At 41.0% G+C, this 58868-nt stretch overlaps 1 long non-coding RNA gene across 1 annotated transcript; it reads right to left on the reverse strand.

The window, feature by feature from the left end:
* Window positions 1-38071: 38071 nt before the first annotated feature.
* LOC148223549 (uncharacterized) lies at window positions 38072-55298 on the reverse strand. The gene is made up of 4 exons (XR_015804164.1): window positions 55167-55298; window positions 40858-40943; window positions 40113-40185; window positions 38072-39171 (listed from the first exon to the last, which is right to left on the reverse strand). It is a non-coding gene; the product is annotated as an uncharacterized LOC148223549 (long non-coding RNA).
* Between the last annotated feature and the right edge of the window lie 3570 nt (window positions 55299-58868).

Consider the following 58868-nt stretch of genomic DNA (forward strand, 5'->3'; position numbering starts at 1 on the left):
GAGATTTAGCTTAAGTGCTGTCTTCCGTACATCAAAGCTGTGAATCCAGGCTGGATGATAGAGAGAGCCATGGCCTGCAATATGATCCAGAATCCCCTTCAGACATGCCAGGATGTTTACTTAACTTTCTTATAAAAGCAGTTGGGAGGAAGAGCTTCTATTTGGCTGGAGAGATTTATTTATTTATTTGCTCATATTTATAAAAATAAGTACAAAAGAAGGGCAAAAATGCCACTCTTCTGGTGACAGAAGTTACTGAAATAATCTTTCAAAGATCAGCAACAACACCAAAACTTCCCTGCAAAACATAGCCCACCACTATTTGTTTCTGCTGAGTTACCTTTATAAACTGTCCTTTCTTTTTCTTTTGCCCTGAGGTCATAATATTTTTTCCCCCAAGACAAAAGCTAAGCTTAATCAGGCTTCCAGGATGCTCCTTAGCAGGATCCTGGGGAAGACTGGAAGCAGGAGTACATGGTACCTCCCCAAGCAGAGGACAGCAGAGGAGAGCACCCTGGAAAGCTGATGTGCTTTCACAGGCTCTGCCTGATGTCAAGTCATTCCATGGTGAGGGACCATGGTTGTTTAGGGAATGGAGGGAAGTTTCAGGGGCCAGTGGCTGCAGAACAAGGATTTGGAAAGACTTGTCAGTGGAAAGTACATCCTAGAGCAGCTGTACAGTGCTGTACTGCTGCTTTTTCAATATTCTGGGAGCCACAGGGTCTGTATGTGAATCTTGAGTAGTTAGTGTCATGCTGTAAGGATTTAATATCCCATCTGTGTCTGGTCACTGTCAGAAAATTTCCCTGGGCATAAGCTCTGGCAATTTGAGATGCTATTTCTCCCATGGATGACCAATCCCAATACAGGGCATTGCTGCTCTGTGGCAGAGACAAAAGAATGAGCTACAAATTGCCTTGCATCATCTCCACCCATAATCTATCTCACTCAGCAGAAGGAAAGTTTGAATTAATTGGACCCTGAAATGAGCAGTCTGAGCCAGAGACATATGCCCTGTCCCACCACTCCCTCTGCTTGGCAGCCAGCCCTGCCAGATGGCCCTGGAAAGCCACGATGCACGTGAGTGTGTGCCTTGGATGACTGAGCAGAGATAGCTGGCTGCTGCACCGAGGACACCACGACACTCACAGAGCCCTGATGATGCAACACGCTTCTCTCTACACCAGCACTGCCTTGAAGAGCTTCTCAGGAAAACCAGAGAAGGTTATTGCCATGTTTCCAGTAAGAAAAGGAGTTCATGTTTGTTACGATTTTGGCTGGAAAAGAGCCTGTAGCTATTTGCACAATTTTACTTGTACAGACACCCAGGTACCGATGCCTTCATGGAAACTTTGGCTACATAACAGTATTAATTTTGTCCGAGTCCTGAGACTATTTTTGGGAGCTCTCAGAAACTTACAGGAAGTACCTTTCATTTTCATTTATGTATAGATTTATTGTAATATTTATGTATTAAACAAGTAAATGGAGACACTTTTACTTTGCCTCTGCAAGATTTCATGCTAAGAAAGAATGTGTGGTGGAGGTGATAAAAGTCTTGGCCGAACTAATTCAAAAACAAGGCTCATGAAAACCCAAAAGTTGAATGCTCATTCTAGAAAACTTGGTCTTAAGAGCCGTGGGCTCCTCTGAGACCACCTGGGCTACTGCTTGTGTTGTGGCAGAGCAAACAAACAAACAGTAAAGTAAAGATGAGAGGGTCCACTGAGATTTGTGTCTTTCACTGTCTCTTTCATGAGCAATGAATGAGGTGACCACACAGACTTGGAAAGCCCTGCAATGCTTGAAGCTGCTGCTGACTTTCAAGCAGGCAGAGTGCAGGTTTATCTGGGATTCACTGACAGTGTTTGGGAGTCCATTCGAGGGGCTTCAAGGCAAACCAGGAGCTTTTATTGCTCACACGCAGGAGGAAAAAATTTAACAGCTGCTCTTTACTCTCACCAGTGGTATGTAAGCAGAAACATGAATTATACAAGAGAGTCCTAAAAAACTCGTGGAAGGGCTGTCTCCCTATCTTGGCTGCCTGGAGACCCTTTTATGAGTATGAACTCAATTCTCTGCAGCAGTAGGGAATCTCCTGTTCAGCCTGAGGTGGCCATGTATCCCAAGGTACTTTCCTAAACATCTGGGTGGTCTCAGCGCCCCCGAAAGGAAAACTCTTTTAGCTGAGCAATGACACAGCAGGTACAATGAGCATGTGCTGGCCAGAAAAATGACACGGGCTCCCTGAACACAAGCATGCTGTGTTCCACTGCTCACGGCCCTTTGTTCTGTTTTCTCCTTAGAGTTCTCTCAGCCTCGCCTCAGAGATCTGTAATCGTTTAGGCTTTAAGAACTTACTGCAGCAAGTTCTTCCAAGTTACACGTGGCAAAATGAGAAGAGCTGTTTACTAGGCAAAGCGTATCTAGTCCTGTCCTCTATGCCTACTTGAAAAGACAAGACAAATCCTTTTGACTGCACATTGTGGCTACAGCAATGGTTCCCCCTTTGCTGCCAGAAAAGTACTTGGCTATGGCCTCTCTTTCCCCACTGAAGTTCTTTCCTTTCTGCTTCATTGCCTCTCCTGAGAGAGCATTAGCAAAACTTTAATGATCATACAGAGGATTTGGACGTTTCTTTGTCTTTAATCAAGACACTCTTCTCATGAAGGTAAAATAAACTAGTATTTTTTTTTTTTATCACATGGAAGATTATATGTTATTTGAGGTACTTGTGAAGATGGAAAAGTTTCTAGAAGTGCATTGTGCTGTAGAATTCAGATAGGTACCTTAAGGGTAGCAGAAAGAGAAAATTTCTGTCTCTGGTGTTGTCATGGTCTGGTACCTTTCATGAACAGCAAATACATTTTTCAAGACACAATAAAGAATAAAAAGTCAGAGCTGATAAATTTAAAAAAATATAAGATGAAAGAAATCCAGCAGTAGAAACACGCCATGAGAGAAATTAATTTCCCTCTGAAACAGGCATTGGTATCATAAAGAGGGAAAAGTATAACAAAAATGGGGAAAACTAAATTAGATTATTAATGACTAAAAGAAAACCCAACCCTAGAGCTGAAAAAAAGGAGGCTGCATGCTGAAAACCATACAAGTTAGAAGAGGAATTAAACCAAAACCAAACAATAACTTTGAAGTCTTCTCTGCTAGCACAGAGCTTGTCCTGACCACAGTGCTCTGTGCCTGGTGGGAATGCAGAACAATGGAGGGCTTTGAAGATTAGTGGTTTTCAAAGTCAGAAGGAGCTTGTTGGACTTTCCACAGATAATGTCATGGATCTTCAGCCAGCAAGAGGCCACAAAATGTCACTCAATATGAAGCCTAAAATATAAAGACTGAAGCCTTAGATTTGTTCTGTTTTCAACTAACTATAGGTTTCCTGAAGGAAATTAGATAGCTAGATATAGGATATGTATAATAGTCAGAGCTGCCATTTATGAAGGGAATCATAATGACTAATCCTGAATCCATTAGGCTGGCCTTAGGCATTTCTTTCACCAGTTGCAAATGGAAAATATATTTTTGTTTGTTTGTTTTGTTTTTTTTTGTTTTTTGTGGGTTTTTTTGGGGGGGGTGTCAGAAATAGTTGGCTTTCATAAGTTGCAGGCAGTCATAAAATTCTGAGACCAAATTTAAGACAGTTTTTTTAAGAGCTTCTTTTCCCCTAAACACATTCACGCTATAAAATTGCTGAGCTCAGATAAATATCCACTAAATCTCTTGATAGCTTAGAGGTAGATAATTATTCATGTCTGCTGTGAAACTAATAGAGAATAGTGGATCTTTGCTGTAAAAGTAAAAGGGAATAGTGGATCTTTGCATTACTGCTGCCATTAGGAGCACCCTCTAACTTTAGAACAGGGTGATGGGTCACACACATGCTTTCAGTTCCCAAGGGCTTGGGAGAAAAAGTAAATTTGCTCATTATAATTCTGAAAAAAGACAGAAATAACCCACCAAAAACCCCTCAAATCAGCCTGATCCAAATCAGTTCACCTGGACAGTGTAAATCCTGTATGAAATGCTGAAGAAATTCTCAGCCATGTAGACACCAAGGTGAAGCTCCCATTCTTGCTCATCCTCCGTGTGTGCCAGGCTGGAGTGGACATGACCACTGTTGAGCTGTGCAATGATTACAAGGAGCAGGTAATTGTTGGGTGCTGTGGAGGATAAGGAGCAGCTGTAGCTGTGTCAAGCTTTCCTCCCTGCATGAGGAGCTGACACTCAGTGCTAGTAAGAGGCTAAAAATGCTCCTCTCTGTCACTAATCAGAGGTCCAGGACACAGCAGAGTTGCTTTTTCTGCAGTGTTTCTATGACTTCCTGCTCTCTGGACCAGGGGGATTCAGGAAAAGGATGGTTTATGTTATCTGGCATGCATTCATTGTGCTCTTCCAAGAGTCCGCTTCAGGTGGGGGATGATTTTCTCTAAAAAATGGCATACAAGTTTCACCCTGAATCAGATGCACAAGGCTGGTGTCCATAGTACACAACATTACTGCAAATTGGATAGGAAGCCAAATTTTATTTCTTAGAGCTCGCTGCCTGCCATAACATCTTGACTTGTTCCACATGTTCCCTACACTATAAACAGAGCCCTGAGTAACCTGACACAGTGTCACAAATTAAAATAAGAAATACTGCTTTAATTAAAACACTAGAGTGAATTTGTTCAATAATTAGCAGTTGGATTTGTTGGGGAGGTGGTGGGGTCTGCTGTGTATGTTCAGAAAGGGACCACAGGCTAAGATATACACCATCTCCCTTGAGGCCATGAAGTAAATTGATTAAACAGTGCCACAGGTCATGCTAAGATTTATAGCCAAGGTCTCTAATGTGTTTTTTGAATGAAAGAGTAAAACCCCTATGGTTTTCACTTCAAAACTTTTGGCAAGCTCCCTATTAACTCCGCTCACACGCCAGCATGGTGGGCAGTACTGGGAGGGTACTTTATTCTAAGGTACTAAAAACTGTGATTAGGCAATGATTTATGGCTTTCCTTAAAGTCTGAAGTGACTTTTTTTTAATAGGAGTATTTTTGGCTGGACTAATTGAACTAAAAGTTGACTGATTTATGATTTAATTTACAAAACCTTTTGCCACACCTTTAATGATGAAACCTCCTTCTTTTTTTTTTTTTCCACTGAGGCATATTTTCCATTACTGCTATGCCAGTATTGCATTAAAAAAGCAGTTGCCATCTCAAACATCACTGAAAGGCTCCATTTCTTCTTGGAAGCTGTTTAAATTATATATTTAAACTCATCTTTCCTCACCTCCTTCTCCCTCCAAACGGTTAAAGAAATTATTCCTACAGCATTTTCAAAGCCTGCATGAAGCCTGAACTTCTGTCCTGCATAGAGCCAGTCAGTGAGATTAAGGCTTGTTTCATTATTTTCTTTACAGAATATGTGAGATTCTCATGCTATGGTACATAGACTTAAGGGGGTGAAATCACCCAAGAGCAACCTCTTTAGTATAACACTTCAAGCTTCTTTAAAGGCATAACAAAACTCTTTCTTCTCCTAAGGCAGTTTAGTGTGGAAGTCACCAAGCTGTTGCCATTTATAGATTTCATGGTAGTTTGTCTGAAGTGAGAGGAGAACAAAGTCAGGACAGTTCTTTGCCAGTTCTTTTGGCCTCCAAATGGAGCTCTGGAAAGCCAGAATTGGCATGGCAAGTGCTCTGCTGGAGAGGAACAGTGACTCATCCCTATCTGTCCCTTTTCCTGGAAGCTGGAGTAATGAAGGAATGGAGGCTGCAAAGGCTAAAATCTCCTGTTTCTCTATTTCAGTCATGTAAATTCCATGTTTTTTGAAAAATCTACCCGAACCTTTTGGAAATCTCCCCAGTTTTAATTCTGCTACAGGCATCTCAGACACCATGGAATGCAATTCTACTCTTTTTAAAGCTTTTCACCATTCACTTCTTACTGTTTCTCAACTTTGCTGCTATAACTTCAACATTCATAATTCAAGCAAGCAGCCACAGGGATCTACATTTTTTCAGAGCCTACCTGAATTTTTTAGTTATGCTTTGTGCTGCCAGTAAGATAGCACTTGAAACACATCTCAATGCTGTGTAAAAATTATAATATCACCACTAAAATTGACTGAGTCATTGAAAAACAGAGCACCTCTGGTCAAGTCAAGCCCCCCTAGGTGTATGGAGAGCAACAGATAATATTTGGAACAGCACATTAGTCTGTATATGTGAGTAAAAGACACCAACCATAGAGACACCCCCAGATGATATGAAATCTGATTTTTCACAGTGGTGGTTTTCATGTACTTGCTTTTTTCAGTAGTTTGTAGCTATTTCATTACAGAACAGAATTAAAGCATGAGAAAGGGTAGGACAATCAAAAAGGTTTTAAAAAAAAGCTATAAAACTTGTTTCACTCCTCTAAGAAAAGCTTCAAAGCTGTAAAAAAATGAGCCTAGGGGAGTGTTGAAACAGGAATTTATGTCAGAATGTCTTGCAGAGCTTGTCAGAAGTCACAAATCAGTAAACAGATCTGTGACACACATAATACTCTGAGACTATGATCAGTATTAGGAGAAAGACAATAGAACTTGGAGAGATTTGACTCTCGAAGATTCACATTCGTCAGACAAATTGTTCACAGCCAGAATTGACCATGAGTCTGCAAATGAAATGTTTTTATTTTCTTATGGTTCATACAGAAAGCTGTTTTATCTTTGTAATAAAATAGAACAAGGTAATAGAAATGAGATAGCTGGAACTATAGACACATAGAAATTATAGATAACCCACACTGAAGTTGATGAACTAAAATTAAGTGAAGTAATGGAAAAAAGAACCATTTCTGATATGTCTTGGGGAAAAAATGAATGATAAGTTACAAAAAAGAATTGGCAAACTTTTTTTTTGTTTTGTTTTTGTTTTGTTGTTGTTGTTTTGTTTTTGTGTTTTGTTTTGAATGGGGGTGAATTTACTGAAGCAGGACAGGGAAGGTTTTCTTTGAATAGTGTGGACAAGAGATAACTCAAATGTCCCAGGCTATGCCCTTTGTGAGTGTAAAGGAGGTATAAGGAAGGTAGTGTTGCAGGTAAAGTAATTTTCTGGGGATTAGGCAAATAATGGAAGAATTTACAGAACAGATGCACAAACTGGTAGAGAAGATACAAATATCCTAAGGATGCAATTCTCTCCATATGTTTGGAGACAAGCCTCATGACAAATATTTTCATGTCTTCTGTGCCTTTATATGTCTGTGACTGTTCTCTGAGAAACAGAGCATCCACCTGTGTGCACAGTAAGTTCCTCTTTTGGACAGCATTCCTGAGGCACTGTGGCAGTAAAGCACGAAAGCAAAATTACCTGTGTATATTTCCAGAGCTGAACACCACAAATAGAATTCATAAATGTAATGACTGGTTCTGTTGGACAAAGGTGATATCCACGCCTAAGGGAGACCTGAAGGCACACACAAGGATGAGACTACAGGAATTACTAAAACAGTGCTCCTTGGTTATTGACTTGACAGGCAAAAAAATCTAGAGAATCATTTAATGTTCAATCTGATTGTTAATTACTGCTTTTGTGACATCTCTGGAAAGGAGCGTGTGAGGACACTCCACTGCCACAAAGCATCAGTGTGAAATTTTTGGAAGCAGCTGTGGGATGCTCTAGCACACAAGAACAACTGCAGCTCAGACACTGAGTGAGACTCCCAGTCTGTGTTTGCTTTGCAGGTATCCGTGTATCCTTATGGTGGGTGTCTTTGCTGTGGCTGTTATGGGCTCATTTAAAAAGGTAAAACTCAAAAACAACTGAACTGAACAACTTGAAGACCTATCTGGCTCATCAGTGTTAGTGAGATTGAAAAATCAGATTGGAAAGAGTAGTCTCAATTACTGCACAGTTATGTGAAGCAACAAAATCAAGAAAAACTTCAATGCCTGTATCCTTTAATTAAAATCCTCAGAAAGTGCATCAGGGATAAAGAACTGTCTTAATGCATGCAGGTAGTTAGCTCTCTTAATTTGATAATAACTGAACTATTAGCTCAAACTTGGCATTTTATAATTAATAATTATAAAATTATACTTTATAATTAATTGATAAAGCTTGACTTTAGAAAGTAGCATACCTTGAAGATTTGCACTCCAACCATTCAAACTTCTTCACAGAAGAGAGGATAATCTCTTTTTTATCCTGTGTGTGTGTGTGTGTGAGAGAGAGAGAGAGAGAACTCAAGAATGAGGGAATGGAAACACATTTCTTTATGGCATGAGTAAAAGTTTTGAGAATTCCGGTTTCAGAGAATAAATGTATGAGCATCTGAAAATCAATAAAAGAATGGCTTGGAACTGGACGAGAGCAGATGTTCTCTTCACCTCTTACAAGTAATAAAACAAGATTCATTTTAAAATATTGTGTTTACCTTCTGCTTCTCTTTAGAGATTATTCTGTGACATTGCAGATGTAGGAGAAAAGGGGAAGTACAGAGCAGCAGATTTGTGGGTGCCAGTCGAAAAGGGCCCATGGGGTCTATAGAAAAATAGTGCTGTTGGGCAGAAAGCCTACATTCGATCTTGGGAAATCAGTGGCATTACCTTTGGTGCTGTTATGACTTCAGACTTTCTTGTCAACAGCGATGCTCAGATCTCAAATTTTCAGTGTAATTTTTGCCCCATTTTGGTTTGGTAATTTTGAAAGATTGTGCAAGCCTGTATTCATACCTGTAAAAGACAACGTAAGTCACAGTTTTTAGTTCCAGTGGAACAAAGACTGATCTTTTTTCATTTTATTTTAAACAAAATCCCACTATATATAAGGTTTAAATAAATGTTATATTTTCGTCAGCTTTTTTCTAAGTCTTGATGGAATATTGGAAAGAATGCATAGAGGGAGAAAAAAAAGGAGAATTCTGATCACAGGATTTTTTTTAATCTAGTGATGGAAAAGTAGATGATCAGTCAGTATTTTCACAGGACTGCATCTCCAGTGAGTGGAACTAATCACATACTATCCATCCAGGCCATTTTAAGGAAAACTTTATGTCAAATAAATAGAAGTGCTCATCATAAAATCACAATAATGTTTTTTAATGCATTTCTTAAAAAACATAGCTCAACAAAAGTTTCTGGGATGTTTGCTGAAAACATCTTGAAATTTTTTTAAGAAAACAAGAAGGAATATATTCTCTTTTATCCCCCCTTTTCACAACAGAAGGGTTATCTCTAGCAAGAGGCTCTTGGAGCATATGTGCAACTACGATTGTGTACATCTCCAACAAGTGTATTTGGGCAGGCATGGGCACATTTAGCCTTGGGCAAGACACACATTCACATCAGAGGGCCCTGAGAATGCACAGAGCATTGAGTCAGAGCAAGTATTACGGTTCAGGAGCAAGTTCTGAGCAAGGATTACCCACAATGTCCCTGGGTAAATTCACACCAAGTGGTGTTTGAGGCACTTCTGCTGACAAACCTTATGAGAGCCATGTTTACCTTATAAACTTTCTGCAGGACACAGAAACACTGAATCAACACCACCACATCAGCCAGAGCATGGCACTGAGTCTATCTTCAGACACCTCCTTAACTCAGCAGCAGTTTTTATTCCTGTTGTTTCCATGCTTTATCTGTTTGATATGAGAATTTGAAATCTAGAACCTCCTTTTAACCTAGCTAAGTACTATTTATTAAAAGGTCTTACTACTAATGAATCTCAAAGTTTTGTTCTCTGTTACAATAGAAGTGGTTCTGAAGACACTTCTCAGCCAGACAGGCCCAAACAGAGAAATTTAACAATCTAGCAATTTCAAGATAGTTTAATTCCTGCAGGGACCATTTTCCATGGTGGATGAAAGGTTTGAGGTGAACCTGATTTTGTATTTGAACAGGGATAGCTACATTACTGTCTCTGAGCAGACTGGACTCAGAAAAGAGGAAGGGAAATTGTTTCATGAATAGACAAAATATCAAGCAGGGATGTTCAATACAGAGGTAGGACAAGGGGAAATGGCTTCAACCTGACAGATATTAGGTTTAGGTTGGATATCAGGAAGAAATTATTTACTGAGAGGGTGGTGAGGCCCTGGCACAGGTTTCCCAGAGAAACTGTGGCTGCCCCATCCCTGGAAGTGTTCCAGGGGTTGGATGAGGCTCTGAGCAACCTGGGATAGTGGAAGGTGTCCCTGCCCATGGCAGGGAGTGGGAGCTGGATGATTTTTAAGGTCCCTTCCAACCCAAACCATTCTGTGGTTCTCAGAGAATTCTGTGAATTCCAGTTCATAGAGAAAGGATGATCATGGGTAGAAATGCTTTTTCATTCCACAAACATGACCCCAGAACCACTTCTCCGTGGACTTCTGACTCAACAAATCATCACATCATGTACATCACTGTACACAGCTTTCACTGGTGGCCTTTGCTGTCACATGATTTATTCTTGCAGCTGAAGAAGTGAGAGACATTTTAGTTAAAAAGATGAACACATTGTCATAACTGCATGGAGATTAAAAGAGAAAATATTAAGAGTACTCTGATGTCCCAATATGACAGAGAATACTTTTGATACAAGATCTCTTCATACCAGTTCATTATTAGAAGCTGTTCTTTTTTGATTCCAGTCTCAGTGACCTTTCTCATTTAATTTCTGCATCACCCTCCCCACACTCTGAAGAAAGAATTCATGATTCCTGTTTTCTAGTTGGGAGGAAGGAGAATGTCCCCAAAAGACATTCAGACCAGATTTTGCATAGGATCTTTAAATAGTGCTCGGCTTTGAAATTTAGCTAGATGGGCATCTTTGAAAATGTTTCTGGGCCATCTGTACATGTTTATGTGACTCTGCCATAAACCACCCCCCCAACTTGATTGAAATTAATGACTACCATGGTGAAGAAAATCTTTAGCAGAACGAGGCAAAGAAAACAGTCTCCCAAGTCCACAAACATTTCTTTCCTGACATTATATTTGTCAAAGAAGCAGAACAACTGTGTGTATGTGTATCTCTGTGCCTGCATTTGTCAATGTCAGCAATAGCAATTTATAAAACCCTCTTTAGAAAGTACTAAGTAAAAAACCATACTTTATAGATGTGACTGGTTCCTCAAAGAAATAATCAGACCCAGTGAGATTCAAAACATATGTTTTGAAATAGTTTTAAGAGTGTGTTTGTTTGTTTCCTCCACGTTTTAATACAGCATGGAGATGTGGCAGCTTCTTGCATTTATGCAATTTAAAGACTAAAAAATTTCTGGGATTAGTAGGACACTCCCAGCTAGGTCACAGCATCTTATTGTGTCAAAGTTTGGAGCAGTGAGAAGCAGCAATTGCTGAGCCGTGGCTGCATACTGTCTGTGCTCTGGGCAGTTCAGGGTGTGTGTACGTGTGTTTGTTTTATGCATGTCTGTCATAACTTGCTTTAGGGATTCAACCAAGCATTTGTCTGCAACCTGGCTTAGTAATAAGTAAGTCAGAGGAAGGAGGGGGCCCGGGGGAAAAAAGGTAAGACCTTACAGAAGCTTGAAAAATATAAACACTAAAAGAGAAAGAAATTACTTAGAGGATTAAATTAAGCTGGGGAAAACTGATGAGAAATAAAGAAAGTATTGTTGTCACTAAAATGACATTTGCTAACTGCTCTGGACAAAAGTATTACTAAATGTGCAGTATGAAGCCAGTTTAAATAGATTGCCTGATTTCCTTATACAGCCTTTATTACAATTATGGAGACCCACATTGAAACTAAGAGATTCAAGACTCTTTCTTTCTCACAGTCAGACTACTGTCCTGCAGTTGTGCAATTGCTGCATCATCCAGGTTTGCTTCATCATCCAGGCTTTACACATGGCATATTTGTCTGTCAATCCATCTATGGAAAAACACTGGCCAGCATCCATCTCTTACCGTGCACAAAAAAGGCTCTGTGGTCTAAATGTTCTCAAACATGCAAAATACATGGAGTAAGTGCCTTGCATGATTGCTCTTCTGCTTGCCCCAGGGTTTTGTAATCCATTTCTCTGTGCCACAGCCCCTTTTCAGCTGGGCAGCTGTGCTGTTATGGCAGCTGCTGTGCTTTTATTAGTCCCTCTACAGCCATGGTCTCAGGGTACAAGCAGAAAACACATCTTTCCTTTTTCATGAATACATACCCCTGGATACGTTGATGGCCAGGGTGGTCTACCCCTTTATTCATTACCTTATGCAATATCAAATAAACCAAGAGTCTCTGTGGAGTTTGATGAGCAATAGAGCAGGCCCAGCAGCTCAGACAACTGATCCCATATCTTGTCTCAGCCAGCAGTCACACTGGATGCTGGAAAGGAAAAGTGAAATAGCTCAAAGCAGTGGAACTTCCTCAGAATAGCCTCCCACAGCTCCAGCAATTTGTGGTGTGGAGGTTTCCTGAGCCAGAGGCAGTGGGGAATGCAGGAGCTCTCAGCTTGTCCTGCAGAGACTGCCAGCAGAAAGGACAGTGATGCACCACAGCTCCCCAGGCACCTTGATGGAAATGAGCACTGAGTGAAGGAAGAAAGAAAATGCAGATGTTTTTCCCTACACCATGCAAAATACATACAATCTGGGGAGGTAGATGACAGGAAAAATGTGAGAAATGGTTGAGCGTATTTGCATCTCTTAATTCTACTGTGAGATTTTAAAATTTTTTTTGCATACTCATACATACAGAAATTGATTCTTTCTCTAGCAATTCTGGATGTTATGCTGTCTTTTCTGCACTTTCACACATAAGAGCTGGTGTATTAACACACATATGTTAAACATATTAAAGTTATACTTCATTCTTCCTGCCTAAACAGTGCTTTATCTGCATCAAGTTTTTCCTCTATTTCACAATGTAACAGAATTGGAATAAATTTTTATTGTATTTTGAAAATAAAACAATGAAAACTAGACCAAAGGCAAGTGAAGGATCAGTCAGTGCAATTATAAAGTGGAACATGACATAGGTTCGTCTTCTTCAGTTATAGAAACTTGTCTTCAGTTGGAACAGTCATGGAAAATTTCAAACCTGGGTGATAGCCTGGCTGCCTGAATGGTCCAGGTATGGGGAGAAAGATGTTTCATGTCCCAAGCTTCACTTGTTATGTGTCTATATTGAAACAGAGGAAGTCAACATCTGGAGAAAAACTCTTGTAAATTAATGGAAATATCTGAGAAATGATGCCAATATTTTTAACACAGGTTCATATTGTTACATCAGTAGACTGTACCCTGAACTTTTGAGTTCAGCCAGATGTCTATAAAATGCAGAAGAGATTCTATTAAATGTTTTAGTGATTGAAGTATAATAGTTTTAATCAAGTGTGAAGGTTAAGTGTTGTTGAGGAAGAAAACTAGATATGCTTCTACAGATATGCTTGATGGCAAAACAGCTGCCCCAGCTTGAAACTGAGAATCCTTGAGATCAAACGACAAATGAGAGAGATCTGCCCTAATTTGGGGGTGAGACGTTATCAGGGCATGGCTGAGGTGGATGTTAAGTGTGGGGCAAAAGTTTTAGTGAAGTGAGGAGCAGAAAAGAAGACACTTCAGTATAGGATGCAGAGTCAGACTTAATATAGGTTTTGCCTCTATTCACAACTTTGCTCAAAACATTTTAGTGTATGCAGAAAGGAGAAAAAGCCAAACCTTATTGCCCATTTCAATGTCCATTGGCTTTTTCAGGGAGGGCACATTCAATCTCCAGTCATACTCCAGTCCATAATTTCCTAGGAATTTTACACCAGACCCAGATGGTGGATCTGGGGAGGGCAAGGGGAATTAACGTCTCCTTATTACTACATTGCCAAGAACATTTTGGCTTCTACTGCCCAGTAAGCAAAACAATACCTAACAGGACTTTAGGTGTCCCAACAAGCTGTTGTAGGAACCTGAATACACCCAAACCTTGGCTGCATGGCTCACTTTGATCAAATACCTTAGGATGACAATGCCTGAATGGCCAAACATCATCTGGTTGACCAGCTGGACTCTATTTCTTAGCCAAACCAAGCTCATTATCAGTCAATGATCACTCTAAGTGTCTTTTCATGGTCTTTAAAATCAGGGATAAATGTCATGACATAACAATGGCTATATCAGGCTCACGAAGCCTATTCCCTAAAATCTTGTTGTTTTCTTTAATTCCTTCTCTGAAAGAAAAGTGAAGGAATTAGGGAACATCTTGATGAAACAGTGTGATTTCCTTATCTGTTGTCTAGATGGGAAGTTAAAACCTAAAGCTGCATTTATTATCTATTCAGTTCTTTTGTTTTAGGAGCTGGATGTATTGCTGCTATGAAGTGCGTTTTGTTACCAAGGAATTATTTATCCAGATATAAGCAATAAAAAGGCAAAAATTTTAAAGCCTTTGATATAATAGGAAAGTATTATTAGCTTTTTTCCCCCTAATCTTCTATATATGATGGTGAACCTAATGAAAAGCAGATAATTTATTGTTGCCTCCTTCATATCCAGGGAGATAAGGAAGAAATTTTGCTATTAAAGAATAAAGTGAAATTCCCCAACCCCACTGCATTATATACATCCTAGATTATTTAAAGCTCTTTAAATCAAAACAAATATATAGAGTACTGGGTGCTTCATCATAAGCATTAAACAATTCTGTCTGCACTGCATAATTTCTTACACTGCAATGATTAAACTCTCAAAGACCTGCCCAAGCAAGCTTTGAACTTAATTGGTAGAAAATTTGAGAGGAATTCTTTTGAGGGGCAATCATTTGTTTGTCGCTTTGGAAGTCACACTGAGGAATTAGAAGAGGATATATTGTGAGCACTGTGGTTAGAATAGGAAATAACCACCTGGTACCAACGGGCAGCCTATTTCAGAGGAACAGCTGTGTCCTGGGAACGGGGAGATAGAAGGCAAGCAAGAAAATACTCTAAAATATGGATTTCATTCTATCATTCCAGCCATGGTGATATCTAACATTGATGGTTTTCTTTTACTTCAGTACTCTGAACCAGTTTGTAAAGAGTAGAGCTAGGAGTTTATTTTTCTTTTTATTTCTTTGGTAAGGAAAGAAAGAGGGAGAAGATGGTGTAACAAAACAGCCCAAAAGTGCAGTCAGTGCAAAACAGAGTAGTACTTTTGGGAAATGCCTTGCTTATAAACTCTACCTTAACAGTGATACCACATTTTCAGTTCAGGTGACATGAAACATTGACACAGCACAATGAAGTCTTTTAAAACTGGTTCCACACTTCAGCGAGTAACCAAGGCCAAGGACCATGTATCCAACTGGTAATTTTTTGCTTCTGTGCATGTTAAAATACCCGATATGCCCCTGGCACAGGCAAAGCAGGTTTGATAGCATCCGCAGGAAGGAGGCCACTTATTTTTTCATGCGTAATTTATCACCACAGGTATTTTTGCCTACCTATGTGTCCTCTGCTTAAACTCATGGTAGCACGTACATTTGCAGCTGGACGTGCTGTTGCTGTAGCAATCATGCTCCACCCTTCAGCTCACTGGCAGATCCTGAGACAGGATGTCAGCATGAGTTGCCTCTCTGCAGAGCTACTGCCTATCAGAAAGAAACAGCCTTGAGACACCCTGTGGGGCACTTTTTGAGAGGAACAGGGGTAATTACTTAGGATATTTAAGTATAACATTAAATATTTGCTTCTCCTGAGAAAACATTTAAAGTGGCAGTACTTTATACGATTCCTGCAAATGCAAACTCACAAGCTTGGCCAGGACATTTTTCTTTTATTCTTCATAGAAGTAGAATTCCACCTTCTATTTCATTTTTAAAGTTTATTGCTTCTCACTAGACACCTTACTGAACTACAATTTTTGTGAAGCAAATGAGAAGAAGCTTTCTTTTCATCCCCATCTTGAACCTGTTTGACAAACCTCTGTGAGCTTTTCGGGAAGTTTTGCTTCTGATCCTCATGACAAGCTTTGCATTATCTTTACCCTAGATGTAGGCACATATACCCTGTAATTATGGCTGTGCAGCTGATTTTGCTTTCCCTCACTTCTTTTGCCTTGCCTTATCATGAAAAGTCTTGGGATGGAGTCGTAATGATTTCTGTAAAGGAGTTGTGATGCATTTGAAACACAACTTGTGGCTCCAAGTACGTGTGCATGTGCACACACCCCTTTGCTCCAGACATAACTCACTGTTCTTTACAAGCCTAACCAAATCTCACTGCACCCTCTTTCCACAACACTCCAAGTAGTTCCAGTTTGGCATGTTATCTCTGCACAGCTCCGGTTGTGAACAACAATTCCCCACCTTGTATTACAGACTTTAATAGCTGGTGTCTGTTGTGACAGGGCATGGGACAAGGAAGAATGTCATAACATGCCTATTATGTGCCTTCCTCCTCCTAGGAAGATTTTCCTCCATCTATTTTTTTGGTGATTTGGCCTGTGTAGGAAGATTCAGGGAGTGTTGAGACATGGAAAGTTAAATCTCCAATTATCCAGAGGTCGTGACAGTCAGCCAAATTGTGTGCTTCCCTTTCCACCTCTACACCCACTGCACTGTCCTGCTGCTGACCCTGAGATGGAAAGACCACCCTCCTTTGAAATGAAATCAAATCCTCAGAACTTGCTCATCCTCTAGCCTCTCCCAAAAGCTTATGCTGCCAAGCATGCCTAATTTCTGCAGTAGTTTCATAACCTGGTGGGCTTCTACTCTCTTGCGACCTGAGCTGAGGTCATTGCATTCATTTCCATTTACGAAGTTGTCTTGCCATTAAATCTGTGCTGTCCCAGAGGCAAATGTGTGTCTGAATTTTTCCCACTGCGTGTGCGCTGCCCTCCTCACACAGACGAGGTTTTTCTGGCAGCCTTCTGTCATGTTGTTATGCTTTGAATAATTATTTTTTAAAAACTTCTCTGGTCCAAAGTTCATTTTTTTTCCCTTCTCTCATGCTCTCCCCCCTTCTCTCCTGTTTGACTCCATCACCATCCTCCACCTCTCCATTTTATCTCTGTGTTATTCTTGGCCTGCCTAGGTGCCAGTTGGGAGCTAAGTTAATTTAGGTATTTGTCTGCTTGCCTGTCAGGTTCCATCAAGAGTAAAAAGAATGGCAAGTTAATAAACCCAAAATTATGTCAGGCATGAAGCAGACTCTTATCCCATGCTGTTTATCTGCCAGCAGGTGCAAAATAGACCAGTAAAAGAGAAGAAATACGGCTTTTCACGCGCACGCACAGGCACACACGTGCACACGCTCCGGAAAGAGGGCGAATGGCTGCGTGCTTCTGTCAGGTGGCCAGCACAGGATTAGCTGGTGGTCTCAGGCCAGACTTTATGGGGCAGGTGTCCACGGTACAGAAACCACAAGCACCATTCACAGGCTTCTTGGCAGCTGCAGAGCAGGGACTGACGCGCACTCAGCGCTTCAGGCGAGTCACTGGGTAGGAATTCAGGAATGGAAGTGGGGAGGAGAAGAGGGCGAGTTTGTTGTGCTGCTGGTCAGACACCATGAAGAAAACATGTGGGCTCCAAAGAAAACAGCCTGGTTTTGCAGGGAAAATGGGAATCATGGAGGTCGCCTGGTCCTTCATGTGGACTCATGAAATTTGGAGCGAGTGCTATTGTACTAGAGAAAAAAGTGTCAACACTACATAAATCTGGCTTCTGACATCATGGGGATTTTGTTCAGCTTCATTATGAAAGATTAATTAAGATTTTTCAATATATTTTGGATAGTTTAGAACAATATGTATTGGGAACAATACTGAAAACGACGCTCTAGGATGACAATGTTTAGGAATAAAATGGGTTTGGAGATGTCTAGAAATCTACCCAGATTCTAATGCAAATAAGACAGTCATCTAAATGGGAGGAAAGCAAACCTCCCTTATTTTCCTCTTGATTTGCTTTATTGAACTTCATACCTCTAATTTCCCCTTCTCTCCACTGTGAGAAGCCTAATGTTGTGCCTCCCAGGATTCAGGGCATGGTGTTTCTCAGCCTCCTTCCCTCAACAGATGTGTTATGAGTTTCTCTTTCCTAACACCTTTCTTCTCTGCTTTTTCTCCTGGAAAAGCATGGCAAACTGTATCTTTTCTTACAGCTTTGGACAAAGTGCCCAACATGATCTTGAATGAGAGTCGTACCCAAGGAAAAAGCTGTGACTTCAGGCAGCTGGAAAAGCAGTGTGCTTTTTGTTTCTGAATTCTCTTCCCATTCCAATGTCTTCGTATTTATGTGGAGTTATCCTAGGCAACTGACTGACAAAATCAGAGCCTTGTGATTAAGTGAGAACATCTTAGTGATATCACTGCCAATGCATCCAGCTTTTCAGGACTAAACTTCTGAACTGCATCAACAACCCAAATTTCCAGTGGACTTTATGAATGCAAGATCAGCATTTAACAGCTGTGTAGTTACTAAAAAATTAAAGCCTTAGTATGTGAAAGACTTCAAAGGTTTGGCATCTGCAGTGGGTGGCAAAACACACATAATTAATTCATAGATCACAGCATGCCTTTCAGCGGCATCGCATATTATGTTTGATTATGTATTTTATCTGTGTTTATTTGTGTGTCCATAACTATATAAATTAGACTTGTATAATTATGTATAATTATATACCTTTGTTTACATTTGTGACTGGGAGTTTCTCATAACCACTGCTGCACTTTTGAAGTCACACACTTGTTGATAAGGATATAAAAGTACCAATACCATCTAGAAGTTTATACAGAATATCTTTCATTTAGACACTGGAGGGACCTGCTGAAAACATTGCCATTGTATTTGGTGTGCAGTGAACAATTTCATTCAAAACACAAAAAAATGTATATTTCGTGTTTATATATATTAAACTCCTACTTATTTTTAATGTTCTAATTAATACTTAAAACCTGACAGATGTCTGATATATGGCCCAAAGGGAAACCACAATGTAAAGAATTATTTTCTTTTTTTGAAGGTTGTTTTCTGTTTATATTTGTTTTAACTTCTTTTTAGTTGACTTCCTTAACCTTATTGATTTTTCTTTCTGTTCCTCAGTAATTTCCTGTCTGGTCATGCTGATCTTGCTTTTACCTATACCATGGCCTAAAAGTGAAGAAATGGTGTTCTTAAAATCCTCCTGATTCCTAATATTGCTGCTCAGAGTGGCTACATATTTCAAACACTGAATTAATAACACCTGTTTTGCAAAACAGACATTTCACAAGGTTACAAAGTTTACTCTGCAGGCAAAAGTGATGGATCAACTACAGTGAAGGCTTTCTTACCTCAAGAAGCCTAAACTAGCCTGGTTTTCTAAGGAAACAGACTTCTTTACCCATCATACCTGTTGGACCATCTGCATCTTTCTGACAACCTTTGAACCCAGGGCTGAATCCATCAAGTAAACCTGACAGAGGGGTAATGGTCTCATTGTGGACATAATGGAACAGTAAGCTGTTATTATTTGGGAAAAAAGTTGATATCTTGGGGACAGGAGGAAGGAAGATACCCTGACAGAGCCCTAAAGGGAGGACTCAACCTTCACTCACTGCCTCTATTGAATGTCACAAAGAAGTAGCAGTCAGTCATTGCCAAATGACAAGGAAAGCCACAGTATGGTTTGGCACTCTCACCATACTGCCCATCTCCTGATCCCAAAAACATGTGGGAGGTGAAAGGGCTGAAAATGACATGAGATTGGGTGGTTTGAGCAAGGTGGAATGAATTGCCATCACTTTTTCTGGGCAGTGGGGAAGGTTCCTACAGTGTGAGGATTTAGGTCATACTGGATATGCTTTAATAAGGATCTAGGCTTCATTAGTCCTGCCACTCGTAGAACAGCTTCTGTTCCCAGGCTGCTGGGCCCCAGTTCACCACCACACCACGGTGGGTGATTTGTTTCATGCAACTTAATGACAATATTTAAGCAGTGAGACTGTTCACTGCTCACAGGCTTGCTGCAGAGCGGTGCTGGAGGATGGCCACAAATGACCGCAACAAAGAGCTGTGATGCGTCCCACAGATAAAAGACATCAGTTCAACATGTGTAAACAAGCCTATTGTCTCTTGCATTGAATTCCACTCTTGTTCAACATATCGTTTACATCACCAGACCTCATCCCTGTGGAGCAATTTGTTTCCCACTTGGTCTGCTTCTGATTAGTGTAAAAGAATGAAGTATAGAATTGACACTGTAATAAAGATGATGGATAGTCAGTGAAGCAGCTGTAGCTTAGGAGAAAAGGAAGCTGACTACTTAAGATTAGTTTAGCAAAAAACAGAAAAACAAAAACCACAAACAACAATACAAGGTTTTAACTGTGCATAAAAAAGTCACTTGAAATTCTCCTACTGGTATTCTTGCTGGCATGCTGCTCGGAGCATGCAGAACAGTAATTTCCCGGTGGAAACAAACTATTCAAAATTGTGTTAGGGGGCTAAATGCCTTTTAGATCTGGCCTTTAGATCAAGCACTTATCCTGAAATGCCTTCTTCTCTGAAACTTATTTCACAGGGAATAGGAAAAAAAGATGAAACAGCTTTGAAAAACCCAAACAACATTCTCTTTAGATAAAGCTGTTAGACTAGGGTGTTAGTAAGTCTGTGGCTTCCTTAAGCTCATACATGGATTTTACAGACTAGGCTGAGTCAGTCTAGCGTGGGATGACTGGATGACTTTATATCCTTCATCAGATTTTGAGTGAATAGTTATTTTCCTTCTGTTTGCACCTGAGGAAAAGCTTACAAGTATTTGCACCACCTTCTAAGCAAACAAAATGAATTGGGCAACAGCAGCCTGGAATACTTTACTGTACTCCTGATTCTGTGGGGATCTTTCCTGCTTTTGCTGTCTTTCACTAAGAGGTAGCCTTTCATTTCAGAAGGTGGTTCAACTTGCCATTTTGAAAATGGGGAAGTGGAGTAGAAGAGAGGATGAGATGAGGGTGGGAGGGGGGCCACAGAAATTTTTACTTCATGAGTCAAGTAGCTCAGCTGTCCAAAAATTTCCCAGAAGATATTCACTTATATCTGTGTGAGCTCCTACAGAAAGGAATGAAATGTGCCATAGTTTTCCATAAAATCCTCCAAAAAGAGGGTTGATCCACTGCTCTATGCTGTGTTTATCCCCTGGTTGCAGCAGACTACACAAGTTTTGGGCCATAGCCTGTTTGTTGTGTTTCTTGATTATGATATGCATTCTTATAAAAGGATTTGATACTAAATTTCTCTGCAGCAGAACTGAAGATGATGGTAGCTCAGTCCAGTTTTTTCACTCTTTCTAATCCTTTTCAGTATATTAAAGTATAAGCAAAATCAATCTTAATCTGCAAACCCTGGATGTATTAAAGAAGGAATTTTGTCTGGCCATGCAAAGCAAGAACCACACAGAATGCTCAAAAGGAGGACACACCACAGGGATAGGAAGAGTGAAATTATTTTAAATGAACGTATTTGAAGAAAGCAGTTTAGTGCCCGGTAGAGAAGCTGGTTTGATGATCCAGTGATGGACATCTGCTTGACAGGGCAGTCAATCAGGCATTGATTTCTCAGCTGCATGATGAGGGATGCTGTTGGGCAATTTGTTTCCCCTGTGAGCTCTGAGTCTTCCTCCAGTAGAGAGACTGTAGCTAAGATGTTATCCATTTATTTTAGTACTTTCTCTTCAGATTTCTTAACATAATCTTTAATGCTAATGATATGAACGCTAAGGAAAAAAATTCTCTTAAAGTGGTTGTGCCTACATTTATTTCAGATAATTTATTGGATCGTCACCATAGATTTCTGCTTTTAAGTCATTAGTTTATCTGAACTCAGATAAAACATATTAATTTAAGTCCCTTCAGTTGAACTGGTTGGGTCCTAATCCCACAGCTGTAATGAATTCTGACATTTTACTGGGGTTTTGTGTACTTTACAAATTTTCTATAATTTCTTATTATGTAGCCTTAATAGTTGAGGCATTGCTTAAAGGTTGTTAGTGGTTTCACTGCTATGATTTTAAAATCAAAACCAGTGCCAGCCAATGTGTCATATGTCTCAGCACATATAACCAGTCCCTAAAGCAAACTGATCTTCACTGTAGCACACATGAACAGTGTTACAGCAGCTCTTGAATGGCACATCAGCTGGGAACAACTCACTATTTCTGGAGAACTGAGTATGCCCCACTGAAATAAAACAATATTTATAAATAAGACACAGATTTTTCAGTTTCAGGATTCCCAAGAGATGTTAGACAACAGCTGAGGGTGAAACAGTACCATTAACCATTCCATCAAGAAATAACTCCGAAACCCTTTGAATGATTCTGTACATCATTAATGAGTCATTTGGATGAATAACTTCTTGGTAGCCAGCACATCGGTGGCATTCATGGAAATTCACCTCATGATGATGGCTGATCAAATTTTGTTGTCATTGTTACTGGTTTTGCTCAGATGCAGAAGTAGTCAAAAGTGAAAAAAGCAGCCTACACTAATGTCTAATTTAAAAATAGTGTTTGCACTCCCCAGACACTAAACACTAGTTTGTTTCATTTTCTTCCTGAGTGCTTGTTGCAAAAGGTCCCTGGAGTGGGGAATGCTTTTCTTCTGTGTTTTGTTCTGGGAAAGTCTGAAGTAAAGGGGAAGTGTATCAAGGTGTCAGCAGTGTGAAACTGTATTGAAGATAAAGGTCGAGAGGCTGTTGACTTTACTGGACTCCAGGTTTTGCTCCATGATCTAAATTGCACTCCTCTGAAGTGCTTCAAAAATCTCATTCAGTGATCACATATCAGGCTTCCAATACAACTTTTTAGTCTACTTTTTGAGAGGACAAAACTAGATTTACAGATGCTCTCGCAACTGACAGGAACAGAAAAAGCGGGACAACAAAGATTGTTGAAAAAAAAAACTCCAATGTGCCTTTCTTTTCAGGGAGGTTTGTGTTGCGTCCTTCCACCTTTGTCCTGCTCTTTAGTCCAGCCTGTTTTTGAAAGTGGAGGGCTGAAGAAAGTTTGATGATTTTTCTGGATTAGCTACTGCAGAATTTGATCCTCACCTCACAAGGAACTTCACTCCCATAAACCCTCCCACTCAATTCTGCAGAACAAGGAAGGCTGAAAGCCTTGAATAAACTGTAAAGTTGTTGAAACAAATGTTTCAATGGTTCTTAAGCTCTACCTATGAATCTTTGTCAGGTCATTCATTATCACGGTCTGCCCACTTAGAAGAATAGAACGAAATAGATCCCAGTGGCTCAGCTGAAATTATGTGAGCCTTAGTGACACACTCATTTTCCTTCAGGGAATATTGAGTGTATCGCTGGATAAGCCACAACCATAAACCGTGATTTGGAAAGTAGACAGGATTGCTCCAGATTCTCTCTGGACCATAATAACATTAAAATGTGACACTAAGTTCCTGCACAGATTAAATGCTGCTGAAAACAGGGGGTACTTGCTTACTTTAAGAAGCCACTACCTCTCTGTAAGGAAAGTCAAGGGTGTCAGAGCTAAGGCCACCAGCCTGAAGTTTTCAGAGAGATGGTGATACCAAGGCACTCAACCTGTACCAATACCTAAGTGATATCTTGTTTTTAGGGTGACAGGTACCTGACAGCTTTGAGGTCACATGAAACTGCTTAGGAACCTACCTGTCTGATAGTGGGAAAACTGCTTTAGTAACTTAGGAATAATCCTATGCTTCATATTTTTCAAAATCTTGGCTGATGACTGTTGGCAAAAATGCTAAGCTTTCAGTAAGGGAGGTGGAAAGGGTCATAATTTGGTCATCAACATTTGATGCATCCCAGAAGAGGACCTAAAAAGGTATCCTGCTGGGAGTGATGTGTTATTGTTGGCTGTCCTTGTCCCCAGCTGCGATTGAAATGGATTCAGCATTTTAGGAGTGAGAATAAAAAAGTAAATTGTTAAGTCCTTTAGCTGTTTTTTCACTTGGTTTTAAAAATTATGAACTACTGTGATTTTCACAGTCTGAGAAGAGACTATTTTGTCTGTTTGATGGCTTTGAGCATTTGTCAGCGGGATTTCTTTCAGTGGGAAAAAGAACATGGTAGATGTCTTATTTTGCATACTTAGATTTAAATAAAGCACCTTTCTGCCTTTCTGAACTTAAGCTACCCTCCATCTAGATGTAATCTGAAGGCAGCAGAGCAGCCAACCATCTAAAGTGGTAAAACAGAATTCATTCTTCCCACACCTTCTAAAACCTGATCTTCCCGAAGTTCTTCACCTTATCTGTCTCTACAGTGCCATGTAAATAGCAGAAAGCCTTATTTTCCTTTAGTCTCCTGTTTCCTTTTTCAAAGTATTTTTAAGTTTAGTGCACTATTGATGATTGATGAAAGATGCCAAGTCAGGAGCGATGGACAGGCATGTCAGTTATCTAGCAAGACCAAGTCTAGTTTTTACATTTCAAGATAATTGTCTGAAATGATGGCCTGAATACGCCCCTCTTAGCTCACACTTTTCCACATTAATCCATTTACCATTTCTGTCCTTCTGTACCCTCAGAAGATATGCCCTGAAAAAGATCAGACAACTTTGCCACAGCTGTGTGTAGCCCCCAAGTCACAACCTGGCTGCATGCTTCTCAAAAGTGAAGTATGCTACAGGGTGGACTGGTAAAATCACAGGGCTAAGAGTTCAGATGGGGAAAGAAACTGATTTTTCTCAATTATTTTAAGCTAATCCAGAGTAGAGACCAGGCTCATAGGTCCTTAGAAACTAGAAGAGTATAAGAAGAGACAGAAGTCTGCGTTGGGGTGGCTTCAGGTCTAAAAGATGATAGTTATAACTTTTTTCAGAAGGATAAGAATTCACTTACTTCTTGAAGTACTGAATTGACTGTTGTCTCTGCAGATTCCCTTACCTCTGGCTATGGAATTGAAAGGAATATGTGAAATGGTAAAAAAAAGCAGTTGTGGGTTGCATTGTCTTTCCCATGTCGTCTTTCCTTCTGAGGGATCCTGTGGCACTCCATGATACATACTTCCATGTGAAATAACTTGCTTTAGACTCTGAGCTGGAGTGGGGAAGCAAACTGTTTATGTATAGGTCAAATTTGACTGTTTTACTGGTTTTTATGGCATAAATGCAGATAAATCTTAAGGGATTCCTTCTATTCTTTTTCTCTTCTTTTTCAGTGGAGAAGTGGGCTCAGTGGGACTGCATACACTACAGAAAACTGTATCTGAAAATTCAAACCAAACCAAGTTCAATTAAAACTTCGAGTGAGCTCTAGGTAGATAATTTACAGTTGGAATGGTAACATCCCAGACTCTTTGATTAGAAGATGTTGTAACCTGTGGTCAGTACTTGAAATATTACATTTTAATCAAGAGAAGGAACCAACAGGAAGCTTTGTTGTCTTAATAAAATCCCTGGGCATTAATGTTAATGGTGAGTACCACCTCTCTACAGGATGCTGTAGTTTTGCTTAAAAGGTCAAATGGTGACATGAACTTGGTTTGTTAGATCTGAAGAGATTCTGCAGTGAAGTGGATGCATAATAAACTACTTTGAAATCTTTGACCTGAGTCACAGAAGAAAAACAACTGCAGTGTGAATATTATACACGGAGTGAAGACATAGAAATAACTTCATTTCCCACCTCATCTGTCCACCCACGAGCCCTTCCTTCTAATGGAGGAAAGGCAAACATATTTCCTTTTTTTCGGTGCCAGTAGTCCATCTTGTTTTCCTTGCACGACAGCAGACGTGTTGGGAAGACAGTAGCCTTGAGGATCAGAAACTGTGACTGTCTGTGTCCAAGATGCAAAGGCATTCTTGTGGTTTTTCAGCTTGGGGTTTCTTTTTAATCCAGGGATGTGCATTGGGTTATTTGGGAGTAGGGAGACTTCACATGGGGACAGGGAACACTGCTGGGTTGTGTTTGGAGATTGGATTCTTCCTTTGTCACCTTGCGTACAAAGTGCAGGAAAGTCATAGAGGAGACAACTAACTATATCACAGAGTCACAGGTGGGTGGGATTCTTGGGACTGTGCTGTGCAGGGCCAGAAGCTGGACTACAAGGATCCTTGTGGGTCCCTTCTAACTCAGGATATTCTATGATTCTAGGTGCTACTTGGGCAAGTATAGCCCTTTTTGCATGAGAACCAAAGTCTAAGAGATTTTTAAGTCTCACTCTCTGTCACTGAAACTTGTCCAGTCTGAATTGTGCCAACAAAGGAGCTCTGCTCTGCTTCCCTCCTCTATGTGCAAATTCCCCCTGCTAACCTCCTCTACCACCTGCTGTGTTTCCCATGTCACCACTGAAAGCAAGACACCCTCAAAACAGAAATAAACCAGCAGCAATCAATGGTAACACTAGGTATCTCGCTGCCCATCTCTCTGCCTCTGCAAGCGTTCACTTTGCATCCCAAAGTCAGGCAAAAAAGGTCCAACAGTCCAGAGGATGTCCTGGGAAAGGAGAGTCATGGCAAAAGACAGCGAGACACAGACTGAAAATGTGTTTGTGCATTGTCAGTGACACTTCTGAGCAGAAGGCAGTGATGCAGTCCAAACACGTCTTCAAATCAAGAGAATATTCTCTGGTGAAGGTGAGAATAAATGCACAGAACTCCAGCTCTTCTGCAAGATTAGGATCACCTTTCCTTAAAACTGACACAAAAATGTTGTAGGTGATGTCACAGAATGTTAATAATGGAAGAGGCCTTAAAGATCATCTAGTCCTGATCCTCTTCCATGGGAAAGGACACCTCCCGCTAACCTGACTTTGAGCACTGCCAGGGGTGGGATATCCACAGCCTCCCTGAGCAGCTGTTCCAGTGCCTCACCAACCTCATGGTAAAGCATTTATTTCTCATACCTAACCTAATTTTTTCCCCTTTCAACTTGCATCCATTACTCCTTGTTCTATCACTGCAGTTCCTGATGACGAGTCCCTCTTCAGCTTCCCTGTAGGTCCCTTCAGATACTGGAAGGCTGCTATAAAGTCCCCCTGGAGACTTCTCCAGGCTGAACAATCCCAATTCCCTGAGGCTTTCCTCCCAGCAGAGCTGCTCCATCCCTCTGATCCCTTGGTGTCCCTGCTCTGTCCTGGCTCCAGCAGCTCCCTGTCCTTCCTGTGCTGGGATCCCAGGGCTGGAGGAGCTCTGCAGGTGGGGCTCACCTGAGAGGGGCAGAGGGGCAGAATCCCCCCTTCCCTCCCGTGCTGCCCACACTGGGGGCTCAGCCCAGGACACAGTTGATTTCTGGCCAGCTCATGGTGAGTTTTCCATCACCCATCACTCCCCAGGTCCTTCTCCCAGGGCTGCTCTCCATCACTCCTCTGCCCAACCTGTCGGCGGGCTGGGGATTGCCCTGACCCAGGTGTAGGACCTTGGATTTCACTTTGTTGAACTTCATGAGGTTCACACAGACCTCCATCCCCTGCCTCTCCAGGTCCCTCTGGATCCATCCCTTCCTTCCAATGTGCTGACTGCACCACACGGCTCGGTGTCATCAGAAAACATGCTGGGGGTGCACTGATCCCATTGTCCACGTCACTGACAGAGCTGTGGAACACTATCAGCCCCAGCACCAGCCCTTGAGGGACACCACTTGTCACTGGTCTCCACGAGATGAGTTAACATCCAAAGTTACTGTCACTTCCACCCTTTTCTGACTTTCCCATCTCTTTTCAGTAGCTTGCCTATTTGAAGAATGCAAAGATATTAAAAAATCAGCTGCAAGTAATTTCTCCATAATAAAAACAAACAGAAATTCTGAAATTAATCCCAAGGCAGCGGCAGGCTATGAACTAAGATCTAGTTCAAAGCTGGATTTCTATCTGCTAATACAGCCAGTTCAGCCAAAATAAATCTTTATTTTCACCAGATGCTACATGTGGCTTAAGTATTCCCACACATCTGCACTAGAATAATGTTCAGACAGATAAGTCCTTTCTTGGACAATGAAAATGTGACTTTTGTGGACTGGTCGTATGATGATCCTTGATTTTCCAGTCTTTTACACAGTCCTCTGGCTTTCAGGGATTAGCACATTCAACAAAGGTGGGGTCACCTCCCAGATAGACTTAACTGTTATGCCCAAATGATTTCTGGTCATGATCCAGAGAGGTTACTCTGTGCCAGCTGACATACACAAGTGCAGTTGAGTGAAACAACATGACAGAACTAAGACTAATCATTTTGTTGGGTTAGTCACATTTTTTGAAGAGCTTCATGAATTGAGACTTCTAAATTGCTCTTACTTTTCACAGAGAAAGAAAAGGTTTTTGATTTATTTGAAGGCCCAGTCTTCAGTGTTCTTTTTCTCATTATGATCTTAAATTTAATTGAGAGCAATACTCTTCAGGCCACCACAAATTAATAAATAAAAAATAGGGAAAGCCTGAAGGCTACCTTAATTGGCTTGCAACCTTAAAAAAATTAGTTCTCAGAACATATTTTCTTTAAATCACCAGTTTCTTAAGAAAGAGATGTTGCTTGCAGGACAGCAGGAATGAGGAGAGAACCTGGGAAAGAATGTATTACATTTTACATTAGGAGAGGGAGAGCTGGAATAGCATTCAGATGTACTGAATAAGAGTTTCCAAGACTTCTTGTTCATTTTATTCTGCCCTTCTAGTCCAGGATCTTCATTTCCAACATGCTGCTGGTGTTTGGTGCTTCACCTCAGGTTTAAGCATGTTAGCACTTACCTGCCACAGGGGTATGTAAAGGAAAACTGTGATCTCTAAATCAATGAAGAAGGCAAGAAACAATGAAAAAAGGTGAAAGTGAAGTAAAAAAGATATGACTGCCTCAAGGAGACACACCAGTACTGGAGACATTGCACAGAAGAAAGACACAGTGTTTGAATGATGTGATCTTTGTCACGAACTTTAATTCTTTAGTTCTTTAAGTCTTTAATTCAGTGTATCGAGACAATCTTAAAAAAAACAAAACAAAACAAAAAAAAAACCAACCCAGAAAAACAGCAATTTTGACTGACAGCTTTAGCAGTGAATGAAAATTCCCAACCCTTCAGTGAGATGTGGTGACTGGAAAAAGTAAATATTAATGGAAAAGTAAGAATGAAGGACTTCAGGGAAAAGAGGCAGTTGTCATCTATCCAAAATGTCTGTTGAGCACTCTGAAAATGCAAGTTTCAGAGTCCCCAAGAAAGATTTCCAAGCCTCTGGAACGGCCCAAGCCACATGAATGTTAGGGAAGTGTACAAAACCACTGCTTTCCTTTGGCCCATTCACCTAGAGTTGTTAGAGTTTCCTGCCTAGAGAAAAAGAATCCACTACAGGGAATTCAGGAAAAATAGCTGCCTGGAACCACTATAGCTTTTTTCCTAAAACTATAATGATGCCCAATTCACAAAAAACACAAAAATGATAATGAAAGTGTTTTAATCAGCAGGGGATTTCACTGATTCCAACACTAGCCAACACAAAAATATTGCATTCATTAGAAAATCCTTCAGAAATAAAAATATGTCCCCACAGCAACAACTAAATATAAATGAACATTTAATTCTTTCTCACTCATAAAATGTCATCTTTCTATGAATCACTCTTCCTGCCTCTGTTATGTACTAGATACGAGGCCACATCCTTAAAAAGGCTCCAAGAAAAGCTGGTACTAAAAAACGGGTAAGGACGAGAAGGAAGACAGACTGCAAGAAAACAAAGTACCAAACCTTGCATTTTTACTGAACGTGCTCATTTGCAAAGAGCTTCTCACATCAGCGTGGTGCCCAAGGAGGCAGTGCCAGAGTTTGTGTTTGTAGATGAGCAGGCCCAAGGCGCTGAATGGCGGCTCCGGTTTGCTAAGGCCGCGTTGTCTCCACAGCCCTCACGGCTTCCATCCCTCCTCATCCCATGGAGTTCGGTGAAAACAGGCACTGAAAGGGTCCATCTGTTGTACAATCACTGATTGTGCTGAGCTGGAAGGAGCATTTGGTTTGAGAACGGTTTTTTTTGGGGTTTGGTTGGTGATTCTTATTCCCTCTTCACCGTCACATGGACAGCTGGATATTCTGTCCTCTGTTCCCTCAACTATCCCATCATGCCTGCCCCAAGTTTTCTTTCTCTTTATTTAATTTCTGTAATTTTCCATCTCCTCTACCATTCTCCCCTTCCTGATGGTGTCTCCTCCAGCTTGTGCTTCACACAGGCCAGAAACTGCTTTGGAAATATCCTTCTAGCCCTCTCCCACAAGGAGTTAAACATAACACTAAAGGGAAATTTAAAATTTTTCAAACTTAAAATTCTGTGGCATTCTGTCTGCTTCGGCCAAAGTTCCTGAGTGAAAGTTTGTTCAGAGGATGGGTGGTAGCACTGGGATTGCTTTTGATTTCTTGCTGGGGAATGCATAAACTGGGGTTGAAATGGGAAGCTGCAAAATGTGGCAGCAAAAACGTGCCTCTGTGAAAATCGTGTGTTCACTGAAGGGGAAATGAGGGGATTGCCAGCAGGTCCCAACAGCCTATTAATGCACTGTCAAACTTTTCACCCTCGCTGTTCCACCACACCCTATTTTAAATCCCTGCTCAGATTATTTTTACTTTTTTTCAAACAGCTCATGATTTTGTTGGGCCTACAGTTCAGAGAGGCTGTGTTGCCACTAAAAACACATAGCTAAACACAAGTGGGTAAGATTCAAAGGAACGAAGCAGATATATTTATTTATCATCTATTAAAAGACTCTGAATACAGATTAATGTTCCTTACTCGTTATTTTTTTATTGTTTCACCTGCTATACAGTGGGAATTGAAAAGGCTCCCTGGTCATCTAATCTGGCTGTAGCTGCTTGAAGTGTCTGAGGATTCTCTGAGGAAATATAAACTAAGAAACCACCCACAGTAATGCTTCCCAGCTGCCCTCTGAAGGTCAGGGCTCCCTGTGGGGCTGCTCCAGACTCTCTCAAGTCATAAGAGAGATGCTTCCCATGCCCCCAGAGACAACCACACCTCCTGCTGGTGTTTGCCTGGTTGGATCAGAGAAGGTGGCACAGATGTTCTGCAATTCATGTAATGACCCAGGAGCCTTATCCTGGACTCCCCAAAACTGCCTCACAAAGTAATCACTATATGTTTATACACAGGTATATTTTTGATGCTCTGATGGATTCTCTTGCCCTTCTCCACTTTGACAACCTGAAGGCCAGAAGCAGCAAGCTCAAATATGTTTTTTTCATTCCTTCTTGCAGGCACAAAGGGCAATATTTATGGAATCCCAAGTGGTGTGTGCTGTTTGGAGTATTCTGTTAATTATCCTGTTATGCTCTTACATCTTCCCTCCAGGCCCTCATTCCTTGTTTGTTTTCAGATCTGTCTGTTATAGGAAGTTAGATGATAATGGCCCCTCCATGGCTTCTTTCTTTTCCTAAGGCTATTATTGGACCTTATTTTTGAAATTTCTGGGTAATCTCTCTGTTACCAAAGCCTGTGTTGTACTTTTCCTAAAGCCAGAGTTATACTGTATTTGGTAGAGGAATCCTGTTTTATAGTATAATATTTAGGGGCTCTGCATGCAGCCATTGTTTTGCTTCTGTGAGCTCAGTCTGTGCAGAAAAAAAATCCAGATTCATATTTCACTCCATAGTGAAATATTTCCCACACCTAAACCAGCCTGCAGACACATTGCCCAATGGGCACATGGAGTCTGCACACTATTTTTTCTCCTGATTTCAAGTGCCAGTTGTCATCTAGCAGCTGACCTTGGAGTTGGCTGAGCATTGTTGGCTTTATCTGGAGAAGAATAATTCATGTCATGATCAGGCTTCCAATGGTGAAGAGTATTTCTCAAGTAGAATAAGGAAATTTCAGCAATTAAAATCATTAGACCTAATTCAACTGAGGTAGAATTGCATTTTGCATACCATGCTAGCAAAGCCAGAGTTTTTGTTAGAAGCAATCAGTTTCCTTTTCCTTTTGCTCTGGGACTAAAGAATCTTGCATTACATATATAGATATATAAATATATATATATATAATACAACAGAAAATTAATCTCTTGTGAACTTTTGAACCTTTAAAATTTTTTTTCAATAAAAATATCTAAATTAACAGAGGAAAAATAAAGTTTCTAAATAAAGTCTTCCCCTAGGACAGCATTTTTGTCCTGCCAAATTAAACTAACCAAAACTTTTGTTTCTCTAGCAATTTAGCTTCCCAAGAAAAATACACCTGCAGCTATCAGGGGCTTTGCTTGAGCATGCAGCCTTCTGTCTCATGAACAACATCAGAGGGCACTTGTGCTTTGTGGGAGGTTTCAGCCCAAGAAAGGGACAAGCCAGACCCTCCTGGCTGAAAGGCTCCTGAATTCAGAGGCAACATGAGGTCTGCTCCAGCTTTCCTGGGGTTAATAACTTGTTCTGCAGGCAGCCTCTTTGATCCTTTCAAAGCTGATCAGTGCCTGTAAGGCTGCCAGGGAAGGTGGGAGCTGGGGTTTGATGAGCAGGTTGGAGGTCTGGGAGGTGAGGCTGAGACCTGGGCTCCCATCCTGGCTCCCATTCCTGTGTCCCTGCACTGCACAGACCTCACCCAGGGCTTCACTGGTTTGGTGTCTTTCAGCATCTGTTCCTCTTACAGCTTCCTTTGACAAAGGCAGGTGATTAAGTTATAATCTCTGCCTGAAATTATTAAAAAAGCCCCAAAACTCTCTTTCCAATCTGGGTGATTATAGAGAAAAACCTGGAGAGGAGATCTAAAAACCTAAAAATCTGAAGGTCATTGGAAGGGAGAGTGAGAGCACAATCTATGTTTTCTTTTTTTTTTTTTTTTTTTTAGTGCCATGACTTTGAAACCAATTTGCTCATTTTGAGGGTTCTGACTCATGTTTTACAAAAGTTCCAGGTTAGCAATGCTGGCAAAAGCAAACAAAAATTATCAATATAATTAAATAGCTCTAGTTAATCTGAAACTCTCTAAACAGCTTTTTCAATATATACTTTTCTTCAATGATGTGATCTCTTTGAAAGAGTTGTACAAAATTATCAGCACACACACAGAGGGCTCATTGAGTTAATTTTCCAGTTCCTGAGTTTATTCACCATTTTTCAAGGCCTAACCTGTGGACCTGAGCTCCTGAACCCAAACTGCTGGGGAAACGCAGTTGTGATTTACTCGAAGTCTCTCTCCCCATTGCAAGGCTGGATTTCACAACGTGCCACAAGAGCAACCTTCAGTGTTTATTATTGTACAGACTAACTGGGCTAACACTGCTTCAAAGTCTGGTTCAGGCATCAAAATCCCGTTTGCTCTGACCCTGTCCTTTCTCACTCCCAATGCCAGGGAAATGTTGTAAGAGCTGTTTGAGTATTTCCTCCCAATCTCCCCATGGAAGTGAGGAAGTGAACAAAGACAGAACATTGATGGGCCATTGTGAAAACAGCAGCCATTCTTTTCTGGAGTGAATGACTCTGGCCTCTTCATGGTGAGCTCCAAATTTAGACCTGGAATTTCAAGAATAAACAATTTCTTACCAGTGCTTGCTTATTACTCAAGCCATTCTTAACACTCAGCCTTCTCTCTTAACACAGCAGCTACACACAGAAACCATGGAATCACAGCATGGCCTGGGTTGGAAGGAAGCTTAGAGACCCCACTGCCATGGGCAGGGACACCTTCCACTAGAACAGATTGCTCCAAGCCCCATCCAACCTGGCCTTGGACACTTCCAGGGATGGAGCAGCCACAGCTTCTCTGGGAAACCTGTGCCAGGGCCTCACAGGGAAGAATTCCTTCCTGATATCTAATCTGAATATCTCCTCTTCTAGCTTAAGACTGTTCTCAGTTGTCCTGTCACTGTGTGCCTGTGTATGAAGTCGCTCAGACCAGGAGTCCCCCCAGATTCCCAGTGGGATGCATTTCCTGGTGTGCTGCCTTGTTTGCTCTGGGGGGCTGCATCCCACCTTGCACCACTGGTACAGCATCCACATAAACAGCAAATGCAGCTGGGGTGGGGGAGCAGCTTTCTGAATCTGTGACATTTCCTGGGCAGGGCTCCAAGCTTCACTATGGCAATGACAACTCAGACTCAAGATTTTTCCTGTCCTAGTCTTGAAGCCATTATTCCATATTTAGGAAAATTTGTGAAGCACAGTGAAGGAGAGGTATGAAATTTCCCTCAGAAATAGGTCAGGTCTGAAGACGCTGTTTAACTGAAGCCTGAATTGACCCATAAGACAGAAGTCCTACAGAACTAAACATGAGCAGCAGTCCTACAAAGGAATGGGGGCCCTGTTTTGGCCAGGCACAGGAGTGAACAACGACCTTGTAGCTGTGTCATTAAACTTACCTGGTACAATTCAGGCAGCTCGGAGGGAGCATGAACACTTGTGCATCTGTTCCTCTCCCCCCCTCCTCCCCATTCAGAAACCTGCCTGTCCCTCCTCTTGGCAGCCACTCTCTGCAGGTTTCAACCATCCGATTCATGCAGCAAGAAGTCTCCCCATAGAAAACATACTGGCTGAACCGCTTTGTTTTTCCTAGAGCAGTGCAAACAGTTATTGCAAGGGGAATTTTAGGAAGATTGTGCCTGGCAAGGAAAGCTCACTAAATAAATACATGATGTTAATTATCCTTCGCCTGTTTCAACGGAGCATTTCAAAGTGCTTTGCAAACCATTAATTAAGCTGCAGTTTAGTACCATGTGGTAGTTAAATATTATCAGCACTGTTTTCTGCAGGTGGGACGCTATGACACAGAGGGTGAAATGACCTGGATGAAGTCTGTCAGCAGCAGAACTGAGCCCCAAACCTACCAATTTCGGCTCACCAGCTCCCTGCTCCATTAGATCTTCGTAACTGTGAAAAGATGTGGTTATTTTGTGGGCAATTATGCATTGTCTGGTTTTGAGTCCTTCCTTTGACACACCTCCCATCAGATGCTACATTAGTTTCTGTGTTCTCCCACCATCTTATCCAGCCTTCTTCCTTTGTTTAATCACCTGAAGCCTGTTCCCAGTGGAACCTCTAAATGAATTAAAGAAAAAAAGGACAGGAAAAGTTAAGAATGAAGCATTTAGCTTTGAGTGTTCATTTGTCAGAGGGACATTTAGAGCAGAGACAAGTCCAGGTGCAAATGCTGTGGACCTACTAGGGCATCAGCCATCCCTCTTTTCTTCTGTTGATTTGTACCATTTTGGGCTATATGGATATTTGGGTTAACAGGGATGGGCAATATGGTAGATGGACAGATGTGGGGAGCCACCAGGTGGGGCTTCAGGAGGAAGAAGACAGCTGTGGGATCATGGGCAATCCATCAGGATCAAGCTGAGTCGTGTGTTTAGCATCCTGGCCTGTGTGGGATCTTTATTGGAAAAGATCAACCATAACAGCAGCATGCAGCACCTGTGCTCTCACCACGGGAAGGGAAGGGAAGGGAAGGGAAGGGAAGGGAAGGGAAGGGAAGGGAAGGGAAGGGAAGGGAAGGGAAGGGAAGGGAAGGGAAGGGAAGGGAAGGGAAGGGAAGGGAAGGGAAGGGAAGGGAAGGGAAGGGAAGGGAAGGAAGCGTGCCTTCCAAGCCAAAATACTCAGTATTTTACCAGGCAAAAAACCCTCTTGTATCCCTTCAATTGTAAACTCTGGGTGAATGTGCTTATACATTAAGAGCAGGAGGCAGATGGTAACAAACCACACGCTTGTGGATTATCCCACTTTTTCCACATTTGCATTCTCAAAACCACTTTTGGTGCCCGTGGTTTAACCTCTGTTTCCCTAACTTCTGTTTATGAGTGGAATGGTCACATGTCATCATGTTGAGTGGGAAAGTGTTCAGGGGATAAGGAGGTAGAAGTGGTTCCATATGGTGAAAGAAGGGACTATGCCAAAGTACTAAAAAAATATAGAAAGAGGGAAAAGCAAGAGTAAAAACCTTCTAGGAGATCAAGTATCTAAAATGCTTGTGGCCTCCTCGGAAGAAAACAGTTGTCTGCTCCTGAAAGAGAAATTTATGGTTTGAAATGCTGATAATATAAATTTCAGTGTTTGGAGAGAGATGAGTGTTAAGTAGGTTTACCTTTCTCTGTTCTAGGCATAGTTCAGGCTGAAGGCTGAAAGATTCCAATCAGAGGCTACTGAGACACTGTGAAACTACCAGCTTCAGTTCTCCCAATTTTAATCTATTGATCATAATGAAAAAAAACCCCAAACCCACCCAAAACCAAAAAACCAACAAACAAAAAACCCCAAACAAACAAACAAACAAACAAAACCCAAAAACCGAAAAACCCACCAAAGAACACATTAAAAAAATAGCTCTGTTCACAATAGTATTATGAAGTTACTGCTTGTAGATTCTTGAGAAAATTCTGCCAGCAAAAGTCCTTATGCTACAGGGAAAGGCAAGCAAAACACAAGAGATGCCCTCTATTGAGAATGTAGCAAGGGTCAAATTTATTATAATAGTAGATAGTAAATGGAAAACCAAAAAACTATGAATAAAACCCCAAACTAATGAGAGATGGCCTCTTTTATTTTTTTTAAATATTTTAATTTTTTTTAAATCTGATGTTTGAATAAAAAGCAGACAAAAGTATACAAAGACCTTATTCTTTGGCAGGCAAGACAGAACCCCTTTTGCCACCATAATATGTTACCAGTTCTGGTAGTTCAATTTAGAAAGGTTAATCAAAGAAACATGACTAGAAATTCAAACCCAAATCATACTTCTATGATATAAGCATTCATTGGTCTTATGTGCCATAAAAATTTGGTACAGGAAAGGATATTTCAATTACCAAAATTGGCTGAGGTAACCAAATTTTTATTAAGTACCATGAAGCAATTTGAGAAGTCAAGATTTTTAGAAGTAGGGACCCTTTGAAAAATCAAGTGTCTCTAACATATTTTCAGCTGGGCACCCAAAAGGCAAAACATTTCTGAATATTCAGGTCAAAGGAAAGGACTTTGGTTTTGAGAACCAATGATATAATCATAAGCCAGTCCCAAAACAGGATTCAAAGACAAGATCAGCTGGAATTTATACAGTAAATTACTGGTGGTCCTGAGGGCTGCAGTCTTGAGTTGGGAGTGGTTTCAGAAATGAGGCTAAGATAAGCTGCTTGTGGTTCCAAAGCACTTAATGCTGCCTTCAAGGGGAAGCAGACTTTGTGATAGTCTTCGCCAACACAGCAGATGATGCATAGACATTGAGCTGAAATTCTAATTTCTCTTTGCCATCAGCTTCAGTGTGGCCAAGATTCAAACCCAGTTATTTTAGGGACACATCCAATACTCATTTTATCAACTCAAAGACTTCCATTGACTTAAATGGGAGATGGATATCAGTCTCAGAAGTCAGTTAACTCACAATTGCAGCTCAGGAAAAAGTGTGCCACTTCATTAATTCAGAAGTGGAAGTAGAATGGATTAGACTGGAAATGGGGGAGAAAGCAGAATGACACTCACAGGTCCAGACTATTCCAGTTACTCCCAGGGTGGCAAACCCAAACCTGCTTCATCTCCATGAAAGAGAATTGGATTTCTCACGGCAGGCCTGAAACTTTCCCTGGGGCAGGTTTAAACCTGCAAACTGTACAGAAACACTTTCCATCCAACAAGACATCCTATTACAGACCTGTTCTATATTCTGTAAGGCTGGCGGTGGGTGGCTTTCAGTTGACTTCCTCCCCACACACTTTGCTGCCAAGTTAGAAAGACGAAAAATCATATATACTTGCATTCACCAAGTGATCTCCAAAGCAACTTAATACTGCTTCAAGTCTTCCTTGTCTTATAAATCGGATTCTTTCTGTAGATTGTTTACCTACCACTTCTAGTGTGTCTCCAATAAATTAAATCCTGCTGAAGTGGTAAAATATACGAAAGATATACTGGATGGTCTGCAGGCTGTACAGTGGAGCCATTATTTTAAGAGGAAGTAGGAAAGGCAATCATAAAATTTTGAAAAATTATGCAATAACTTTATAGTTATTGCCCATCTGTATTCATTACAATGATCTACTTCACAAGCATATAAATAGAACTGGCAAGTAAAAGATGTGCAGTTTGCTTCCAGACATGGCACTAGACTTCAGCACATGAAATTCAACTGAAGACTTTAGAAAAAGTGCACTAAGTGTTCATCCACAGATGGAGTCTAATCACTCATCTCCCCCCACTTCCCTTCCCCCTGGCTCCCCTCCCCATTTTTCCCCATGCTTGTTCTTACCCCCAGTCAGGACACCTTTGTAAGAAGGATGACAGAATTTAAATTGCTTCATTTGCAGGGCAACCCTGATACACTACATGACTTCATTCTCACAAAGCAACAAGTCCCATAAATCACACCTACTGAGTGCACCCATTAGAGCTCCAGTATGACAACTTTATGCCTCATACTCTCCAAACAAGGACCACACAAAACTCAGACTGTAAAATTACTGTTGACTCACAGCAGCTTTTATAACATGCACTCAGCTCAAAAAGACTTAACTTATATGGGGTTTAATCATATTTGGGCAAAGGAGACCTCTCACTGATTCAAGACAACATATATTTAAAGAAGAAGAAAAAGCAGAATATATTTGGCTTAGCTCTTTCCCTTACAATTCCCACGGAGAAATATGTCAGATTAATGGAAAAATGACTACTTTATTTTGTAATGGAAGAGGATTCTGAGAAGTGTTTCTTCCTAAAATTGAGGGGAAAGAAGGTATTTTATGCCACCATGAGTTGGGAAAGGTGTAGGAAAGGTGCTGTTTCTGTGCTAGGTGCTTCACTGGTGTATATCTGCACAAAGCTATGGAGGCAGTTGGAGCTACACACCCTTCTCAGGAGTCCCAGTGCTACCAGGGGATGTGTCTTAATCCCAGCTGGCAGCTCAGCCCCAGGCAGCTGCTCGCTCCTCCTGCTCTGCTGGGGTGGGGGACACACTCAGAAGATCAAAAGTGAGAGAACTCCTGTGCTGAGATAAAGACAGTTTAATTTGTAAAGCAAAAGCACACACGAGCAAAGCAAACCAAGGAAGTCATTTCCCACTTGCCATGGGCAGGCAGATGTTCAGCCATCCCCAGGAAAGCAGTGTTCCAACACTCACAATGGCAACTTGAGAAGACAAACTCCATCACTACTCGTGTACTCCCATATCTTCTTCTTCTCCCAGCTCTATATGCTGAGCATGATGCCATATGGTCTGGAAGGTCCCTCTGGGCCATTGGGATCAGCTGTCCCAGCTGTGTTCCTTCTCAGCTCCTCATGCAGCTTTAGCCTCCTCTCTGGTGGCATGGAATAATGTGCAGAAAAAGCCTTGACACTGTACAAGCCCTGAACATCAATAATGAAAACATCCCTGAGTTACCAGCCCTGCTTCCGGCACAAGTCCAGAACACAGCCCTATGAAGGAAATTGAGTCTGTCCCAGCCAAAACCAACACAAAGGGTATGTCCTGCCCCAAATACATTTACCCTATCAGGCCAGCAGGCAATCTCCACTGTAATGCCCCACTCATCCCAGCTACATGACACAATTGCATTGTGAAGCTGCAGCAATGTGCTAACACCAGAGAGGAGTGAGCCCTGGCAGAGGGCACTGACTGACTATCACTATCCACAATTAAAAAACAGCTGGCCTGATGCCCTGGGTATTCAAAAATATCCTGTCAGAGCCACCCTGTGAAGCTGGGAGCCTGTGGAGCAGAGGCAATCAGTGCAGGCTCCTGCGTGAAAAAAAGGGTGCCTGGGAGTGTATCCAAGGATTTCCATGGGATTCAGAGCAAGGCTCCCATTGCTTCCCTCCAACAATGTGACATGCATCTCTTACTTCTCTGCACAATAGCTTTTTTTTCCCCCGCCCTCCCTACGGCAACGAAGGAGACGGAGGGGGTGAATCTTACATGCTGCCCAACTGACTTCCTTGTGTTTGGAAGGCAAAACCAAGAGGTTTATATAATCAGGCTAAGATGCAAACCAGTTGAAATTACAATGGTATGCTAGAGTATATTCCTTAAGTATTCAAACCGCAGCAAAAAAATTCTCTACCACTTAGCTTCAAGGGACTGATTTGAAACCCACAAAAGCTGGGAAACATGGTAAGGTCTAACTGAAAGCTTGTCCTTACTTCACCCCTGAGGAAAAGAGCAGAGAGTAGAGATAATACTGGCTGCTCTTTGTTGGGCCCTAAACATATAGCAAATTCCCACAAAATAAATAGGAGGCTTGCCACCATATCCTCCCTCCCATTCCCACACAACCAGACCTTTAACTCACAGGCTTGCAGGGCAGCTGCTTTCTCTCTGTCCAGGACTTTGTTGTCACAGGCATCAGTCTTGGCTCTGCTTCCCTGTTTTATAAGTTTCTAGTTAGCGCCTGCTAGAATCCTTTTTTTGATCCCTGTCCTTTCCAAAAAGGGTTTTGATAGCACCAGCTCCAGAGAAGCAACACCAAAAAAAGCACAAGGAGAACATCTCTGGATTGCTGGTTTCCTATGGATTCTTCCCCAGTTCCTAAATTACCCATTTCCACCATCTTTATCCCATCCACAGCATCATTCCTGCTTCCCCTCTCCATGGTGGCATGCTGTATATCTTAGCAATAGGTTGGGCATGGCCCAGCTATTTTAGGGCAGTGCATGTTGCTGCTTTTTTAGATGCACAATGAACTAAGTTAAAATTGCCATTTCCTCAATAAAAGAACTATTCTGAATCTTCTTTCTCCATCCTGCTACCCCCCTCATGAAAATTCACATGCACGCATCTTCATGCCACTTTCATGCCACTGCTAAACTGAGCTGAAATGAGTAGTGAGTTCAGAAGTTATCATGATGAGTGGATGAACTCACTGTATGCTCATAGAAACATTATTTCTATAGGAAACCAACCTAAAAATAATCCCATCACAGAAGCCTTTAAGATCAGTACTGAATGAACCAAAACTGTAGAGTTATGCACAGATGCCACTGCAGGCACAGTGTGTTTAATTTTCATCTAAGATTTCCATAACTAAAGTTACTCACCTGTGTAAGTCTCACCAAAGCGTGTCTGAGTCTTCTGAGGTGGCTACCAGGGTGAAGGAGGGATTAGATTCCTTTGGATTTTCCATCTAAAAATACATGAATGTGTACACACGTATGAATCGTGTACATACACATGTAGGGCCCTCCTTATTTCTTCATAATTGCAGCTTCCGAGCTCTTCAACATCTTTTATAGCGTTTTTTTGCAAACCATACTTTCTACTCTCTAAGGTATTAAAGTACTTCTATTTCTGTTTGTCAGTTGAAGAGCTGAAAAATTTTGAAGATCAGGATCCTGATAAAGTAACCAGTTTCTATGTCTTTCAGGAACATTTAATTACTTATGTACGTCTGAGAAATTAGCGCTATGGGTCTCAACCAAGGACTAACTCATAGAAGAGAAAGGAGTTGAATGTAGTTCAGGTCCCAGATGAATTCCCTGTTTCCATCCTCTTCCATCCATCCTTTAATGAATTACAAAGCAATTAGCTGAGAGTAGAAAGAAAAACCCAAACCAAAATATATAGGAAAATGAGATAAAATAATGGTTCCAATTTTACTTGTACAGTTTTCCTGTTCTTTGTTACATTTAGTCCAGACTCAGCTGTATTCTGAGGACACTAAATCTGAGTGGTCTTGAATAAGATGAAGTAAAGAGGCCTTGGAGAAGATAAAATGTCTTTCTGCCTTCTCAGCTCCTCCCACTATTTAAAAGTTACTTTGGTCTAATGAAAATCAGATTATAAATCTCCATAAACCCCCCAGATTAACATAATTAGAATATTACTTTTTCTACGTTGCTATCTTCTGAAGCAACGTGCTTTACAGATGGAAGCAGCTTCAAACTCTGCTTGAAGCTGCGGGAACAAAAGTCTCCTTGCAAACAAAAAAATCATAAATTAAATTTAAAAAGCAATATTTCACTTGCTTTATGTGTTAGCATGAGCCTGCAGGCCCATGGTTTCAGACATTAAAACCATGCGTGCTTCCCATGAAAGACAACCCAAAAGTTATGACTCTGAAGCATAATGGTTAGGGCTGCTCAAATATTTAATCCATTTTTCTCGTTTTTTAAATGAGTACATGAAAAATACTTGACTTTTTTGTGGCTTCTCTTTTTTTCCTCCTCACAGCAAGAGAGGTTATTGTTTTAGCTGTTAGACAACAAAACTGGGAAACCTAAGGACACATGGGATAAATAATAAAGGAATTGGTATAAAGCCTCTTATATCACATGTGGTCTTATCTGTAATCATCTCTGCCTCAAAAAGTGAGGTAATTTCCAGGTTTAAAAAAAAACTAGTGAAAGAGAAAGGATTTCTTCATTTTAGAGAAGAAGTGAATAGCAAGGGTCTAGAGGGTATTCAATATTATAGCAGTTTCAAAAAGTGAGAACAGACACATTCAGGCAAGTTAAAGGGCAAGTCACTTAAATACGGTAAATTAAAATAAACACATTTTAGCAGAACATGTAACTATGTGATGGAAACAAAGAATTTTGCGAGATTCAAACAAGTTATAAATATATATATATATACATGAATAACAACCCTCTCACTGTTACTTATGGATGAAAATGTTAACAGTATAATTATTGGGATTGGAGAGCTGGGTAAACACGATTAGGTTTTCAAATGCCTGGAAAATTTAAAAGTCATAAGAGACGCTCCTGCATAGTGTCGCTTACTGTCACCCCAATCCCCTTACAGTAAACCCAGACACTTGAGCTGCAAAATTTCTGGTCCCAAGACAGCATTGAGAACACGGTGAGGGGAGAGACTGAGCTGCCACCAGCGCCTGAGGAGGGCCCTTGCAAAGCCGAGGAGGGGAGGACTGAAACTCTTAGAAAGGTGTGGCTGAAGTGCCAAAACATGAATTTGGAGTAATAGGGCTTAATCTTTTTGTGTGTCTGCCCTTAAAAACAGTTCATGTAAAGGGGGCTGAGGGAAGACATGTACCAGATATATATTATTTTCCAAAACCTCAGTGCTTAGTAGGATCTAAGAGGAGTTCTCAACAAAAGCACATCCTGCAGGGATTTGATGCTGTTTTTTGTGTACCATACACAGATCTTCTGGAAGAGGAGAAACAATACTCCATGTGAAGCTTGCATAAGATTCTGCTTTTTCCTTCTATCCTGCCCCACTTTTTGCATATGTTCTGTAGCTTCAGCTGGTATTTTTAACTCTGCCATTAAGTAAACAGGGAAAAGAGGAACGAAACCACCACAAATCCAGGGCACTCATGTAGAGAGGAGGAAGCACTCAAGTGTAGTTGCTGTGATGCAGATGAATGCATTAATAAATGTGCCATGCCACTGTTGTTGAAACCAAGGTTTATTAAACCAGATTCCTAAATCCCAAGCCTGGCTGAAAAACAATTTTCTCCTAAAAGTTCTTTTAAATCTATATTTGTGTATCAACATTACTGCTTTTTCTGTTTGAACCTTTTGAAGTCATTTTTTCAAGATTTTTTTTTTTTATGAAGAACATTGAATACCTACTCATGTATATAGCAACACATAACAAAAACAAATAACCAACAACAGAACAGATGGTGCTGGAAGCAGCATTCTTGCCTAACTACTCTAAAACAGGAGCTACTTTCTGAGTGTCTGACACTACACTTTCAGAGACCAAAGCCCTTTCCATCCATCAAGAAGTACATCAAAAAAGCAAGGGAAATACAATATTTGTCACAGTACAACCTCTTGACATTAATTTTGTACTACTTAAAACACTATTTATTGAAAATATTTGTTATTTAATATTTAAACCAGTTTTCAATCAATCATAGAACCGTGGAATACTTTGGGACCTTGAAGATCATGTCATTTCAAACCCCATGCCATAGGCAGGGACCTTGATGTACCTTGTACATTCCAGAAATTTATTTTTTTTTTCAAATTACCTGTATCACACTTTTGTTGTGTTTTATCAGCAACTCGTATTTTGATGAATAGTCACAAACAGCACTTGCTTGAAAGAAATTTTGGAAAACACACCTTGTATGTGAGACAACTTCAGTGAGTGGTCTTACTGGTTAGGAGGTGAAAATCTCCACTTCTTTTAATACAACACTAGAGTTGTATTAAAACTTTAGTTTTTATAGGATGCAACAATAGATTTATGCAATACTTTTCATCTCAAACGTCTGCTCTGAAGAAGCTAGAAGTTCTTTGCAAGCAAAGAACTTTCTGAAAAAATCCTCTCAAGTTAAATTTCTCTGCACATACATGTGTATGTAAACAGAGTATGGGGTTTGCAAGCTGCATAGAACTTGTATTAATTAGATTGTATTAGATTAATTAGATTGTATTAAGTCTGTCAAGAAAATGCACTAAACATATTTGCAAAATGCATTCAGACTTTGAACTCCAGGCCTAGTTTCCATTGTTTGGTATGGAATATTGAAAGTCATACCAGTGTGGAGAGCTATGGCCTTGGGGTTGTAAGGAGAAGAATACTTACTAAAAAGTGCTACATAATTAGTATAATATCTGATCAACTGGAAAATCACAGCTAAAGTGGAAGAAAATACTTGTGGATATTTGTTGAAGGACTTGCACATAAGCTTTAGAAACAGGAAAGAGAAAATAATGAAACAGTAAGATTTGTAGGATGACTCAATGGACTCTGCAGAATGTGTCCCTTCTGAGGAGTGTGATATGATTTAGCTGCACTATCCTGGCCATTTGATTCCTAGCATGTCTTGCCAGCTGACAATGAGATGAATTAGGTGAAAGCCAAAATTTATTAGCATGTAAGAGAGAAAAACTGTTGATTTCATCCATGGAGAAGTGTTTTTCATGTTTGAACCATTGTATTGGACTTACAGGGAAAGGTTTTGGTAGTGAGGGGATTATAGGGGTGGTTTCTCTGGGAAGCTGTTGGAAGCTTCCCCCTATCTGACAGAGCAAATTCCAGCTGACTCCAGGATGGACCTACCAGTGGCCAAGGCTGAACCCAGCAGGGATGCCTCTGCCTCTGAGATAACATATTTCAGGATGGGTGATAAAACAGCACATTTTGCAGCTGGAGAGAGGAATGAGAACATATGAGTGCCCTGCAGATACCCAGGTCAGGGAAGAAGGAGGGGCAGGAGGTGCTCCAGGTACTGAGCTGAGGCTCCCTGCAGCCCATGGAGGGCACAGGGATGTAGAGACTCACCTGCAGCCCATGGAGGACCCACGCTGGAGCAGGGGCATGCTCAAAGGATGCTGTGACCCTGTGGGAAGCCCACACTGGAGCAGGTTTGTTGCAAGATTGGGACCCTGTGAAGGACCCAATCTGGAGCAGTCTGTTCCTGAAGGACTGACCCTGTGGAAGGGACCCACTCTGCAACAGTTTGTGTAGAACTGCAGCCATTGGAAAGGACTCAGGTTGGAGAAGTTCCTGCAGGACTGTCTCCCTTGGGAGGGACACTGCACTGGAGCAGGGGGAGAGTGTGAGGAGTTCTTCCCTGAGGAGTAGCAGAGACAACGTGTGATGGACTGACCACAACCCTCTTTCCCTCTCCTCCTGCACCACTGTAGAGGAGAAAGTAGAGAAAATTGGGAGTGAAGTTGAGCCTGGGAACAAGGGAGGGGTGAAAGGCAGATGGTTTTAAGATTCAGGCTTATTGCTTATTGTGCTACTCTGATTCAATTGATAGTAAATTAAACTATTTTCTTGCTCCAGGTCCAGTCTGTTTTGCCCATGATGTTAATTTATGAGTGATCTTCCCCTGGCCATGAGCCTTTCACTGTTTTCTCTCCTCTGCTCAGCTGAGGAGGGGGAAATGATGGACCAACTTTGGTGGGTACCTGGCATGCAGACAGGGTCAACCCACCACAACAATTTTTTCTGTGTTTGTGACATTCCTAATGAGAAGCTCAGAGCCATGTCACACTTTGGGAAGGGATGTTGGTACTAATGTATCAGTAGAAGATTTACATCACAACTTGCCCATTTTTCCCTTGATGTACATTATGGCCTCATGTCCCTCTGGAATGAGCCTTCCCTGACTCTGCCTAACCAGTTTTGTGGCATGCAAGCGCTGTGTTATTGTCCTTGGAGTGCAATTGGGCAGCCCAGTAATGAGCTGTGGATAGGGCCTCTTAGCAGGTCTGTTATTCTAGACTGCTTGGAAATGCCCTTTATTTCTGTCACACTCCACTCATCCTGCCTGCCCTAGCTTTGCTGTCTCTTCCATCTGAAACAAAACGGCCCTCTCACTTGCTTTGCTTTGTTAGTCACTAGAGAGTTAGAGTCACAAAACCAGGACTGAGCTGCATCTGAAAAAAAAAAGCTTACTAAAAAAAGCTTCAAACTCCTGCTTTGAGCAACTTTTGTCTTGTTGACTAATGCAGAGAGGTACAAGTGCCCCTTAGAGCAGCGTGTCCTCTCACTCTTCCAGCAAGGTTGTGGGACAGTGAGAGAAGTAGCTAGAATTTGACCCTGGTATTGTGAGAACCATCCATTTCCAAATGGTTCCAAGAACCATTTGAAGCCTAAAAGGGAATGGTTGAAGAGAGGAAAAGGTTCTGGCAAGCAAGGTTTAGGTAGGGGGAAGTTTTTAAACCTCATGAATAGCCCTGTAGCCAGACTGGTGAAGATTTAAAAAGAGATGGAAAAAAACATTTGCAGTAAAGAGCCATCAAAGTTTGAAAAGATCCAGATTTGTAGGTTTTTTACAGTTCTCAGTCATATCAGTGGTAGTAGGGCTGCAGAATCTGTTCCTGTGTGGGTAATAGCCTTTTTAATTCCCAATATTTTTTAGGGGGATTAAAGAGGTTGATATTTCTCTCCCTATGCAAAACCATGATTCATCCATGATGTCAAGAGCATCATAATAATAAATATACCTCCATGGCTCTTTTTTTCCACTGAATTTGGCATGTGTACTTAGAGAGAAATGAAATGAAAATTTCAGGAATTTCTAATTGGGCTTGAAAGTTGTGAAAGAAGAGTAATGATGCTATCAATGTAAAGAGTTATGAGCTGCCGGGTTCTGTTTTATGGAACAGCTTAGCCATAGCACAGGACCTACTTCACTGCCACTGGGGCCTGGTCTTGGCCATGGCCTTAATATTTCTGAGGATGTTATTCATAAATGTCCTCTTAATCAAGCTCAGGCCCAGAATTTTACTGTAGAGGCCAAGCTAATTGCCAAGATACATGAGAAGCCAAACTCTAGAAGGTAAAGCTAAAATTTGTGTGTCCTGGCTCAGAGAACTACTATGTTTCAGACCTGAAAAAAAAGTGGGTTTTTACATTTCTTAAATAGTTGATTTTTCCGCTTCAACAATTAGAACTCAGTGCTTCTCAAATAATTCACACTGATTGTAATATATGGTATAATTAATATAAAGTTGTAAATGAATAAATAATGTCTATATGGATAAAATAAACTCAGAAACCAAAAAGAAAACCACAAACGAAAAGAAAACACCACAGATTGCTTCACCACAACATTGTAACAGCTAATAAAAGCAGGACAGCCCAGATTAACAAGTGAATGGACATGGCCTCAACAGACATGGCCCTTTATGGAAACCAGAGAACACCCAGCCTTGAGCACCGACAAGCACCCACAATTAAGGTAACAGAGCCATCGGGAAAATACATCTCCATACCAGCTTCCCATGAACCAAGGCCTGCCTCCATCAGAATTCATCGCCTCCCAGAATGTGGTTTTGTCCAGCCCAATGCAGAGAAAGGAAAACACATGAATATGTGAAGCGACAGAAAGAAACAAAGAGCTCTGCTCCAGGCTAGGAAAAGCTGTATATAAAGTGGACTGACCAAAGTGGGTTTGTGACCATTGGGGGATCTGGAGTGGTAGAGTTGGGATCAGAGCGTGTTCACCCAGTGCTGATCCCGGGCCCGGCGCTGCTCTTTGCAGTTGTGGCTGTCGTGGACTGCATCTCGGTCACGAAATAAATTATCACTTATTTCTGATTATACTCAATTCAGCTAAATCTCTTTCTTATCTATAACACTGATTACCTACATATCCTTCATTTTCTTAATCTGACAACAACAAAAATCTCTCTTCAAACCAAAAAAAAAAAAAAAGGAAAAACAGAAAGAAGTAAGGATTTATTCCAAAATTATCCCTGGCTATTGTGCATGGTTACCACACTGAAAGAGACAGCAGTTTTCTGGGTAGAATGGCATTTCCCTGGGTGCCAAGACCCACATGGAAGCTATGTCAAGGACTGTGAAGATTTTTATGTCTCTCCTGCCATCATAAACACAAATGTTATATCTTTCAACTAGGCAGCTGGCATGTATCCCATTTATCGTACCCTTTAATTGAGAAAGGGAGACATGAGTGATTTTCTGTATTCTTTTCACATGTAAAAGCTTTTAGAGCATTAGCAATGTCTTGGTTATTGATCAAAATACAGGCTCCAACACAAAATTCTGTAAGATGTCATAATATTTTAGTATTATGTTCATACTGTCATGAAACCCTTATGCTGGAACAGTCTCATCCATCCTTAAGGAACTATTCAATAAGTGACATAACATCCATAGTGGGGTTTCTTAGTTCTAAATCTGCCAGCTCTCACTCTGTGACAGTGGGGAACATTTTGCTTTGTCATCCTCAATCACACGTGTAAGAAGAAGTGAGATGAGGAGACATGAGGTACATTGCCTGGACAGAGAAGCTGATGAACCTGAAAGCCTTTTCCTCTCTGTATTGTCCCTTGGTTTCATAAGAGAAGGCTACAGCTCCCAGCAGACCAGACAGCAGATCTGTGAGCACACTTCCCCATCTTGAAAAGTTTTGCTACCTGGACCTGTGGCCATCTGGGATATGGCCCATCTATAATATCCCCTGGTTCAGATGGTTGTGAAAGAGCAACTCTGGAGCAAAAGCTATGTGGGGCTTCCTTTTCTTGGAGACCACTTTTATGCTCAGCCCCTTGATGCTCATCTGGGTTGTGTTGCTGGTACATCACTGACCAGTTTAATACCTTCCAAATTTTGGCCCTCATCCCACAGATTCAACTTCCTATTGTGGTCTCACTCCTGTTTTGTCACTTCGGACTTTTTTGACCAATATGAGCTATGAGAGTGTATGGGATTTTGTGACCTTTAATAAATGAATGCTACTGATACAATAGGAATCCTAACTTGTCATCAGGAAAAGATACACAACCCAGCAAACTACTAGGCAGATACATTGGATATTGTCATCCTAAAGGAAATACTCTTATCCACACCATCCCTCTACAAGGTAAACCTGAAATATTTCACTTGTCCTCTGGAGCTCTTAAGAAGATTCTTCTGCTCTGTGCAAATATCTCAGGGCTCTAAAGGCTGGGTCAGATGAGGGAAAGCTGAAAGACTGCAGCCACTGAAGAAAAAAGCTGGAAAGAAACCCCCACCAAAACTCAGCAGAGAGCAACAAAAAGCACTAATTCTATTTCGTTAATATCGAAGCCAAAAGGAATTTTGCCATAGACTTGACTAAGAACTGTTGAATGTAGAAACATATTCTCATCCGTAGTTCTTAATTTATCTTTGCCTGTATTCCAGAGGAGTCATTTAAAATTTTGACACTAGCTGCAGGATTGGATAAAATTTAAGTATCAGGACCCTTTTGCAGAAGGCATGAATTAGACTTCCTGCATGTCAGGAGCAGTCTTTGTTGGAGGTAGATCTAAAGCATTCATGCTGGAGGTTAGGTTCTTTAAAAAAAATAAACCACTCAAGGCATCTTTTCAAGACTGCTTTTCACTCTATCTTAAGAAGTGGTGTCCAAACTTAAAATACAAGTTTTGCAGTGATCTTAGACTGATGAATCTTAACATTGCAGATACTCTTCCCACAAAGGGTCTACAGATAACCAAAGATGAGTTGTAGTCCCTTAAACCATGGTCACATCTTAGCAGCACAGACAGCCTTTTTTCTTTCTGCTCTTATGCTGGCACCTCCAACCCAGTCTCTTGCTACTGCAGGGTCATAACGAAACTGAATTATGAAAAAGCTGTGGGTTGAAAATGACCCATCAGGGAAAATAAGAATTGACTGAAAATGATAAAACACGGAAGTCTACAAGTAATTGTTGCCAGAACGATAGACAGGGCAGTCAGGGAAGAGAAATGAGTAGCTGGTGTTGGAAGGAAGGGCATGGAATGGCTTCAGCTGATTTTCCCAATGAGAAAAATGCCTGTGGAACTGTGATGTGACACAGTGTAAGCATCATTGACTTCAAAGCTTGCAATTTTGGGCACCATTTTCAAGGTAAAGCTACAGGTCCTTTTTTTCTTAAGGGGGTCAGAAGTGTTACTCATTTGCCACAGAAATATAACTATAGATTTGAGCTCAGTATGCAAATAGAAATAAACAATTTAAACAGTAATTTTCCCTCTTTCCATTTTTCATGATAGGATATCACAGAATCATAGAATATCCTGAATTGGAGAGGACCCACAGGGATCATCAAAAGATACGTAAGGACAGTTTACAAAATTCTCATCTCTGCTTTAATTCAAAACATTTGTGAATATCCTCAGCAGACTGGTACTGTTGTGGAATATTGTATGCAATATGGATAATTGCCATATACACGTACAACATTAGGCACTGTAGGCTGCATCGTTGAATGGAAAATTAAAAAGTCACATTGCTTTTGGCTATGCAGTGAAATGTTACTGTCTACAGCTCAGAATTCAAACTACAGAAAAAAGAATGTGTTTTCCATGATAATTCTTCTAGGAAAGCTCAACCATTCAGTAAAAGTGTACAATGAGGGACATGAGATGCACTTTTGAAGTTAAATGGATAGCTATATGACAAAGTTTTGTTTTATTCATTCAAGTCTATAAACATATATAATAATAATATATAATATATATTATAATAATTAATAGGAGAAACATTGTGTTGTTGTTCCAGATAAGCACTCAGAACTGTCAGTTCTTGTCCAGTTACCTGGATCATTTGGGCATGGAAAAGCTGGGAGAGGAATTGCATGAGATCAGGGAAGAAAAGAGGAAATCTCATGAGAAAAAGACTACAAGAATCACTGCTTAGAGTGTTTTGGCAGTTTCTTAAGCTAGAAGTGCACAGCAAATTAAAAACAGCATTAACAAATTCCAGATACTGTTGGGAATTAACCAAACCGCTAAGAACAGGGCAGTTTCTGGGACCCTATGTACAGGTAGAAGGGGATTGTGGCATGCCACTCTCTGCTCAGTTGCTTGTATAATTGTCCAGGGATGGTGTATACTGCTGACACACGCTGGCAGACAAACCTTGTTTATGCCAAGCATGATACAAGAGGGTCTGGAGTGCGCTGTGGGACTGAGCAAACTTGCAGCTGCAGCAGAGGAATCCCCCAGAGAGAGCTCCAAGAACAGTTAAGCTTGAGAAGAATAGCTGGACTCTGACCTTACTGTGTCTATTGAAATGGTAGAAGTGAAGGGTTTTGCCTCAGCCTGCCACATGTAGAGCTTGTTCAAAAAAGGGTGGGAGCTTCAGCTGCTTACAAACACTTTCCTGACCTGTATCACTTATTTCTAACACACAGATTAATCATTTGCAAAAGCAGATCCTACTTGTTCGTTGTCTACTATAGCCTTTCGCATAGCAGCACTGATTTTGTTAGCTTCAGTTGCTCTCCTTCTGACACATTCTGTTGATATGCTGGAAAAGGAACCTTGAACACAAACATCCTCAAGTAATTTTTTGTTTTACATTTGTCCTGCATTGACTAGAAATTATTACAAGAACTATCGGACAAAAAACCTCAGGGTGTCTTGTGGCAACCTGGTAAACTTCCAGTCTGGTCTTCATGATTTGCTGTTAATCTCTTGCTTAGAATCTTTCACAGATGGAGCTGCCATGAGAGGAATTTGTCCTTACATCGGGTCTTATTCTAGAATGACACAGGTTGGCACAGCCCCAGTAAGTCTGATGGAGCTGAGCAGTCAGGAGCAGTGGAGGAGCCCAGTGGGTTTTCAGGGAGTACATTTAAAATACACCCTCCTAATAACAAGGTGAGATCATATGTTGGCATAGTCTCAGAACATAAAGGATCTAAAAGACCAAGCTGATGTGTTACACCACGATAAAATGAATAATAGAACTCTCTGTGTAGTGCACAGCGAGGAAACACCTCCCCCACCCCCTAAAAAAAATGGACAGAGCTTCACCAGCCAGCTGAGTGCTCTTCTGCCTCTGCCACCAAATGTCACCAGCAGTCAGAGCTCTTGGTCCCAGGGATCAGCAGCAGCAGGGCTGCTCTGCAAGCCTGGAGCCAAGGACAGCCCCAGCTCAGGCAGTGATGGTGCCTGCACCCTCCAGGACACAGTTCCAGAGCTCTGAACCACCTGGTCAGGGCAGGGTGCTCACAGCAGGGTCCATCAATCCAGGCTGGGGATGGACAGGTGGAGCAGCCCTGGGGGTGCTGGTGGTGGCCATGGCCCATCCCAGAGACCCCCCATGCCCTGGGCTGAACCCCCAGTGTGGGCAGCAGGGGAGGGAGGGGAGGATTCTGCTCCTCTGCCCTGTTCAGGTGAGACCCCCTTGGCCTGCAGAGCTCCTCCAGCCCTGAGATCCCAGCACAGGAAGGACAGGGAGCTGCTGGAGCCAGGACAGAGCAGGGACACCAAGGGATCAGAGGGATGGAGCAGCTCTGCTGGGAGGAAAGCCTCAGGGAATTGGAATCAGTCAGCCTGGAGAAGAAAATGACTCAGTGTAAAACTAATTTTAGCCTTCTACTAGCTGAAGGGAGCCTACAAGAAAGATGGGGAGAGACTCTTGACAAGGGCCTGGAGTGACAGGACAAGGGGCAATGGCTTCACACTGACACACAGCAGGGTTAGATTGGATATTGGGAAGAAATTTTTCCCTGTGAGGGTGGTGAGGTCCTGGCACAGGTTTCCCAGAGAAGCTGTGGCTGCCCCATCCCTGGAAGTGTTCCAGGCCAGGCTGGATGGGGCTCTGAGCAAGCTGGGATAGTGGGAGGTGTCCCTGCCCATGGCAAGGGGTGAAACTGGATGATTTTTAAGATCCCTTCCAACCAAGACCATTCTCTGATTCCATGATTCTGTGATCCAAACCCAGGCAAAATTAGCAAGACAAAGCCAGCAGCAGGAGTGGAGAAGTTTCCTACAGCATTCCTGTAGAGTCCTTCAGCCAAGTCCTGTGAGCAAGCAGGAACAGCCAGGCCTGGACAAGTGATGGGAGTAGAATTTTAGATGGAGCTGCTGGGGCAATGGGCAGGAGGAAGATAGGCAGAAGTTTTTGGTGCTTTTAGGGCATGGATACTTGGGTTACAACAGAAGACAAATCTTGATGTGAAATTGTGAAAGAAATCTAAAGCAAGCTGGTGAAAATACGTTGCTAAAAATTTGTCTCTGTGAAAAGGACAGAATGTTCTTTTTCTAAGTTTGATGATAGAATCATAGTTTAAAATAACTTCAAGAAAAATGATTAATTTGAAAATTGTACACACAGCTAAAACCACATCAGTTCCAGGGTATGCACCACACTGCCAGCTCATTAGCACATAAATGGCTCAGAACAGTGGACAAGGACTGTCCACATTTAGCCTGACCTTCCAGTGTTTCCACTTTCACAAGTACAGCCTAATGAAATAGTCACTCCGTGAAACTTTACTACCATTTCTACTATTTAGATATAAAAATAAGTGCCTCTCATGCTTTTGAACAGGCATTACATTTTCTCCATATGATACATCAGTGGGCTGCAGCTTCAATATCATTACCTCTAGATGCAAAAAGAGTTAATTTATTAACAAATAAAATTCCAGTGCTCTCTCATGGTACAGATATCGACTCTAAGAGTCACTTGGTTTTAAATAAGAAAAATTCTCCTCCGTATCATCCTGGAAAGACAAAGTATTCACAGCATGTATTCCAAGCAAATGGGAACTGTCATCTATGTTGCTGCTGCAGTATTTTCAAAGACATCAAAATCAAAGGAACAAGGAGAGGGAGAAGAAGAACCTCTTAGCCAGTATTTCTATACAATAATGATATAAAATTATTGAAAGCATCCCTCAGAAGAGCTAAATTAAATGATACATACTGTCTGAAGTAAATCTTGGAAGTATTTTGGAATATCTCTTCTCCTAGCAGAACATTGATATAGTGGGGGGGCGGGGAAGGGCATTGCTGCTTTTATTATAATAATTAATTAATAAATTAACTTATTAGAAATGTTTCTAATGAGTTGGTGTAGTTTCAAACAAAGTCTGATACTCAGCATGATTATTGTTTTGGAGACAGAGTAAATCAGGAGTAGAAACTGTTCTTAGAGGACGTTAAGATGGTATCTCCTGCCCTGTAGGCATCCAGCTCTGGTGTTTGTCTAGGAATACTCACAAGTCCACTTGTGATTGTTTTCAAAAGAACCTCTGACAGAATTTTTTGTGTTATTTCTAAGCCATCATCAAGCTGTGGCTTTAACCATTCTGTTTCTTCTCAGGTGAGATGGGTACATTTCCTTCAAACATACAACATCTGGAAGCTTTCCACCCCTTTGGAATAGTTCTGTCCAAACAAATCCCATCTTCATTCAATACAAAAGCCAATAAAAGAACAATTTATGGGAAAATAATAAAACCCATAGCAGTATTGGTTTTTATGCTTTCTTACAGAAAATCACAGCAAAAAAACCAGCAGAATCGGTGGTGCATGGGTTACATCAGGTTAGCACTTCAGCCAGTTATGTGTGTGACTCCTTCTGCTTGTTCATTGATATAATAACGATCCCTTTGACAGGATCAGAACACATTTGAAAAAGTATAAACACATTGTGTCACTCTCCACCCATTACCTCCGAGACTATGATAGTCAAGGTGCCTGCCACATACAAGATTCAAGAGTGGAATTGGTATTTCATCTGAATTCTCCTTCCTGCTGGAAGATTTCTTTACTCCCCTTGATCACTGTGCTTATGTGCTGCCACAAAATCGAATGAAAACAAATTGATTTTGTCTCTTAGGAATGCCTTGGAAATGTCAAGCATTTTGCCTGTGTAAGGAATACCCAATTTCACGTTTACCCCTGTCGAGTTTTTTTCCCCCCATCTTACTTCAGAACTGTCATGCTTTAATTCAAGTACTGATGTGGCCTAGCCAGACACAATGACCGAGATTTCTTTGCCCTCTTTCATTTCCAGTTGCTGCAGCTGGTTGAATTTTGTACCTCTACTGAATGCCTGGCCTAGAGTCTGAAGACTGGCTGTTATCCCTCCCCTGAGTGGAATAGAGTTAATTACTAGTCCTGCAGAATAACAGGAAACCCACAGAATTTCTTACAATAAGAAATCATAATAATTTTACCATCTGTGGAAGTTTTTTGAGCCACAGCCATCCAAAGGCAGGATTTCTGATCTAAGTCCATCAGGTATTCACAGTTTTAATTTAATTAAAAACTGTAAAAGCTTTTATTCCACTGGCTCTGGGCATGAGAAAATCTAAACTACCTATGCTCTCAAAACACAGAAAGATCAAATTAATTTCAGGTTGTCATGGAAGCAGATTGTTGTTCCAATAGCAGACCTCTATAGCTGCAGATAATTAACCTTAATTACTCTGACGTACTGTTACCAAAAATACTTGGTTACCTATGATGCTTGCAGTGTAAATGTTTGACAATTGTGCTCACTTTGGGCTGTGTGGTTTGATAGCTAAATGTATTTCACTGGCAGACCTGAGACAGAAATTTGTGCAGCTTGATAGCATTATAGCAGCCATGCTCAGGCTAACAGTCCACCTTCCAAAATTGCTGTGTCTGAACACACTGAGCTCTACATGTTGAGGTAAATTATTCAGGAAAAAAAAGTGGCAGTTTCATTTATTATTCTTGAAGTTTTTTTGCCAACAAATATACACTATGCATCACCTAATTCTTCTTCTTTACTAGCCTGGCAGAATGAGGAGGAAAACAAGTTTTTCAGGTTCCAAATACCAACATGAAAAGCCTGGCAATCAACCCCATATTTTGCTTCAGTATGAAAAAAGTCAACTTTTCATTTAAAGAATAATGGGATAGTAACACAGGAGCAAAAAAAGTCACACTGCTCCCAGCTAAGAAAAACAGCTTTCCTGCTGCTGTTCTGAAAACCTAACTAATTTTTTCTCCCTTTCCTCCTTTTATGATACTCCATTACAAAGGCTGGCACGTCAGTCTAAACCCTAAATTTTTATGGCTTTCATGGAATTGAGATACAATTTTTATGTGAAATAAAGTGATTTGGAAGAATAAGGTTAGAAGTATGATTTTAGTCCTTAATTTCTTTCTTTTTCTTGCGATGAGTGGGATCCAGTAATAGAAAGAAAGCCTTTAGGATTCAGGTCACATTCCTGAGACTGACATAAGACAAAAAAGGGAGCACCTACTGATGCTCGTGGGGTATTTTAGATGCTTGGTCTCTGTTTATGTTTTCCTATGCTTTTTAAAGAGTTCCCATTACATTCTGTAATTTGAGATGAGGATATTACTTAGCTTTCCACCTGAGGGCCTTTACTAAAACTCTTTTAGTCTTTTCTTGCAAAATAAACAGTTCTGAGCCCCTCCTGCTGGGTGCCAAGATAACTCATTCCTACTCATGGGCACAACACAACTGTAAAACTCAGTCCCCAGAACACCAAAACTGATATACAACTATAATCATCACAAGAACAGGACCAACCTTGCTTTAAAGTTCCTATTCATCTTTTTATGCATTTCAGCACCTTCCTCAGATAATTCTTATGAATTTGTAAAGAATATGGTAAGTCTCAGAAATGGATTAACTCAGGACTTTTAAAACCTGCATTACTAATATGCTATTTGGTTTATGACATTGTGATAAACCCTAGTTAAAGGTTTCAAGTTCTTAAATCAGTCAGAATAAGAGAAAAATATTAGAAAGATTCTTGTAAAAACCTTGTCTAGAGCAAAAAAGCTGTCTGCCAGTGATTTTGTTGGCATCAAAATGAACACAGCTAACAGGCTGCTGTTTAGATCAAAGTGCTGACGTATTTGCAATCATTTTCTGGGATAAATATTGCAAACGGCTTGCTTTTCCCTTGGCTGCAGGGAAATTATCTTCAGTGTTGGTTGTGATGTTATTTTCTAATACAGACAAAATTTGGAAGGATAAATGCTAAATAATAGGGGAAAAAAAATCCACCCTAACAAAAAAAACCCCACAAATAAGCAATACCCCCACCAACAAATAAACAAACAAACAAAACAAACCAACAAACCCCAAAAAACCAAACCAGTGGCTGGATAAGGAATAGTGGCCATAAATACAAACACAGAAAATTCCACCTCAGCCTGAGGAAGAACTTCTTTCCATTGAGGGTGGCAGAGCACTGGAACAGCTGCCCAGGGAGGTTGTGGAGTTCCCTCTCTGGAGACATTCCAAACCCACCTGGATGTGTTCCTGTGTCACCTGCTCAGGGTGACCCTGCCTGGACAGGGAGGTTGGAATGGATGATCTCTAGAGGTCCCTTCCAACCTCCAACAAGAATTTTGTGATTCTGTGAAATGCATACAAGAAATGACTCTACTGCTACAGTCCTCATGCCTTTCTTGTTTTGACTTTTGATACTTCCATGGGAAGGTAATGCACAGTATTGTAGCCAATCATTCTTCTGGCTGCATCAAGTACTTTATCCATTACTTGCATACTTCTTCCAGAGAAACCAATGGACTTAGAGTAGGGAGAATTGGCTGTTGACTTTGACCCTTATTCAGGTCTTTCTCCTGGTCACTAAATTTCCAATAATCTAACCCACAGCATGGATTTCCAAAGTGTAATTCTGGTGATGAACTACAATTACAATTTCTTTATATAAAGAGGAAAAACCGAATAGTTTAAACCCTCAAAGCTGAGTTCTGACATCAGCAAATATGTCTCATCTTGGGACATATATTATTCTATAATACCAGTAGATATCACTTGGAAATGAAAGACACATGCAACCCAGAAAAACTGATACACATTTCAGAAATGGTTTTTTGATACATGTCAGAGTGTGCAGCATCTTTGGGACATAAAACTTTGTGCTAATACTGTACAGTAGAAGGGAATAGCAATTTTTGGATCATCATAAAACAGTGTAATAATTGAAACCTGAACTAAGTAGTATACAGATAAAATTATTTGTGTTGGGTATGGCACTGCCCATTTTTGTTTCTTTCAGGAGTGAACCATATGAACACAATTTGCTGCCATGAACACTCTCAATAAATTCTGAGGAACACTGAGAGTACATTCATAAGAAGCAGACTCCTAATTCTGACAGTTTTAATGAATTCAGAATGAATTCAGCATGCTCATTCAGCACAGACCTACTTGAGACCAAACAATGCCATGTGATTCATGTGTCCAACTAAAATTGGAGAACAAAGATTAAATTTCAATTTTTAACAGGGAGTGGCTATCTAAACTACTTATAGATGTGGCTTTACAGCATAACCAAGCAAAAGATGAATGGAAGAGCATTGAAAATCCTTATGGATGTGCCACAAAATGTGAGAGTAATTGGGGTGAATAGTGATTGTTCATAAGGGAATAATATAACACTTTACAGCAAGGCATTGATTCAGACAAGTAGGAGAATTGGAGGCTGAGAAAAAGGTAGAACTATGCAAAGTGATGCAAAGAAAGCCTGGCTTCCAGCAGCCTTGTGTCTCATAGTTGAATTCCTTGGTGTCTAAAGAGAGAAAGGCTCACAACCCATCCTTTCCCCCAGAAAGGCTCTTTCTAACCATTGTCAGAAAACTTGGTGCAGAATTCCAATGGTTAAGACTGTGGTTGCATGTCTATGCTCAGATCATGATTTCTTATCTGGATTAAAACAACCCCAGTAATCACAGAACCACAGAATGGGCTGGGTTTGAAGGACTCTTAAAGATCATCTCATTCAAACCTGCCTGCCACGGGCAGGGACACCTTCCACTGTCCCAGGTGACTTCAGAGCCCCATCCAACCTGGCCTGGAACACTTCCAGGGATGGGGCAGCCACAGCTTCTCTGGGAAACCCCTG

This window comes from Sturnus vulgaris, chromosome 5 (assembly GCF_052056855.1).
Source record: "Sturnus vulgaris isolate bStuVul1 chromosome 5, bStuVul1.hap1, whole genome shotgun sequence".
NCBI lineage: Eukaryota > Metazoa > Chordata > Aves > Passeriformes > Sturnidae > Sturnus > Sturnus vulgaris.